General features: G+C 36.2%; 3 protein-coding genes and 1 long non-coding RNA gene across 4 annotated transcripts; 1 reads left to right on the plus strand and 3 right to left on the minus strand.

The window, feature by feature from the left end:
- Window positions 1-4,768: 4,768 nt before the first annotated feature.
- On the minus strand, window positions 4,769-7,420 carry LOC130469835 (protein phosphatase 2C 37-like). Its single transcript, XM_056839341.1, has 6 exons — window positions 7,318-7,420; window positions 6,556-6,674; window positions 5,903-6,025; window positions 5,655-5,666; window positions 5,257-5,526; window positions 4,769-4,786 (listed from the first exon to the last, which is right to left on the minus strand). Exons 1-6 carry the CDS (start codon window positions 7,418-7,420, stop codon window positions 4,769-4,771), a joined length of 645 nt encoding a protein of 214 aa, XP_056695319.1.
- A 600-nt stretch (window positions 7,421-8,020) lies between these two features.
- On the plus strand, window positions 8,021-21,971 carry LOC110774807 (sec-independent protein translocase protein TATC, chloroplastic). Its single transcript, XM_021979397.2, has 4 exons — window positions 8,021-8,370; window positions 11,999-12,282; window positions 13,292-13,582; window positions 21,589-21,971. Exons 1-4 carry the CDS (start codon window positions 8,103-8,105, stop codon window positions 21,796-21,798), a joined length of 1,053 nt encoding a protein of 350 aa, XP_021835089.1. The 5' UTR covers window positions 8,021-8,102; the 3' UTR covers window positions 21,799-21,971.
- Window positions 21,972-25,632: 3,661 nt separating this feature from the next.
- Window positions 25,633-32,414, minus strand: LOC130470426 (uncharacterized). The gene is made up of 3 exons (XR_008930720.1): window positions 31,790-32,414; window positions 29,456-29,575; window positions 25,633-26,224 (listed from the first exon to the last, which is right to left on the minus strand). It is a non-coding gene; the product is annotated as an uncharacterized lncRNA (long non-coding RNA).
- A 19,373-nt stretch (window positions 32,415-51,787) lies between these two features.
- On the minus strand, window positions 51,788-52,522 carry LOC110784847 (uncharacterized). The gene has a single exon (XM_021989292.2). It carries the CDS (start codon window positions 52,520-52,522, stop codon window positions 51,788-51,790), a length of 735 nt encoding a protein of 244 aa, XP_021844984.2.
- Between the last annotated feature and the right edge of the window lie 19,567 nt (window positions 52,523-72,089).

The following is a 72,089-nucleotide window of genomic DNA, read 5'->3' on the forward strand; positions in this document are numbered from 1 at the left end:
TAATATTCATAACAAATACCATAACTTAAAGTTAAAAAGTTAAAAAGTTAAAAAGGTAAAAGTTAGACTTTTAGCAGTTAAAGTTAAGTTATTAACTATTAAAGTTAGGTTTAATATGATGAATTATGTTTTAACTTTAGATCATTTTCCATAACTTTAAGATACAAAAGTACAACTTTAACACAGAAAAGGGTCAATGTGAGAAATAAAACAAATTGGAACACACACATTAATTGAAGAAAGGTAAAAAAGTAAAAGTTAGACTTTTAGCAGTTAAAGTTAAGTTATTAACTATTAAAGTCAGGTTTAAGATGATGAATTCTATCTTAACTTTAGATCATTTCCCATAACTTTAAGGTACAAAAATACAACTTAACATAGAAAAGGTCAATTTGGGAAATAAAAAAAATTGTAGAACTCACATCTGGACATCATTATCAGATTCAACAGCAACATCATCATCCACCTCAGCCTTTATCCTTGCCTTCTTCCCTTTTGGTTTTATTTCAACCATCTCAGCCTTGACCTTTACTTTCTTCTCCATGACTCCCGGCTTCTTCTTCCTCTTGCCTGCCGGTTTAACATGAGCCTCATCAGCCTCATCAGCCTCATCATCCTCATCATTCACTATGGGACTTGCTGAGCTATCACCATTACCATCCTCACCATCATCCTCATCATCTACATAAGCGTCATCTTCATCATCATATATATATTCATCTGAATCTGGATAATGTATCTCCTCATCTTCTTGTAAAACCTCACTCTTATTAGCAGTTTTAGTTCTCGCCATGATTCAATGATGTCAAAAATCACTGCAAAAGTTAAACTCACATTAGGTGAAAAATTTGGAAATATAAAAGTAATACTATTAGCTGTTAAAGTTAAGTTATTAATAGAAAAAGTTAGGTCTTAGATGACTGAAAACTGTCTTAACTTTTAGGGTAATTTCCATAACTTTATTATAAAGAACTAAAACTTTAACACAGAAAAGTACAACGGTGAAATATAACAGACTGAAGGACTCAAATTAGCTGAAGAAAGGTAAAAATATAAAAGTTAGACTTCTACCAATTAAAGTTCAGTTATTAACAATTAAAGTTAAGTTAAATGAAATTAAGTTAAGTTAGACTCTCTAACTCAGTCTTGGCTTCTACTAAACCAACATCAAGTATTTCTCAAGTAGATTTACATTGAACATAATGAAATAAAAAAACCTAAACGATGCACATTCAAGTATTCAACAATTGCTTGCAGATTGGTACAAGTATGTTCTTCACTTTTAGGTGAATAACCTTAACTTATTAACAGATTTATAAACTTTAACAACAATCAGATTTATAAACTTTAAAAAACATAAATTAAAGCACAAAATTGAAAAATTATGCTAAGAAGCTATCTGTGCAAAGGAACAAAATCGCAGCAAAAACAAACGATCGATGAAACCTAAAAACCGCAATAATCGATAAAAACCTAAATCAAAACACACAAAAACAAAATCGAAACAACACACACAAAGAAAAACACAATTTCAACATAATTCGCAGAATAAATCAAGTAGAAAAACTAAAATAAAAAACCTAAATATCAAAAAATGAAAAAACAAAGAAAATAGGAAGAAAACTAACATTGATGAACATTCGAGATAAACGTAGCCAAATCGCGAAGAAATTGCAGAAGAAATCGCGAAGAGAGTGCAAGAGAAATGCCGAAGAATAATCGCAAAAGAGAGAGAGAGGGGAGAGAGAAAAGAGAGAAAGTAGGGGAAACAGTTCGAAGAGAGAGAAAGAAACGAGATACCCCCAATTCGAAATTAAAAAAAAAAAAAACAATTCGACTCACACGTGTGAGTTTATGCGGGTTGCCTAATATGGGCTTGGTGTATAATAATTTTTTTTTTTTTGAGAAAAGTGTATAATAATTTATTGTACACCCATTGTAAATAAAATTTTGTGTTTTTTTAATCACTGTTGAGTTGATCTATAGTTGACTAGTCTTATATGCACGCGATGCGTGCGAGGTTGTATAAAAACTAAATATTATTCCAAGCAACATTTATGTTATGTTACTCATCTGCTTCTCATTGTGCAATTTCATGAACCCAATCAGATCCAGAAAAAAATTCAAAATAACTAAAATGCACTTCGCATCATACAAAATCAATAAATCAACATAAACTGATAGGAACTAAAGAAGCTACAAAATTATATGGCAGGCCTAAAATGAGCCATGTAGTCCGTCAATCACCAGTATAGCATCTATATTATATAAGCCAGCTCCTGAGGTCATTTTTGTAAATTAACTTTTCGTGTCCCCCATAAAATTTACTAAAATACCCTCCTCATCTTTACCTAGCTGATTCATCCCGTGCAAATCAGAGGAGCGTTACTGAAGAGAGAGAAAATTGAGAAAGCTTACACTGATTCAACCCTTCCCCGTATTCCTCCCGTTTTCTCTCTCCTTCGATCTTCTTCATCTTCCTCAAATCTTCTCCTTCCTCAATCCTCTCCTCGATCTTCTTCATCTTCTACAACATGGGTTTTAGGGTTTCTAGAAATTTTTTCATTGGAATTGAGATATTCAATTTGAAACTTTCGTAATAAATAATCAAATTTAGGGGTTTAGGAAAGGGGATTGGATTATAGATAAGAATAAATTGAAGGTCGATAATGGAGGAGAGAGAAGACGATGGTGGGTGATGGCTCCTTGGAGGCGGCGGCGATGGCGGCTCACCTTCAATTTCATACTTCCAGTTTTAATCTCAAGCTTCTCTCTCCACTTATTCATTTCAGTGATTGATTCGTAATATGGTTTTAGGGTTTTACTTCAATTCAATTCAACTTCTTGCAGAATTTTCAATTGAAGCCCCGATCAATTAGAATAAGAATTTGTGTTGTTGGGGGTAATGTCAAATTGGGGTTTTGTTAATTAGGGTTCGTGCTTATTGAAATTCATCGTTATTATGGTTGGATTTGGGATTTTCAATTGTATTCCTGATCAATTAGAGTCACATTTCTTGCTGTTTGTAGCTGAAAAGGCATTTGAATATGATAGAATTTGTTCAGGATTGAAATTAGTATGACGGGATTTGATTATAATTAAGGAAAAGAATTTGTGTTGTTGTGGGTAATGTCTAATTGGGGTTTTGTTAATTAGGGTTCTTGCTTATTGAAATTCATCGTTATTATGGTTGGATTTGGGATTTTCAATTGTATTCCTGATCAATTAGAGTCACATTTCTTGCTGTTTGTAGCTGAAAAGGCATTTGAATATGATAGAATTTGTTCAGGATTGAAATTAGTATGACAGGTTTTGATTATAATTAAGGAATTAGTATGACAGGTTTTGATTATAATTAGAGTCACACTCCAACTTCTTGTTCTCGCTCATAGATTACATGGTATCTCAACTAAATACATATTCTAATAGCATTGGCTATCAGGCAATTTCTTTCATTCTAACATTATGATATTGGAACAAAAAATAAAAGAAGTCCAACAACATATAAAAGAAGTCCAAAAAATAAAAGAAGTCCAACAACATCTAAAAGAAGTCCAACAACATTATGGTAATATTGTGCAAGTCCAACAACATATATCAAAAAGTAAAGTATCTAGATTTAGACCAGCCCAGTCTCCTGCAAAAGAATATATCTTCTTTGCAGCTCAAGTTTAACCTGCAAATCAGTTCATGATTAGTGTCAAACAAATCACCCATATTGTAAGACTTAACAACGGCACGAGATCTAAACCTGAAAGAATGCAGTAGGTGATATAGAGAACCGAAGATTGGCAATATAATCATGAATCCTGGGTTCTTTGATATCCATGACCACTTCAATCTCATAATGAGATCTAAGTATAGGTAAGAACAAAATGGAATATCAGCAGGAGCAGCTGCATTGGATATGCCTTTATGATCCTATAAACAATAGAGTGAATCAAATTCATAGGATTAAGTCAAGAGAAACCAAGGACATGTTAGGAAAGTCATGTCATAGCCATACCCTCATCAATACAAAAAAACAGGCACACCAAAACCGTATTACCAATGTGAGAAACAAATTACAGGCTAAAAATTAACTAAAAACCTTAAGAATTAGAATGGAAACATTAAACAGAACAATTAAAGTTCATGAAAAAAGAGTAAGGATTTTTTTTCAAAAAATTACTTGAATTCGCATGTGTTATGGAGATTTCACCAGGAATAACCTACAAATCACTTCCAGAGCATTCATTTGGATGAGGCCTGAAATTCACTTTATTGTTTAAGTAATATAGACCAAATAGATGCAAATTAAGTATAGCTGCAAATTAAGTTATAACGAAATCAAGTAATAATAATAATATACAAAAATTACCTGAATTTGCATGCCTCATCTATGTTTTTTGACGTCGTGTTTTTTCTTTTGATTACTGAGGTTTTGGGGTTTGATTTTTGCAGGATGGTAGACACGGGAAAGCTTGGGGGCTTGCTTAGAAAGATGGTTAGTCTATCAGAAGAACCAATCTGAAGATATCAGAAGTGCATGTGCTGCTGTTTTCTTCTGTTTTTCCCAGAGTTGCTGGCTAATGATGTAGCAGCTGCTGTGTTCTGCTGCAGTATTCTTGCTGCTGTTAGCATTCATCTCACGGTATTGAGCAACAACAAAAACCATAAGCATCGAGCGATGAGTTGACAGGGCGTCGTATCACTGCTCTTCTCGAAGCTAATCGCCTCAACTTTTTTCAATTCCTCACATGATATTCTCTCAAAAAATATAATAGAATCATCCTTCAACTTCGACCTGCAAAAAAATCAACCAAATTCAAACAAAGATCGTTGAAAATTCTAAGGAAACCACCAATCAATATTCAATCACCAAAAAATTCAATCACCAATCAAATTCAATCACCAAAAAATCAAATTATGTACCCAACGACAGATAGAAAGAAGAGTAAATTGCGGTATTACCGTGGCAAGAAGTATATAATTTGCTGATAGAATCACAAAAAAAACGCAAGGGATGGAAAACCCACGCCTTGTTCTTCAGAAAAAATTGAAGCAAACCCGGAAAATTCCCAGATCAAAAATCAAATAAAGATCGATTTTATTTACAGATCATAGGAAACCCTAAGAAATTGATGGACGACAGCGACGGAAAATCCCCCAAAATCATCCCTCAAAATCATAAATCAATTCAGACAAAAATTAGTTTTCCTTCAACTTAATTATCAATAATTAAACAATAAAATAATAATTAAGAGGTAAATATACCTTATGATTGGAAGATAGAGGAATTGCGACGCCTTTACGGCAAAGGACATCGCGTGAATCGCCGCTATTAGATACGACGATTTTCTCTGGGGTTACAACAGAGACAACGGTGGTAGATCCCACGGCGTCGCACTGAGGTGTTTGCAACTCACAACGACAACTCGTTGACGTCGTAGGGCCGGTGTTGTTCTTTGTTCTCTCTCCTACCTCGCTGTCCATCAACTTAAAGCTCCGAGACATCGTCTCAGTCCACTCGATATTTTCTTCTTTCTGTCAAAAAATAATCCAAAATGACAAAAAATAATCAGAAATGTAATTAAAAAATTGCAATAAAAAATTACAGAAAAGTAAATCAAACCTATGCAAACTAATCTATAAAAGTAAAACGGAACACTTACAACGCGGAGTTCCTAATTCAAAATAGAGACAGGATCAGAAAATGTTCAACAGCAAGTTTCCGATAGTTCCAGGCAGTGTAGAATTCTGGATTAATCTCAAGCAGCTTTGCGCTGATTTCTGATCATTCAAGAATGCAAAACAATTATTCTCAAATCTGATCATTCAAGAATGCAAAACAATTTTCCTCTATAAGACTCGTCACATCTAGAAAGTTTGTACTAAAATCAAAAGACTTTAAATGCTTTACCGTTGAGTAAGAGAGAGTTTCCAAACCACTGTCAGCTAGCAGCTCTCTTCGTTTCTGAAAGTCAGCTGGCATGCTCCGAATATCCCTGCTGAAATCCTTGTTTGAGAAAGCTTTATATGCAGACTGATTCCAGTACACTAATAACCAGGTTAAAAACCCATTCCAAACAGCCTAAGCTCGGTTAAACTTCTATAGGAAAAACATACTGTAAATTAATTACAAATTGAACATTATCAGACAAAGGGATCGAGTACATAATTACATATGTATGCCGAGTGTGATAATCGCGATTAGGAACTTGGGAGTCCTCATTCATTTAACAAAGGGAAATCATATTGTCCAACAAATGTAGCTTCACAGTTTTATTGACAACAAAAATATGTTTTCTAGTCTAGCTTCATGCAATACGTTAAAACCAATATAAACTACAAAAAAAAAATATGGTGCTGCAAATTAATCAGGTGTTAACTGTCTTAAAATGGCCATAATCAAAGGGTATATCATTTCCCTAAAAACCCTGATGGGTCCAATTTAAAATCCAAGAACAGATTAACAGTCAGCAGAGTGATCAACAAACCCAACAAATCAGATTGACTAACAAACACAGTCTATCTTCGGCTGTCTATTGTTAGACTGAATTGTTAGACAATTACCTGGCGTTGCTGTCTATCTTCGGCTTTCGACTGAACCATTTTCGATTTTATATCATCATAAACACCATCATAATCAAATACGGAAGGGTCTTCTTCTAACGCTTTCTTGTACTGATCGTCTGATCCTCAACCTACAAACAAATGAGACACTTTTCACCATTAAATTCCCACTCCTAAATTCTAATGGCAGAAGTAATCAACAACTTGACAGGTTTTAATTCTTTTCCTTGATTATAATCAAAACCTGTCATACTAATTTCAATCCTGAACAAATTCTATCATATTCAAATGCCTTTTCAGCTACAAACAGCAAGTAATGTGACTCTAATTGATCAGGAATACAATTGAAAATCCCAAATCCAACCATAATAACGATGAATTTCAATAAGCAAGAACCCTAATTAACAAAACCCCAATTAGACATTACCCACAACAACACAAATTATTTTCCTTAATTATAATCAAAACCTGTCATACTAATTTCAATCCTGAACAAATTCTATCATATTCAAATGCCTTTTCAGCTACAAACAGCAAGAAATGTGACTCTAATTGATCAGGAATACAATTGAAAATCCCAAATCCAACCATAATAACGATGAATTTCAATAAGCACGAACCCTAATTAACAAAACCCCAATTAGACATTACCCCCAACAACACAAATTCTTATTCTAATTGATCGGGGCTTCAATTGAAAATTCTGCAAGAAGTTGAATTGAATTGAAGTAAAACCCTAAAACCATATTACGAATCAATCACTGAAATGAATGAGTGGAGAGAGAAGCTTGAGATTAAAACTGGAAGTATGAAATTGAAGGTGAGCCGCCATCGCCGCCGCCTCCAAGGAGCCATCACCCACCATCGTCTTCTCTCTCCTCCATTATCGACCTTCAATTTATTCTTATCTATAATCCAATCCCCTTTCCTAAACCCCTAAATTTGATTATTTATTACGAAAGTTTCAAATTGAATATCTCAATTCCAATGAAAAAATTTCTAGAAACCCTAAAACCCATGTTGTAGAAGATGAAGAAGATCGAGGAGAGGATTGAGGAAGGAGAAGATTTGAGGAAGATGAAGAAGATCGAAGGAGAGAGAAAACGGGAGGAATACGGGGAAGGGTTGAATCAGTGTAAGCTTTCTCAATTTTCTCTCTCTTCAGTAACGCTCCTCTGATTTGCACGGGATGAATCAGCTAGGTAAAGATGATGAGGGTATTTTAGTAAATTTTATAGGGGACACAAAAAGTTAATTTACAAAAATGACCTCAGGAGCTGGCTTATATAATAGAGAAGATTAGTTGCATAAAGCGTTAGGGAGTTTGACTTATTTCCAACAACAAAAAAAAAAAAAAAAAAAAAAAATTGAGTTGCTGTTTTCTCGTATTACCGTGGAAACATTGTATCTACTCGTATTTGTGTACAAACGTCAAAGTAGCCCAAAAGAACCTCCTAGGCTCCTAGGCTCCTAGCCACAACACCACACCACACCACATTTTACATTTACAACAAAATTACTTCATTACATCTTTATTGGAGTTGGAGATGACGAGCATGAGTGGTGCTCTAGTGTCTCAATTACATCTCAACAGCAGCAGCACCGCCACTGGCTGCTGCTTAAATTATCTCCCTCTCATTTCTAAGCATCCCGAATTTGTACAAATTACTTCCCACAAACAAAGGCTCAATTTATCTGCTAAAAAACTTCCCAGAAAATGGAGGAGAACCGTTTGTTTTGCAGTTGACGATTTCAAGGAAAATGATCAATCTTCTAACAGTGTTGGTGTTAGTTCAGCTCTTGAAGATAGACCCAGTATGTAATTCGCCTCTCTTCTCAGAATTATTAATTACTCGAATTAGATGCTGATTTTTTTTGTTATTTTATATGGGGAAGTGATTTTTGTTATTATTTTTTTGTTCTTGTTATTGATGTTAATTAATTGTTGATTTCTTGGTTGAGTAGAATCTGGAATTGGGAATTTTATTTATTTTATTTTATTTTGGTGGGAATTGGGGTGAGGGGGTTAGGGAAAAACCCAAGTGGGGTTAAAGAATATACGGACTATACAACTAGTAGTATGATATGAATGATAGAAGCAACTCAATCAATTTTTTGACCGGATGGTCAAAAATCGAACATGTAGGGTTTTTCATAAGGCTGAAGATGGAGTAGAGAGCTGCTGAAATTGCACAAAGGCTATTGGTATTGGATTATTGATGCCTTATTAAACAGAAAGTATTGCAAGAGCAAAGAAAAGTTTCTGCTTTGGTGTTGATGTATGAAGAAACCCAAGGTTGTGCTGTAAGACAATTTGACAACTGTTTGTAATCCTGCCAACCAGTCTAGGTTCAAAGTATTATTTGATGTAAGATAGTTTTCTACATAGAAATATCTTAACAGTGATTCTCTTTTGTTAACAAAATTTTACGCTGAATTATGCAACAATGACAGTAGACACTCATAGGACAAGAACAATTGAAATGCCCACGGCTCACAAGAGTTACAACAACCTAATGTTTGGTGTAATATTTCGCCACTTAATCCTGAATGGAATAGGGGTGATAATGAGCTTGGCTAGCTTGAGATTTACTTCCCGCATACTTACTCATACCTAGAGAATTCACTTAAACTTTCATATACCAATTTCTACTATCATCTGAAAGAAAAGAACAAGCTGTATTTTCATGAACGACACAACACAAGTCAATATAATTGCTCGGGAATCCGAAATCGTCAAGACCTGGCCACTATTTCACTCAGCCGAACTAGTATGTGGTCTAAATGGAGAAGATTTTGTTGTGCTAGTCTCAACAATCAACATCTACATTGGATGAGTATCCTTGAAATATTGAATAACTTAACCTTTTCAGGGTTCATGTACACCTCCTTGATGGCTGGTGGTAGGTCCAGATTCCAATTCAACTTAAAAATTTTCTACTGTACTTTTTTCCGCTCATGTGTACCATAATTGTTTTTATATGAGGCTGTCCATCCTAAGATTACTCCTTATCAAGCAATCTTTATGATAGAATATTAGCTCTTGAGCTCCCAAGAGGGAGGTTTACTTTGTTGATATACTGATGTAGCTAGTAATCTAGTATTATCATTTTATCTTCGAGTGCAGTTTCAATTGAGCCATGGGTATTTTCACGGACAAGTACACAACTTAAGGATAGGAGTATCCTCATTGAATATGGTAGCACTTCCTCTTGGCCTACACTCCAGGCTAGAATACTAGGCGGTTCACTTAGGGCTCTCCTTTCCGTAGGCTCAACGTATAGTTGCGTGGTCCTCAATCACTTTGATCCTTTGTAGCACCGGACCTCCTTTAAAATCCTCTACACTTGTCACATTTTTTGTATTTGATTAGTTACAGATTGTAACCAGTACAAGTCCTTTAGCACGTTTACCCTGAAACATGCGTAGTGTGATAAGATGTCAGTTTCATTCAAATCTCCCCCTGCAAGCATTCTAAACTGTAGAGGATTTTAACTTATGGGTTTTTTTATGAAAGGTGTACCATATTGATGTAGATAATACAACTTAATTTCTTTTGGCACTTTCAACAATCTCTTAGATGTTATATCTCTACTATGAACCACAATCTCCACGTTGTATAAACTTATGTATCCTATAAACCTACTGTCTAGCACGTAAACTTATGATGTTTTTGGCGTGTTACAATCCCTTATAAAAGATCTATATAGGCCTCTTGCTTTACTTTTGCTTAACCTCTTCTTGTTATAACTTGCTTGTGCCTTTGATGTACAACTTGTAGGTTCAAAACTTCTAGGTCAGAAATGACTGCTTTGGCCTTTGGGCTATGGCTTTGTTTACCCCAAGATTGTGTTAACTTAGTGGAACTCCTGTTCATTACTTATGACATCTTTACATCTATCAATTGACTTTGTCGGGCATCTTTTGTGTCAAGGAGGTGTCGCAAACACTTTGACATTTATAAGTGTAATCAATGTCTACGACGATGAATAATGTTTAAATACTTCCTCTGTGTTTATTTTTTATTTTTATAATTGCAATATTTGAGTTTTCACGCTTGGCATCACAATTTTAACCACTAGTATCTCATTATACATTGGAAATAAAAAATATCATTTTGATATTTTGAAAGTATATTTCGAGACAAATCTAACAAGGTCCCGCATGAATATATTTTTCCTGACATATAAATCACAAAAGATTACAATATAAAAGTATGTGAATAGTGCCAAAACCTAAATGGTGCAATTATTAAAAAATGGACGAAGTACTAAATAAACTCTTTAGAGTACTTGATACGTAAACTTTTATCCCAAATTTACCGTTGTTTATGCACCTTATACAATGCAACACATTTATTTTTCTTTAATGTTTGCATTGTAAATCCTTACATTCAACTTTGATGTTAGCAATAAATAACTTCGTATTCAAACAAAGCAGTGTGTATTTCGGCAGTTCGGCTATGAGTTCCATTTTTTTTGTTGGACCTTCTCTAGAATAGTTTCAGCATCTACTAGGAGATTAGTATAGGCTTCCTTATAATCTCAATTTTGCAGCTTTGTCCTATGTCTATGGCCTTCTCTTTGAAATAATTCAATCCCCCTTTCTATTTTTTTTCCTGGTGTGATGGTTTTTTACCCAACTGGTTCCCTCTCTAACACCTGGTCTTAGGGTGTTTAGGGTCTGAGCTCCTCTTTTTGGAGGAGTGTTTAGGTTTGACCTCATTTCTCGCTCCCATTTTGTGCATCTCTCTATATCTTCGTGGTTCTCTTGCTTAAGTCGACTGTTATGGATCCCATGCCCTCTACTCTATATTGTATATGAGGGATATACTTATTCTCTTCTATATTTGGACATAGTGCTCGGAATCATTCTGTTTGATTTGTAATCATGTGTCCCGTATTCCGGTGTACTCTTCATTTGGTTGGCACAAGCTACAAAGTTGTTTTGATGGTTATTTTTGTTCTATTATCAATTATGTTCCCTCTTTTAGTGGCTGTTTAGCAGCTTTCATACCATTGATGACGTAGATAGGACCTCTGATGCGTAAGATTTGCTTACTAAGGACTAGTAATCACACTTGATGGCTTCGTTAAGTTAAAGTGACAATGGCTGATTATAAAAGTTGTTTGAGGATGAGATGCCTACTGTAACAATTGACTTACCTAATTATGCCTATGTTAGCTCAACTTGGATCTTATGATTCTCCTGCTGGCAATGTGCAAGGTATTTGAGCATCAGGTTTTATTGTTTCATTCGGCTGTTGTAGACTTGTAGTGAACTGTTTAGTTCTCTGATGAGCATTTCTGCATATCATTTTTTGCCAATTCTTCTCAGATGAAATTTCAAAGATGTCCTGCGTTCTACTGATCTATACATTGTGCTTTGATAGTGGATACATTTTCATATTTGTAAAAGCTAATGTGGATTTATCTCATGGCAGATGAACTTCAGAACGTTGGCCAAGTAGGTGGACAAAGTTCTATCTACGATTTTCTTTATCCTAATAAAGATGATCTCCCTGATGATCAGGAGATGAGTATATGGGATCACCTAGAGGAGCTTCGACAGAGATTATTTGTTTCAGTTTTGGCTGTTGGGGCAGCTATTTTGGGTTGTTTTGCTTTCTCAAAAGATATAGTTTTGATCCTTGAAGAACCAGTTAAAGAGCAAGGTGTTCGTTTTCTGCAACTGGCTCCGGGCGAGTTCTTCTTCACAACATTAAAGGTTAGATAACTAACTACCACTGAGATTGTGCATTTTACTTACTTTTCCTTCAGAAAATGAATTTGCTTGTTATAACGAAAGTGGAGCTAGGTTTTATTTACTATGTTTCTCATGCAAGAATATAGAAGTCGTACTTGCTACCTCTGACGTACCAGAAACATTTCAGGTTCCAAAACCCTTGTAAATAAAAAGGTCATACCCGTGCTCAAGGGCTCCCGCTATTAAGCGCAAGGTCTGGGAAGGTCCAAAACCCTTACAAATCTGTATTAGAAGTTGAAACATTCAGAAATGTGTTTAAATGTTACCAAAGAGAGACTCTGGGAATAAAATTTTCCTCAGATATACACTACATGTTTCACACTCTCAATTGCAATTTGGATGCATGATTTAATGGTGAAAAATAAAACAGAATGATCTTTTGAAGGTTGGTGGTGTTAGATCTATAGTCTCCAGAAGCTTAAGTTGTCCCCTTGCTAGGCCCTTGCAAAATATGGGAGGTTTATTCACCTGAAAAAAAGATAGGAGGTGCTTTTCTTCTGTGAATGGGATGCAAGGGATAGCCTTCTGTCATACGAGCTCCTATTTTGTTACGCAGCGGCTAGACATCTTTCATACGACTAATAAATAGAATAAATGGCTAGCATTTGCCACCCTTTGAAAGAGTGAAATGACTTATAAAAAGTTGAGATCATAGTTACATTTGGCCAGAGTACTTTATTAATTGGAAGCTGTGACGATTTGAATATATCTGATTAGATTAATATGAATGAGCTTTGTTGATTGATCTTGGAGTTATCCTTATTCCTTACAAAGTAAAATCTCTATTGGAAACTTTTGATTCTCTTTTGTTGTGGCCTCGTGGTGGATTAACTTCCAATGTAATGACAGTTTGGACTTCCTATTCCTATTCTTGTTGTGTTTTTTCTTACTGTTGTGATGGATTAACTGCCATTGCCCGATCATTGCATAAGCTTGCTAGACTGCTAAAAAAACCTATTGCGTGCTTCAGGTTTCAGGATATTGTGGTCTTCTTCTTGGGAGCCCTGTGATCCTGTATGAAATTATCGCATTTGTGCTACCTGGTCTTACTAGGGCAGAGAGAAGATTCCTGGGCCCTATTGTTTTAGGATCCTCCGTTCTTTTCTATGCTGGTATTACCTTCTCCTATTTGGTGCTTGCCCCAGCAGCATTGAACTTCTTTGTGAATTATGCGGAAGGAGCTGTTGAATCACTTTGGTCTATTGATCAATATTTTGAATTTGTTCTGATCCTGATGTTCAGTACAGGGTTGTCTTTCCAGGTAATTTTTCTTGGACGTTATCATGTACACTTGTACTAATTTCTGGATAATACCATTGCATGCAATTTATCTAGGAAAGATTTCTTATTTCTGCTAATGCACCAGTTCTTTTTCCTCTAGACTACATGAGGGCAATCCGTGGACTATGGACCGTGGTGACCATAGAGCATGGTGCACCAAAAGAACATATGTGCATAAGCAAAAGAACATGACACTACGGCGAAAGAACATGCGATATAATATTTCACTTTTTTGTTATAAAAATAATATATTATTTTACTATTTATTAAAAACCTAAATAAAAAAATACTCATGTTCTTTTCTCGTAACCAGATGTTCTTTCAATTATATACTAGGGTTCTTAAGGTGCACCATGCTCTATGTGCACCATGGTCCACCTTCTAAATTGCGCATGAGGGGTTAATAGCGTTCTATTGGATGTTTTAGAAATAATTTTAGGAAAAATTGTGAACTACCTAGTATAATACAATTTTCAGAAATAACTACTTTATTAGATTTTTTTTTTAAAGTAGCTACCTAATATAACTTTTGTTTTCTACGTTGGTAGCACTACTTAGTGCTTACAGACGGATTCCGTCCAATTTTCCTTCAATGGGACCAAAGGCTTTTCCCATTTCTTTTCTTTCTTCTACATCCTCATGTTTCTTCATCTGGTTCAATTAACCATGTGATATTTTAATTCAAAATCTCTTTCATTCTCGTACCCATCTTCTGGGGGGGGGGGGGGTTAAAGTGTTGGGTTAGAAGTTGCTTGTCTCATATGTACTTTTCAGTAATAGCAAACGATACTTCCTAGTTCCTATAGACAGTGCTACACGATTTGTAAGGTGATTCCGGGTGAGAGTACATCAACCCAACATAGAGGGGAGCAAACCACTAGTGGAGCCTAGGATCAAGTGGTGGAAAATTCAAGGGGAGCAACAACTAAAATTCGTAGAAAAGTTGGCGAGTGGAGGTTTTTGGGTCGGTAATATGGATTTGGGTATAGACTCATTATGGACAAGAATGGAGCACACCATAAACGGAGTGGCGAAAGAGGTCCTAGGGCAATCTAAAGGAATCATGCCACTAAGTAAGAACACATCTTGGTGGAAAAAAGTTGTGCAACAAGCTATAAAGAACAAACGAGAATGCTATAAAGAGTTGAAAAAATGTAGAAGTGATGAGAACTACGAGAAGTACAAGGAGGCTAAAAGACAAGCAAAGAAGGCCGTAAGGGAGGCTAGAATAAAGGTGAATCAGGATCTTTACGCAAGATTGGATACAAAAGAAGGGGAAAAAGACATCTATAGACTTGCTTGAATGAGAGATAGAAAGACGCGAGACATCAGGAGGATTAAATGTGTGGAAGATGTTGATCAAAAATTTTTGGTGGGAGATGAGGAGATCAAGGATAGATGGAAGTTCTACTTTGATAACTTGTTCAAGCGGGATCAAGGGCGCGTAGACTTTATGCGAAGAATTTAAAAGAGAGAAGTCGAAATGGCGTTGAAAAAGATGGGACGCAAGAGGGCAGTGGGGCCCGATGGCATACCTATCGAAGTCTGGAGATGCTTGGAAGAGAGAGGGGTTGTATGGTTAACACTCTTTTCAACAAGATTTGCGGAAGTAATAGGATGCCATTAGAGTGGAGGAAAAGTACTATCATCCCCTTGTACAAGAATAAGGGTGATGTCCATGATTGTGCCAACCATCGAGGAATCAAATTAATGAGTCATACTATGAAACTTAGGGAGCGGATTATAGATCAAAGATTAAGGAGAACTGTGAAGATTTCGGAGAATCAGTTTGGATTTATGCCTGGGAGATCGACTATGGAGGCAATCATCTTATAAGGAAACTGATGGAGAATTATCGAGATAAGAAGAAGGATTTACATATGGTGTTCATTGATTTGGAGAAGGCGCATGATAAGGTAACGAGGGAAATTTTTTGGTGGGCATTAAGTAGGAAATGAATTCCGAGGAAATATATTGATATCATCAAGGACATGTATGAGGGAATTAGCACGAATGTGAGAATTAGTGTTGGTATGACCGAAGAATTTCCCCTTACGATTGGAGTGCATCAAGGTTCCGCACTTAGCGCGTTTCTTTTTGCTATAGGACGTATTGACGAGGTCAATTCAAGATGGTATACCCTGGTGCATGATGTTTGCAAATGATATTGTGTTGATTGATAAAACCAAAGGAGTGCAAAGTAAGGTGGAGTTATGGAGATAAACTTTGGAATCTCGGAGTTTTAGGCTGAGTAGAAGCAAGACGGATTATAGGAGTGTAAGTTTAGTGGAGCGATTACCTTAGATGGGAAAATTGTCCACTGTTCAGAAATGTTCCGTTATTTAGGATCTATTATCTAAAAGGATAAGGAACTGGATGACGATGTGGCTCATAGAATCAAAGTAGGTTGGTTGAAGTGGAAAAGTGACACGGGGTTCCTATGTGATCCAGACATGCCCCAAAGATTGAAGGGAAAATTCTATTGCACGACAATTCGACCGGCATTGTTATGCTGCACGGAATGTTGGATGAAACATTATCACGTGCATAAGATGAATGTGGCGGAGATGCGCATGTTACGTTGGATGTGTGGGCATACAAGAAAAGATCGTCCGAGGAATGAGATTATTAGGAAAAAAGTAGGGGGTTGCACTGATTGAGTTTAAGATGATGGAAAACCGTTTAAGATGGTTTGGGCATGTAAGCAGTAGATCAAGTGATGCCTCGGTTAGGAGGCTAGAAGGGTGGCAAAGTGATAGAATTGCAAGGGGTAGGGGAAGACTTAGGAAAATTGGAGGAAGGTGATTGAGCACAATATGAGCCTACTGGGGGATTGAGGAAAATATAGCGTTGGATAGGGCGGAGTGGAGGGAAATAATATACTTTGATGACTTCATTTGACTTATACATCTTCCATTTTGACTATCTTACTTTTACTTCTTACGTTTTGCAAACCTTTTTTTTTTTTGCTGTTATTTTGAAATGTGCTTATTTTATTTATTTTAAATTTTACTTACTTTTATTATCCCTTATAATATTTTTTCTTATATATATATATATATATATATATATATATATATATATATATATATATATATATATATGTATTTTTTCTTATTTTATTTTCATTAATTCCACTTTCTCCCTCTTCCTTGTTTATTCTTTTAACTTCCCGCTCCTTTCTGGTTTGATTGGTTACAATGATGACCTTTTACGACGATTCATGTTAGGCGACCAAAATCATTTTTGGGACTAAGGCTTTGTTGTTATTCTATAGTATTTGATATGCTTGGTAAGATGATGACGGATGGTGTTGAAGGGATAAATGGATAATATAGGGTTTTAAAGATGGGGAGAAAGTAGATCAATGTGTCCCTTTTACAATAAGGTAGACAATACTACTGTTGTCTTTGGGTTCTACCGTGCTAATCTTGGTGATTACTAAAAGGTAGCCATTGCAAATATTTATGTTGAGTTAGGATCATAGATCCGCCTTTCTAAATGTAGCCTATGAGGGACTAATCTTAATTTGATGCTCTACTGGAGTTTAGTGATCTATTAAACGTGAAAGTTAGATTGGGTTCTTACTTTTTAGTTACTTAGTTTGCCTCGTGGAGACATTCCATGTCGCGAGAACTTTAGGAACTTATGACCACGAAAACTTTGAGGAGATTGAATGCTTCGAAAAAGGTACTCCTTCCGTCCCAGATTAGTGGTTACACTTACCTTTGCACAAAGTTTTAGGTGATAAGTGGTTGTTTGGTTATTAATTGTTATTTTATTGAAAAAGCGGATGTGATAAGAGTTAGTGGGGTAATTTTTAATTGAATGAGAGAGGGTGTGGAGACAAAAAAAAAAGTTAGTGGGATAAGAGAGACAATATAATAATTTTGGGTCATTCCTAATTTAGAAGTGTAACAACTAATCTGGGACGGTCGAAAAAGGAAAGTTTAACAACTAATGTGGGACGGAGGGAGTATTTTTTTATGATGGCACTATAAAAATATGTTCATGTTAGCAGGCCCCAATCATTTTAGGACTAATGTTTGGTTGTTGTTGCACACTAGAAAAATCTGTTTATATACCGAGGGACATTTTAGTCCATTTCTAACTTAACATCGGAATAATAATAACCCCTTGCTATTTTTAATTATCGTTTTCGACGGGTAGATTAATTCATTGATCGATTTAAATATCCGTTGAATATTAGCAATTTAAAATAAAGTTGTCGCTCTATTGAAAGTTTTATTATTTTCTTCACCATAAGAATACAAGACTCGGTTAAAACCACTTACTTTTTTGTTCTTATCTATTTACAACCCTCTTATTCTTCCTTAAAACAAAATGAAAACCTACCTCTTATTTTCTTTTCTCCCTGTCTTTTGTCTAGTATAGTCTAAACAATCAATCAAAAAGAAAAAAGCTCGAACTCAACTCTAATCAAACTTGTCACTGACTCTCTCCTATAGTTAGAAACCATGTTTTTTTTAACTCATTCCTTTCTAGCTATTAGCAATTTACAGTGACGGATTAACCAAAGTCCGCGATGGGCTCAACAAAATGCACCTTTTTGGTAGTATGGTAGAAATACCTTGCTCCATTCCTTATACCTAGGCTTTGCTCTTCTGGCCTTATTTTCACTTATTTCAGGTATAATGAGATAAGATAAGGGCCAATAAGTTCAGATAGGTCATTAAGATAAGATAAAGGTTAATAAGTTCAAACGCTACCTTTTATGACTTCCAATAAGGACCAATAATATAAGACAAGATAAATAAGATAAGTTAATATAATATGAGATAATGGAAATGAGATAATATACGATAAGATAAGTTCGGTGCCAATAAGATAAGAGAAGTGAAATTCATGTGAAGTGAACAATGCCTATATTCCTCTGTCTCTCACTTTTAAGGATTACGGTGGCGGTAAAATAAAATTTGAGGGATTTTGTGTGGTCTAGAGTTGGTGTTGAGAGAAATGACTACCCGAGAAGTAAGATATGGCGTGCCTGCACAAATGAGCTTTGAGGCTTGGAAGGTTGGTGTCAGAAAAATATTGCTCTAGCGGGATAGTGGTTGTGCCGTTGTGGTGTTGTCCTTATAAGCTTGAGTCTCTTTGGCTCATGATGTCAAGAGTAAAATGGGTGGGGTGCTTAGAGTGTTACAAAAATGAATTAATTGGGCTTGTGTGTGGAAATGTATTCATTGTTTGAGGTTTAAGACTGGGAATGGTCACTGCATTAGAAAACCATCTTTTTGAGCCCATTTGCCAGAATTATACAACATATTCACGTATTATGGTACTCTTGTGTTTGGAATTTGACAACTTTTAGGTTTTTCTCTGAAGGAGGATGAGACATCCTCCTGACGAGTAAATTTTAGAAATTACTTTACTGTTTCAAAAAATAAAATAAAAAAATGGTATCAAGTGCACAAGGCTCCAACTATTTAGCGTAGGGTCTGTGAAGATCCAAATGTACGCAGTCTTTCCCGTATTTTCACGTGATCGAGCCCGTGACGTAGTCAATAGCAACTAGACACTGGAGCTTTCAGGATATGGGTGGGTGATTTATCCTGACAAGTATTTCTTTTAGTGTTGCTTTGCCAGTTCTTTTGGAGGCTGGAATTCCCGAGGTGGGAGCTTTTCTGTGGACTATGAATTTTGATAGAATTACACTGTTCACCAATGCTAATAAAGTGCACCCGTTTTTAATTAAGAGTCGATCTTGGTTTTAGTGCTCTGGAATTTATAAGCATTTTCAAAGGGAATCGATGTTAACAAAGATTGGCTAATGCTGAACCAATGTTTTGACTAGGGTTACTCAATTCGTGGTTCGCTCGGTACGGGGTACGGGTTTGCGATTCGTAGGTTGGCTGATTTTAGGTTCGCGAGAGGGGTTTGTAATATTTAAAAAATTGTTTTAAATATCAGATTTATGAAGATTTTATTTAAATATTCATACTCAAAAAAACGGTTAATAAAATAAAGGCAAGAAAAAACAACCCACGTGAATTAACCTTTCACATCCGTCATAGAAACTTAACAAATAAAAATTTCCAGGCCCACCAGTCCTTTACTAAGAGTATTACACCAACACACATGAAGAAAAATTGAAGAAATGGAAATCGACTTAGCCATGGGCTGAACTTTAGACTTAGAAAAGGCGAAAGAACAACGAACAGCAACAATTCACATAGCAGTCAACATGTGTTTCCTCATGAAACAAAATCCCCAGCATATTTTTTCCTTCTCTCGCCTTCTCTGACCTTCAATTGGTAAAACTAGCGTTTCGGATGCGGCACGACAATACCAGCAATTTGGTTCGCGAACCACAGTGAATTGGGTCGCCTGAGAACCGTGATTCGGTATAGGGGTACCAGTGATTCTGGCAACGGTGGTTTTGTCGCAGGTTCATTGTGTATTGAATATTTTCTTGCATCATTCATCTTGTTTTGGCTTAAATTCCTTATGCTATTAGGAAGGTTAATGGCATTGTCATACTTCGTTTGACAGATGTAAAGAGGTATTGGTCACGAGTAGAGAGGTGTCATTTTTTGTAATATTTAGTAAATGAATGATATCTCCAAAGGGAAGAGTTCTTTAGTAGCTGACTGGAATTACTTATGAGAAAAGATTGCTTGTAGTGCTTGAAAACATAATGAATTGTCACTGCAGAAAAGGTAAGCCATGTATGCTGTTTAAAGTCTACTCAAACTCTTCATTTCACCTCAAGTAACTGTGTTTAATGCTTGACACTCTGACTTGGATTTCGACACTTCATATGGACCAAGAACATGAAAACATCCAAAAAAATATAAAATGGCCGAGTATGTACTTGTGTATGTCATTACTTGAGTAGCCAAAGTCTGAATAACATAGAAATTAGTGAAGGATGTTAAGTAATACCCTTTCTTGAAATCCAGTGATGTAGCACTTCTTATGTCTGGAGTATGTAAGCAATCATATGGACTTTATTTGTTTTCTTTAGTGTATTCGTCTAGACAAAAGCCCTGATTTCAATGGAACCTCTAGTTGGAGACGAGGGTTTAGGATGGTTGTGAGGGGCGGGTTAATGGAGGCAAAATCAACCACCAACTCTTTCAAAGTTGGAAGAAGGCAGGGTAAGGGAAGGAAGGACTGAAGGAAAGAGGGTTTTTCATTTCAGTGAGATCACTTTAATATGTTTAGTTGTATATCTTTTTTGGTATTCATCAACATTTTTCTATCTTAGAATATACTGTGTAGTTTTAGGTGTTTAGTTGTCTGATAGCTCCTTATTGTGTTATTTACTCAGAAATTATTGAAGGAAATAATTTGTCCTACATCTCATGGGGCAGTATGCAACCTCTATTTTGTTCAGTTTTTTTATTTTATTAAATCTCTATTCTGTTAGGAGACATCTGATGTCTTTGACTTTTTTGGTACACCCCTGTGAAGTACGTAGTATGCCCTTACAAACTTGTTGAATTTGTTTAAGTGGAAAAAAATAAAATGAATCCATCTATATCTAGAAGAAGATCATTTCAGACCCTGAATATAAATCTTTCTATTTATTTAAGCAACTACTTACTCCGTATCACCTTTGTTTTATAAATTACAATATTCATAAACATTAGTTGAACTAAAATAAAAATCTTGTTGAAGTGTTCAATTGTCTTTACTCTTTAGCATTTGCATTTGAGCAGTCTCTTTGAAGGAGTAGAGATTAGAGCCTGAATACAATTTTACGGGTTCAATAACCTACTAATTTCTCCTTCCTTGCCTTAACCAAGAGCTTTCTTAGATCCATTGGGGTAATGATATGATATCATATAGTGATTGTAATCAGACTTTCGTTTGAATGTATGTCAGTGTGTTTCTGACTAGGATATTGGGTGATGGTGGTTATCATAATCATGGTTCTTTGTGGATGCAAAAAAAGATGTATCTTTGGTTGTACTTTATGCACAGAACAAGTATGTATGATATTTGTGTTGTTAATCACAGGTTCCAGTCATACAACTTTTGCTAGGACAAACAGGTTTAGTATCTGGAGATCAAATGCTGTCAATTTGGAGATATGTTGTGGTAGGTGCTGTTGTAGCTGCTGCAGTGTTGACACCCTCAACCGATCCCCTAACCCAAATGCTTCTGGCGGGCCCACTTTTAGGGCTTTACCTTGGTGGCGCCTGGGCGGTGAAGGCCACTGGCCGCTAGTTAACACAATAATGGCTTTTGCTAGTCGCTGTGATTATATTTGTATAGTATATTTTATATACCCCATTTCTTATTTGTATGAATACGTGCCAGGATTGTACTTTGATATGACATGGAAATCATGGATTATGCTACAAGACCATTTTTTGGGCCATTCTGTTTGGTTCAACGTATGTTCGTAATCTTTTTTTTCCCCCAAAAAACTCTTCCTTTTGCCGCATTTCGCTCAAAGGGTTGAAGGGAGATAGTGCATCAAGTTGTTCGCAAGGGCCAACTTGATCCTCTTCCCCAGGATCCAAGATTAGGGAACCCCAGGAGAGCCGCCGACTCCAACTACTATCCATGTACGATAACAAACAAGAATGAAGATGGGAGCCAAATGGGAGAATGAACATCATTAATCTTGTACAGCAAGATTCTGCACTGTCCACAACATTTGATAGATTGCTGGACACATGTGACAGTGTTATTGGCTAAGGTAGGGTTTGTTATTGGCTAAAGGTAGGGTTTAACTTTCATGAATTAGGATCTACAGAGGGACAAAGAAGGAAGCCGCTAACAAGTCTTTTTTAAGAGACATATAAATTTTTACATGGATTCAGTTAAGGACACTTAGAGACAAATTATTATGGATTATATCATGCAAAGGCTTCTGTCAAAATCCAAGAGATAATGAGTTAATGACCCCAGAACCAAGATGGATATGGAACAAGGGTATAAACTCGGTCATGATCCAAATATATTCGGGGTATCAACTTTAAATTAAGGTCAAATGACTCACAAATACAAATTTATGTCCTAAGCAATTCAAACAAGTAGGTTGGTTAATTTAATCACATAAGACTAAAATCAAATTCACCACTTTATTTAACAATCCCAGAGGTTCCAAAATTAAATTGTCCAAATATCTTACTTAGGTGCAATAGATCAATTAATAGGTGTTTATTAAGCAATCAATATGAAGATTAAAAAAAAAAAACTATAATCCATAGGAATATCATGATAATTAAAAAGACAACATCAAAATTCAATTTCAATCCACCTCCATGGTAGAAAGTATATTAATTCACCAATACTCCCTCCGTTCTTAAATATTAGTCATGTTTTGACTTTCAACTCGTTTTAACTCAATGTTTAAACGTAAATATCTCCACATACGTATGTTTGAAAAATATAAAAATTTGATATTGTTAAACTACACATTAAGACGAATAAAATAAGATCTTACATCAATATGTTTTGAAGTACGTATTGGAAAGAAATGAGAAGATTCTCTTCAATTGTAAATAATGTCAAGATTCCAAAAGGGATATTCGAGAACATAGAGAGTACTTTCATATGTATCAAATTTATACTTAGAAGAAAAAATGATTAATTTTTGTAATAAATATGATCTACACAAACTTCACATGAATTATTACTTCTACAAGTAGAATAATTAATTATGTACAAGAAATTAATATTAAACCTTACATTATGAAAATTATTAGATAATAATAATTTTACGGATTTTTCATGAAATACCCCTGAGTTTTGAAGAAATTCACCAAATGTCCTCAACTTTTCATAATACATAAAAAATACCCATATTTCAATACTTAATACACCAAATACCCTTGATGACGTCATGAACCCTTAATCAACACAATTAACCCACTTATTAACCCATTTCTTCCCCACTTAATCCACTAAACTCCTAATTAACCTATTTTTTTCTTTTTCTTTTTTCTTTTTCTTTTTTCTTTTCTCTCTCTACCATTTCTTCTTCCAGTTTGGGGCTGCTAATTTCCCACCTCCACCGTCGCCAATTTCTTTTCTCTCTTCTCACCCTCTTCGGCCGCCGTTTCCGACCACCTCCACGATAAGCGTTCTCCTTTCCTTCATATTTCTTTCATGGTCTTCCTCCTCTTCCATCTTTCATTCTCTTTTCCTTCCGTTCAATTGGCGAGTAAGGGTCGGCTTCCCCCAACACCATTTTCCGTTTCCAGAAAATGCACCCTTAAATTCCCATTCATCATCTTCATCCTCTTCATTATTGTTCATATTATTATTACTAGCAACAATCAAATATGAAGCAACCCCATAAAAATTCAAGCTAAAAACATTAAATTCAAAATTCCCGTTTTGATGAGATTGAGGGTACGTTATCACTAATATTATTACTTTCATCTTCTTCTTAGACTTCTCCAAACAAGGACAATGACAAAGCTCCAATCGTCGGATTCGTAGATTTGTTCAGGAACGGATCAGCCCGGATCGAAGATAGGTCTGAAGTGGGTTGGGCCCAACTGGAGAATTCAGTATTGGTGAGTTGGGATTGAGGGGGTAACAGATTGAAGAATAAATCGGCCATACGTCGTCGGTTGTGGAGGTGGAAGTGACGCCATTGGTTTGAGGTGCGAACTTGAAATTGCCGAAATTAGGAGATGCAATTGGGGAGTGTAATGGTGGTCATATTTATTTTTTTGGGGTAAGCATGGAGGAATGAGAAGGTGGTGGTGGTGGCGGGGTGTTGGAGGCAGCAGCGGGGTGGCTTCCATGGAGGAAAGGGAATGAGGAATAGGGAGAGAGAAAAGAAAACGATATGGGTCAATTAGAGGGTATGGGTTGGTTAATTAATAGATTATTGGGTTAATTATATGTTAATTGTGTTGATTAAGGACCCATTACTTCATCAATGGTATTTGGTGTATTAAGTATTGAAATAGGGGTACTTTATGTATTATGGAAAGTAGAGGACATTTGTTGAATTTCTTCAAAAATCGGGGGTATTTCATGAAAAATTCATAAATTTTAAAGTATGTAACACTGAAAACAAGATATTTTTATTTATGTAATAGAGAATTGAATTTAGGGCCCTCAGAATGCACATTTACTATTAAAAGCATTTGATTGATATGTCAAAAGCTTGTTCAAAGGTTCAAACGATTGTTGTTGATAGTTGAATGCGTTTGAAGATGATTTGATTGAGTTTTGGATGTTTTAAAGAATGAATCTGGGTGAATAGAATGCAAAAATGGAATCCTTGGGCATACAAATGGTGGAAATGATTGGTTATTTGATATTTTTCTCCTACGTGGAATGACTATTGGGAAGATTCGCATATATAGGAAGGGGTAGAGATTAAGTCAAATCACTCGAATGAATAATCAGACGCATTTCAAGTAGTCTTCGGCACAACGCTTACGCCAAGTGTCTAAAGCAATACGCCTAAACTTAGCGTATTGCACAACTAGTCAGCATAAAGCACGTCGCAGGTCAGTTTAAAACGTTTATAACTTTTGTCACGATATCTTTGTTTTTGTATTATGATATCTCATTAGATAGCTGCGGATATCCGGTTTAATTCCAAAAAGTGAAGGATGTTCGGTTTAAGTCCGGTTTTAGGAAATTGCTCATATCTTTTTCGTTCAGAATTGGGCTAATGATATGTGGACGGGAAGTTTGTTTGAAAAGCTATACAAACATGAATAATTCATGAGCTAATCAAAAGTTTATGGATGTTATGATCCCAGTTTTTTTGTGTGATTATGGGCTAGTTGACCTTGTAATGGACCATGGGTAATTTATTGCTACATTTACGAAATGTTATGAAGATATTGGGTTCACTAGTAGAAAAAACCCTTATTGCAGCGGGCTTTTAGACCCCTGTTGCAGCGTACATCGTATGCTGCAACTGGGGGGCCTGCAACAAGTCTGAACTTGTTGCAGCGTACAATGTTCGCTGCAAAAAGTGATTTGTTGCAGCGGGCTTTTAGATGTACGCTGCAACAAGTGCCAAAAAATTGGCAAAATTTTAGACTTGTTGCAGCGGGCTTTTAGATGTACGCTGCAACAAGTGCCAAAAAATTGGCAAAATTTTGGACTTGTTGCAGCGTACATATATATGTACGCTGCAAAAGACTCAACTTTTTGCAGCGTACATTTATTTGTACGCTGCAACAAGTCTGAATTACTCAATTTTTTGCAGCGTACATTTATTTGTACGCTGCAACAAGTCTGAATTTTTGCCAAATTTTTTTCCCTTGTTGCAGCGTACAACATATATGTACGCTGCAAAAAAGCACTTTTGGCGGGAAAATTCTAATTTTGTTTAGGGATACCTAGAGTGCCTTGCACCAAATATAGATCGAAACCTGTCAAAACAATAATAGAATAACGCAACCTGTATAACAAATATAAAAACAACAACTGGAGTTTTGTATACTATATATCCCAAAACCAAAGTGCACATATTACATTTAAATATATGTTCCAATTTCAACATAAACATACATTTTAATATAAAATTTATTCTATAACAACTAAACCAACTCGATCAAGCGCGCTAAAGCCAATAATAAATACTTGTTGGTAAAAAACTTAGCCCATTGCTCACGAACCACATCAAATTCCTCGCATAAGGCGCAATCCTCGGAGTGTAGACCTTTACAAAAACAGAAATTTAAATTAAACATTAGATTAAATACAAATTAAATATCACATTTTAACATTCAAGAAACTAATGACAATGTCCTAATAGTCTAAAATGAGTCCTTCGGTTCTTTAGTTCAAAGTTGGGAGCGAAAATGTCATTTTAGCCTAAATATGACCTATAACGACCCAATGAGCCTATAGGTGCATAAATAGATTGGAACGAGTCTTAGATCGTTAAAATTATGCATATTAAACATGTAATAAGTTTTAAATGAGTCCTTAGGTTCTTTATTTTAAAGTTGGGAGCGAAAATGCCTTATTTTAGCCTAGATATGACCTATAACGATCAAACAAGCATTAAATGGGTATAAGTAGATTAGAATAAGTTCTAGAAACTCAAAACTAAGCTTATTAATCATATAATAATTTAAAAATGAGTCCTTCGGTTCTTAAGTTCAAAGTTGGGAGCGAAAATGTCATTTTAGCCTAAATATGACCTAAAACGACACAATGAGCCTTAAATATGCATAAATGGATTGGAACGAGTCTTATAAAGTTAAAATTATGCATATTAAACATGTATTAAGTTTAAAATGCGTGCTTAGGTTCTTTATTTTAAAGTTAGGAGCGAAAATGCCTCATTTTAGCCTAAATATGACCTATAACTATCAAACAAGCATTAAATGTGCATAAACAGATTAGAATAAGTCTTAGAAACTTAAACTAAGCATATTTATCATATAATAAGTTTAAAATGAGTCATTAGGTTCTTAAGTTCAAAGTTGGGAGCGAAAATGTCATTTTGGCCTAAATATGACCTATAACGACACAATGAGCCTTAAATGTGCATAAATGGATTGGAATAAGTCCTAGAAAGTTAAAACTAGAATATAAAACATTTAGTAGGTTTAAAATGAGTCCTTAGGTTCTTTAGTTCATAGTTGGGAGCGAAAATGTCATTTTAGCCTAAATATGACCTACAACGACCTAATGAGCCTTAAAGGTGCATAAATAGATTGGAACGAGTCTTATAAAGTTAAAATTATGCATATTAAACATGTATTAAGTTTAAAATGAGTGCTTAGGTTCTTTATTTTAAAGTTAGGAGCGAAAATGCCTCATTTTAGCCTAAATATGACCTATAACTATCAAACAAGCATTAAATGGGTATAAGTAGATTAGAATAAGTCTTAGAAACTTAAAACTAAGCATATTTATCATATAATAAGTTTAAAACGAGTCATTAGGTTCTTAAGTTCAAAGTTGGGAGCGAAAATGTCATTTTAGCCTAAATATGACCTATAACGACACAATGAGCCTTAAATGTGCATAAATGGATTGAAATGAGTCCTAGAAAGTTAAAAATAAGCATATAAAACATTTAGTAAGTTTAAAATGAGTCCTTAGGTTCTTTGGTTCATAGTTGGGAGCGAAAATGTCATTTTAGCCTAAATATGACCTAAAACGACACAATGAGCCTTAAATGTGCATAAATGGATTGGAATGAGTCTTAGAAAGTTAAAAATAAGCATATAAAACATTTAGTAAGTTTAAAATGAGTCCTTAGGTTCTTTGGTTCATAGTTGGGAGCGAAAATGCTTCATTTTAGCCTTAATATGACCTATAACGACCCAATAAGCCTTAAATGTGAATAAATAGATTGAAATGAGTCTTAGAAAGTTAAAACTAAGCATATTAATCATGTAAAGGGTTTAAAATGAGTCTTTAGGTTCTTTAGTTCAAGGTTAGGAGCGAAAATGTCTCATTTTAGCTTAAATATGACCTATAACGACCAAACAAGTCTCAAATGTGCATAATAGATAGGATTGAGTCTTGAAAAGTTAAAAATAATCATATGAATCATGTAATAAGTTTGAAATTAGTTTTTAAGTTCGTTAGACCAAAGTTGGGAGCGAAAATGTCATTTTAGCCTAAATATGACCTATAACGGCCAAAGAAGTCATGAATGTGCATAAATAGATTGGATTAAGTCTTGTAAAGTTAAAACTAATCATATAAAACATTTAATATGTTTAAAATGAGTCCTAAGGTTCTTTATTTCATATTTGGGAGCAAAAAAGCCTCATTTTAGCCTAATATGACCTATAACGACCAAACAAGCCTTAAATTTGCATAAGTAGATTGGAATGAGTGTTAGAAAGTTAAAACTATTCATATTAAACATGTAATAAGTGTAATACTCTGAGAAAATATGTAGCTTTTCCTATTTGGTTTATTGTTCACAAATCAGGATCTTTGGACAACAACAAATGCTTATTAATCCAAGAAGCTTTTCCTATTTGGTTAAAACCCACACATTATTCACAATCTTCAACTTTTGTGATAATCATAAATCATAATGGACAAGCACTGTAGACTTACGAGATCTTCTCCAAGTCTGTGAATTTGTGGAATTTATTAGGAAAAATAGCCAATGTTGTAAACATGATGAATGGAAAATATAAAACTGAAGTTCTCTGTACAAGCCAGAGAAACTCCTTTTCTACCTAGATTAAGTTCATATGGTGTGTCGTGAAATGGCAAACAAATCTTTACCCAAATTTAGTGCACACAGTGAAGAAACCTAAAACCATGGATATGGAGATAGGAATTTAAGCAAAGAAGTTGTATAGTTGACTGAAAACATCTCTAGCATTGCCCACCAATGGCATATTCAAGACATATATAGTGCTTCGTAGTATATTGCCTACACCTAGACATTAAAGAGATTGTGGACTTGGCTCAAGTACCAAATTCTACTCACGAGGCTAATTGCTTTTAAAGACCTCAAATAAATACTCTAAAAAAAAATACAAGACAAACCACCAGAGAACATAATAGCTTTACTAACTATGACAGATTACTATTTAGGTTTGAAAGAGTTCCCATATCGCTTTAATAAGATGAAAAAAAGAAGTCACTTGCTTCAGAGTGTTTGTTAGTTCTCTCTTCTCAGAAAAGAATATGTCAAATTCTAAATGATAATGTCCTGTAGGACCTAGAGTGAAAGCATCAGCTTATGGAAAAGATTCCTGTGAGAATTCCACTGCTTGAATCAGGAGATAATTCAAGAAACTTCTCTATGGAACATATGATCAGATCAGGTGTAGTATAGTAAACAACCAAGACTCCATATATATAAGAACATTAATATGATGACTAGAACTGAAAGTTATGCAATCTGAGATGCTAACATGCTATTAAGGAGTATAGGAGATACAATGGGTAAATAGTTGCATACTTTTTCCTCGGTGTCATCAGCACGAGTGACAAGTCTTGATTTTATTTCCTTAGCTCAAGAGGAAAATTTATAACGTTGTAAATCTTCCCTGTCACTGGATCAAGTCTTCTTCCAACGCATCTGTTGATCAAAAATCAAAATTTCATAAGAAACCTGAGTATCAGGAACCAAATTTATATAAACTATCACTTTTACCTTGAGTTTAACAGAAGAAGAACAAATCAATTATTAGTAACATACCTTACTAATCTACAAGAAACAATACCTTAGCGCTTATCGTTGAAAACACATTCAGGGCTCACTTTAACTATATAAAGATTTTTTACAGAAATATGGCGCAAACGTTGTACCTCTAAAGGCAATAATTTGTGCATCACTGGTAAAATATACACTAAGGCCTAAGACACTAATTGTACAATAATTAGTAATTAAGGAGTAGTAGCCTTTTCATGGCCATCCTGGGTAACATTCACAAGACACAAAGTGGTGTCAGACTCACAAAGAATTCCTTGGCACATCAAATCAATAAGTCCAGTAGATGCTATCTACAAATTATTTATTTGATGCAATGGATGAATTAGTTTCTTGTTTAAAAATAAGAACGAATTAGTTTGTTTTCCAGTAAGGACTAAAATGATAGTTTATTGGCCACTATCATGTATAATCTGAAGTTCTACCCATGAAAAACTACCGAATGAAGAAAATCTGGTTACACAGTGCAAAACGACGTACTGTACAATATTTCTGCAAATTATCCCAATACCAAAATAAATCAGCAACAACAAACAGCATAAGATGTAACAACCATACGATAAAAATGAAAAATTAATCACTAAACCCGGGAAACAAAAAACAAGCATCCAATTACAGAATCAAGTAAATATATGAAAACATAAGATTCCTATTGGAAATTTAAAAACAAGAATCAGTAAACTCTTCAACTTGGTCAAGGCAAGATCTTAACAGTGAGAAAATTGAACAATCAAGAAAGGTCGACATAAAAGTAATCCTTAACTATGATTTGAACAGTCTCTAGATTCCATAGACTCATCAAAGACCCATACCACCAAATATATAAAACTAAAAACCAATAAAGGAAACACCAGTTCATAACATCAACGATTTCGACAATTTTCACTATACACCCGAGTGTAGTGTACATCTAAGGCTATAACATATAACATGCATCGTAGTAATATATGATTATAGACTTATACTTCAAATATGGATCCTACAAACAATTACAACAAGGAAAAATCAGAACAACTATCACACACCCGAAAACAGTAGAAAAAATAATTTGAATTACCCACAAATTCAAAAAGAGTTCAATTTGAAGTCTCACTAAATACATCCCGCCACAAACTAAAAGTGTGGAACATCCAAGTCTGAACATGCACTTTTCCCATATTAATTACTGTTAATTAGGACTTCATGTGTACGTGAATATTCAGCCATATCTGAAGACAATTATGTGGAAGATCTGTTACAGAGTCTGGCGGTTATTAATAGATTAAGTCAAGGAGTATGGAGAATAGTGAGCCTTGTGCTCTATGTGTTTTTCTCATTGTGATTTTACATCCAGAAAATGCGACCATCTTTTTCTCATTGTGATTTTACATCCAGAAAATGCGATGTTGGTTATCTTGGTATCAATACAAAGGCCAATGTACCAACTCCTTTCATAAAATGGATCCAAGGCCAAGTTCATAAAATGGATCCAAGGCCAAGTTTATATCATAAAATGGATTGCCATGACTCATGAGAGCACTCTGATGTAAAAAACAACAAAAGCAAGTTAATCAATCCCTGACAACTGGCAAACCTAACTACCTCAGACTTTAGAAGCAAATGAAAGGGACAAAGAAAATAAGTCTGGACTTGATTATATTCATACGATATTGAACCCCAAAATTAAAGACATCGATTAAGTCAAAGCGACCTGAAAGTACATAAGTAGAGGATTAAGAGGCAGGAGCACAGTATAATCCTATAATGTTTCGTAAGGCTGTCTATCACGCTACATGGCATTCATAGATAATTAGGAAAAAGCCCCCCATAGTAAAGCACAAGGTGACAATCTATGACAAGGCAATGACAAAGCATCACTGAGTTCTAAATCTGAATGCTCCTACTTTTCTCTACAGGCATTTTTTTTTGGAATTTCTCCACAGGCAATTCATTAGTTTACCACATTCTCTACATGAATCTACAATTCATCAGCAACAAAAATTTGACTCACAGTCTCGCCCAAAGAAGAAACAAAACAACAATTCATTATCACTGCAGAATTAAAGGAAACCCTAATTCTTAAAATAAGATAAACGAACAAACCTGATTGGACAGGGAAGATGACCGGTCGGCCGCGGCGAGGAGGATGACGGAGATTAAAACCAGCAACCGAGCAAAGCAGCTTAGTTTTTCGAGTGGGGAATGACTTCACCGGTGGTTTTCGAGCAGGGAATAACTTATGCGGTGGTTTTCCGAGAAGGGAACCACCGGTGAGGAGGCGAGGAAATAGACTCTTGGTAGAGTACCACCGGCGACGGGCGAGACCCAGCGGCGACGGCGAAGACGACTGGCGAGAACCACCAGCGATGGGCGAGACACAGGGAAAGATGAGGGAAGAAGAAGGGAGTATTGAGCGGGGATATGAATTGCGAAATTGGTGTTGAGGTTTGAGATAGAAATGTTTGGTCTAAATTAACGTTGCAGCGAAAAAAATTACTAAAATGCTATTGCAGGGGCATTTACCCTTTACGCTGCAAAATAAAAAGGCTGTTGCAGGGGGCTTTTACTATGTACGCTGCAAAAAACTCTTTTGCAGGGGGCAATTAATTTGTACGCTGCAACAACCCTTTAAAGGGTTTGACCCGCGTTGACCAAATGGTTGTTGAAGCGTATTAATACATGTACGCTGCAATAAGGGGGCTGCAACAGGGGTTTTTTCTACTAGTGAATATTGGACTCTTGAGGAGGTGGAGCATTGAGGAGCGGTCTTTGAAAATAGGGAGGAGGATTTTGAAAGATTTTTGGTGGAGGCGGTCTTTGAAATCGAGAAGAAGAAGAAGATTGACCTTGGTAACTCCCTTGACTTCGGAAATTTGGTGGTGGTGGTCTTTGAAAGTTTGAGGTTTAACCTTAATTTTGAAAATTTTGGGCATACTTTTGATTCCTTGGACCCCCATAATAGTTTGAACTCCCACCCTCATAGTTGCTTTGATTTCGGCCATTCCCATGGTTTTGAAATTGATTTTGACTTTGGGTTTGATCATCCTTCCAACTAAACCTTGGGTTGTGCCTCCAACCGGGATTATAGGTGTTGGAATATGGATCAAACCTTTGGTTGCTTGCATTATTAAAAGCATTAACTTGTTCCATGGGTTGGTCAAAAGGAGTCACAAGACAAAGCACAAGACATGAAACTAAAAGGGGATTGGGGAGTAGGAGGACAAGAAGGGATAGAATTTGACCTTTGAAGTTGTGTGACGAGAGCATCAAACTTGGAGCTCAAGGCATGGATCGGCTCAAGTTTGTACCTTCCTCCTTTCTTGTCACCTTCTCTCCTATTATCGTTCCAATCTTCACAATTTCCCACCACCTCATCAATGATGTCGAAAATCTCTTCCGAGCTCTTGTTCATGATTGGCCCCCCGGCTCCCGCATCTAGAGTTGTCCTAGAGGCCTTAGAAATCCCGTGGTAGAAACAACGGAGAAGCACCCCCATCTCTATGCCATGGTCGGGGCATTGACGAATAAGCTCGTTGAATCTCTCCCACGACTCTTGAAGGGTTTCAGCGGCCCTTTCCTTGAATGTCATCATCTTGGAGCGGTAGTTCGCGGTTTGCGCGGGACTACTATATTTGTTGATGAACGCCTCCGTCACCTCGGTCCAAGAGGTTAGGGAGTTTGCCTTGAGGTCATCGAGCCATTTCCTTGCGTTACCGATTAAGGAGAACTTGAAGAGGGCCATGCGGATATATTCTTGGGTTACCCCATTGTGTTTCACCGTGGAGCAATAATCGACAAAAGTCTTTAGATGTTCCCTAGGACTCTCTCGTATTGACCCGGTAAATTGGCTCCTTTGAACCATCCCAATAAGTGTGGGTCGTAACTCAAAGTCGATGACTTCCAAGGCCGGAAGTAAGATGGCAATTTTTCCCTCATAGGCCCCCGGGGCACCGTAACTCCTCAACTCATGGGCCATTACAAAAGTATCACTTGAACTACTCTTGAAGGATCGGAGGCTTTCAGTTTCTCCGTCCGTATATTCTAAATCTTCGTCCTCAAAAGGAAATGAATTTTCCTGTTGATGATCAATGATTGTAGATGCTCGTTGCAAGATCCTTCGACTAGCTCCAAATGTCCTCTCGATTTCCGGGTCTTGAGGAATGAGAGTAGAGGTAGGAATCCTTGGCATGCACTCAAACAAACATTAGAATTTATGACAATCAAAAAAAAAGAAAGAAAGCGATAAAATGAACTAGACTTACACACCAAAAACTCCTAAACTTAGCCGCAACTCCCCGTCAATGACGCCAATTTGATAGAGGTAAATACTAGTTCGTTGCTAGTCTTACACCTAAATCAATCTAAATACCTAAACTAACAACTAGAAACAAGAAGAGAGGCAAGCAAGGGTCGATATCAACGGAGAATTGCAAGTTTTGTAGCTAAAATTGCTAACATAAGCAAGTTCGAAGCGGGTTTGTTTGTTGAAAAAGAGAATGCAAAATAAACGATTAAAACGAGAAACAAGGATGAAAGACACTAGGGGGTCGGGGTTCACCAAGGGGACCATGCAATAGGGGATTAAGGGTTTTGGAATTCACTAGACTCGCAAAGAAAAATTGAAAGGGGAATCGATCTTTAATACTCACAAGACAATGAATCATGCTCCAGCACTAACCCAAAGACTAGAGAGTCAATCAAAATAAATCCAATCGAAATCATACGACGCCACCAAATGATTTGCACATGACAGGTTCGACCAGGTCGTACGGGATTCCGATCTGCCACATGCGCTGCTTGTAGAAATTGACGTATTTGATTTGGTCTAAACCACGTTTGTTGCGCAAGGACTCACAATTCCTTGCCAAATCAATGCATCGCATTCCATTGGCCAAGCAAAGTTACGTCTAACCAAGCAAGCAACGAGGTACCCCCCAACTTATGCATTTAATCGCAAGAACTAATGAATTCTACCTTAAATCCCCCATACATGGAAATCCTAAGCTACACCCAAACCCCTAGGTAAGAGACTACTCACTCATGGAGTTAACCACAAATTTCAACATGATATATTGAATAGGAGCATGCATTTCCAATTAATCAAAGCTAAAATCTCTAACCAAATAGTCCAACCAAATAGTCTAGACTAATAGAAGATTAGGAAAATCCAAGTAAACAAGAGAAAAAGAAAAGGAAATATAAAAGTGCCTATTTTTGGGTTTTTTGATTTATGAAGAAACAAAGAGACAAAATTAAGAAAAATCAGAAACTAATGACAATAAATAAAAATCAGAGTTGAGAATTTTACAATGAAGCTTCAATCCAAGATTAGGGAGAATCCCAAGCACAAAATGAGCAATCAATGAAGTTCCTTACTTTCTCTCTCCAAAATAAATTTAGGCTGTTTTTGTTCTAAACTAGGGTACAACAAAAATTCCCAAAAGGCTTTAAATTATCCCGAAAAAGATGCCAGCGCTGACAGCAGGTTCGCTCGAACTACATAGGAGTTCAGCCGAACCGAAGGGTAGGTTCGCCTGAACTACATAGGAGTTCGGCCGAACCAGCATCAGGTTCGTCCGAACTTGGCAGCAATCAGGAACTCTTCGAGTCCTCAGTTCGCCCAAACTTGAAGGAAGGTTCAGCCGAACTTAGGGGGTAGGTTCAGCCGAACCTAATGTTGGTTCGACCGAATACCAACAGGATCAGGAACTTCTCCTACTATGGGGCTCGACCGAACTTTTAGGCATGTTCGGCCGGACCTAAAGGAGTTCGGCCGAACCTTCAGCTTAGTTCAGTCGAACTTCTAGGCTTCTTTGCTTCAGAGAGTCTACTTTGGTTCGGCGGAACACTTCAGAGGTTTGGTCGAACATCTTGAGCTCTTGAATTCATGACTCCTTTTTTCACTTCGACTTTTCCTTGGGATGATGTTGATTTTTGTTGACTTTTCCGTCCTCTTTACCTATTTTCCTACACATTAACACACCCGTGAAAAGCAAAAGCTTGCCAAAAGCGAGAAAAAAAAGGGGAAAAGACGGTAATTGGGAAAACCCAAGTCAACTAAGCAAGGAAAGGCAAAGGGGACTAAAACAAGCACAAAGGGGGAAGAAAACAAACAAAATTAAGAATAAAAAGAGGAAAAGTCTATCCTAAGAGTGACATAAATGCCGCTTATCATGGACTAACCTTGAAAGTTGAAACCCTTAAACTTTTGATCAAAGAGTGGACTAACCTTGAAACTCTAAGATTTAAGTCAAGTCCCCCACAACACATACATCACCCCAAAGATCTAGTAAACTCCGCAAAATGAATGCGTTTGAAGCTATGCGTATACCTTAGTTCTCATGGAAGCTCAAGGAAACCGTCCAGGTTTCCATAGAAGATCGCAAGTCTTCACAACCACGTAGGTTAATCCCTTGTGCTTCTCAATAGCACAAAACATCTCTTAGGATTCATTAAGAGTTCCATTAAGAATAAATCCATTAAGTATAAATGCTTAGCTAGAGCACCTACCACGTAAGTATAAATCCATTAAGAATTCCAACGAATTCAACCTACACTAAGCATTACAAACACAAACTGACATAGGAATGGAATATTAGTAATTCTTATCATATTCACTTCATAAGATTAAGCCCCATTCCTCTCGACGAGTCAAGAACTTGGTTCCTTGCCAACCCCTTAGTCAAAGGATCTGCCAAATTTCTTTCGGACCTTACATAGTTCAATGCAATCAGTCCATTTTTGAGTAGTTGCCTCACCGAACTATGTCTAAGGTGTATGTGCCTCTTCTTACCATTGTAGTTGCTATTATTAGCCACACCAATCGCCGCTTGACAGTCACAATGCAAGGATACCGGGGAAGTTCTCTCCCCCCCACAATGGAATATCGGCTAGAAGACTCCTTAACCAATCCGCTTCTTGACATGCCAACTCAAGAGCAATGAATTCAAATCCATGGTGGAGCGAGCTAGACATGGTTGTTTTTCGTACTTCCATGAGATAGCACCTCCACCCAACATAAACACATAGCCACAAGTAGAAACAACTTCATCATTATCTAACACACAATTAGCATCACAATAACCTTCCAAACCATTAGGAAAGCGATTAAAATGAAAACATACCTCCATGGTACCCGTTAGGTACCTAAGCAAACGATGAAATGCATTCCATTGTTCACTATTAGGATTATGAGTATATCGACTTAATCTACTACCGCATAGGCAATGTCGGGACATGTGCAATTCATCAAAAACATCACACTTCCTATTACCTTGGCATATTGCTCTTGAGACACGCTTGGACCCTTATTCTTTGTAAGCTTTACAATTGCATCACAAGGAGTCTTACCTGGCTCCAAATCATAGTAATCGAACTTCTTCAAGATTTTCTCCACATAATGAGTTTGACTCATTGAGAACCCATCCTTGGGCTTGGTCAACCGGATACCAAGGATCAAATCGGCTTCACCTAAGTCCTTCATTTCAAACTTAGTAGACAAAAAATCTTTAGTGTAATTTACAACCACAAGGTTAGTGCCCATAATAAGCATGTCATCAACATAGAGATAAATAATAACACAAGAGGAATCAAACACTTTAGAATACACACAAAGAGTCCGAAGAATTAGTCACAAAGCCATCACTCCTAAGGGTACTATCAAACTTTTCATACCATTTCTTAGGAGCTTGTTTCAAACCATACAAAGACTTTTTAGTCTTCACGTACACCTTATGCTCTTGACCCTTAACCACAAAACCTTCCGGTTGAGTCTTGTAAATTTCCTCATCAAGATCACCATTAAGAAAGGTCGTTTTAACATCCATTTGATAGACCACTAAGTCATGAATTTCCGCTAAAGCAACTAAAGTCCTAATGATGGCAATCTTAGTCACGGCTAAGTAGGTATCAAAAAAGCCAATTCCCTCTTTTTGAGTGAAACCTCTAATAACAAGTCTAGCCTTAAACTTATCAATAGATCCATCGGGTTTCTTCTTCTTAGTAAATATCCATTTATTACTTATGGGTTTAGACCCCTTAGGCAAATCACATAAGTCCCAAGTATGATTAGACATGATTGAATCCAATTCACTTTTAATGGCCTCTTTCCATAAACTAACATCTATGGATTTCATAGCTTCACTATAAGTCTTTGGGTCTTCGTCTAAGAGAAACAAAGAAACAACAATTTCACTCAAATAATCCACATCAAAGTCTTCTACAAGAAAAACGGTAAAAAACCGGGCCAAAGGTAGTCTCTACTCTAAGCCTCTTACTCTTCCTAGGTTGGACTTCTTCCACTATAATAGGAGGAGGAACACTAGGACTAGAATAGTAACATCCAACGGCACATCAACACTTGACTCATGCACATGAGAAGACAAAGAGGATTTTAATGGGAAAGTATGCTCAAAGAAAATTGCATCCCTAGATTCACAAATAGAATGATCACTCAAAAGCATAAATATATATGCGGCACTATTATGAGCATAGCCAATAAACACACAATCAAAAGTTTTATACCCAATGGTGGTTTTCTTAAAATCTGGAAAAGCAACCTTGGCTAAGCACTCCACACTTTCAAAATACTCATGTTAGGACTATAACCCTTACAAAGCTCATAGGGTGTCTTATCCAACTTCTTATGGGGCACTCTATTGAGTACATAACAAGCGGATAAAACCGATAATCCAGAACTTTGAAGCATGGCATTCATAGTCTCTTTTAAAGATTTATTTTTCCTTTCGGCAATACCATTTTGTTGTGGGGTGTAAGGGGAACTTAATTCATGGATGATTCCATTGGTTTCACAAAATTATTTTTAAGGACCATTTTTCATATTCACCTCCTCTATCGGTTCTAACTCTTTTAATTTTAAGGTCAAGTTGATTTTCAACCTCAGCTTTATACTTTCGGCCTCATCCTTAGTTTTCAAAAGATAAACTTAAGTAAACCTTGAAAAATCATCAACAAAAGTTATGTAGTAATTTTTCCCACCTCTACTAGTAGTGCAATTTTTAAAGTCCGCTAAATCTGAGTGAATCAACTATAACAATTTAGTACTTCTCGTTGTCACTTGCTTAAATGGTTTCTTAGTATGTTTGGCCTCAACACAAATAGGACATTTAGAGGCTTTGTCGATTTTATCAAAAGAAATCAAGTTCATGTCTTTTAACTTTTTCATGTAAGAAACATTTAAATGTCCTAATCGATTGTGCCAAACATCCATAGATTCAACGATATAAGAAAAAGAAGAAGCACTTCCATTATTTTTCAAAACATGCATTCAACACAAACAAACCTTCACTAAGGTATCCTTTCCCAAAAAAGTCTCCATTCTTAGAGATAACAATCTTGTCCGCCTCAAAGACAAGTTTTAGGCTGGATTTGTTAAGAAGGAAACCCGAACAAGATTCCTCCTATGGGAGGGAACATACAAGACATTATTCAAAAACAAAGTTTTTCCGGAAGTGAGTTTAAGGTGGACCTTCCCTTTGCCAAGAACTCAGGCTGTGCTACTATTTCCATGTAAACATGGTCTCCATTGATAGCATCCTCAAAGTCCATCATGATAGCCTTGTTAGCACAAAATAGTCTTGATGCTCCCGTATCTAAGATTCATTCCACCTTGTTTTCCACCAAGTTTGCTTCAACCACTGCCGCAGCTATTACCTCATTATTTTCAAAAAGGTTGGCTTGGGAGGCACCATTGGAGTTTCTCTTGTGGCGGTGGTCACATTGATAGGCTTTGTGTCCTATCTTTCCATACACATAGCAAGCTCCTTTGGTCTTTTGAATCTTGTGGTTGTTAGTGAAGTTTCCTTGGGTTGAATGATTTTTCTTCTTCCCTTTGAACCTGTTTTTAGCAATAGGAGCTGTTGTTCCTAGTTTTGGTTGATGGAAAAAAGAAAACTTCCTAATATTGTTGATTGATGGTTTAAGTTAAGTGCTTGAGTTCTTGAGAGGAACTAGGATAGTTGCTGAAGTTCCTGAAATGAAAGCAGTAAAAGCTAGAGCATCAAAGCCAAAAAAGATCAAAGCAACAACTTCTACAATTGAATGGTTTTCATATATGCAAAGGAAGATGAAGTTCCTAGTCCTGATTTCCTCTATCATAAAAGAGGAACTCACTGAAGCTTCTGAGTTGCAAGCTCCAGAAAAAGGAAGACATAAAAGTCTAGGTAGTCTAATGTACTTAGATTTTATGTAAAGTATTAATATTGCTAATGGTATATAAGGAACTCAAGAAATTTGGTTTATTTAGTGTATTTATCAAAATATCAGGTAGCAAATTTTATGGAAAATATTTAAATAAATAATTATAAGTTTTACGTATTTAATAAAATCATATTTCTGTTTTATCTTATTAAAACTATTTTAGTTTTCCTAAACTTTCTCCTAAGATTTTGTAAGTAAATAAAACTGTTTTAGAAAATCTTTTTGGTAGTTGATTTGGTCTAACCATGTCCAATGATTGTGGAAGCTACCTGGGAAGTGGTCTTCCCTTGTTCCTTAAGACAAGGGACCTGGAGACCGAGGTAACTGTAAGTTGGCAGTTGAGATTTGAAGGGAACAAACCCTAATGATAAATCTCTATAAAAAGGCTAGAAGTTTTCTGAAAAAAAATAAAAACACAAACATTTTCTGAGTATTTTATATCCTAAACACGTTTTAAATAAGTTTTTCAAAACAGTTTGTGTCATAGTACAATTCAAGTTCCCAAGTTCCAAATATATCAAAGCTTTATTAATATCTAGTGTTCTCATATAAACTAAATTGTATTTCGAGTGTGAAAGGATAGAGTGATCCTTGTAAAGAATTAGAGTTAAGTTTGTGAGGAAGAGAGGAAGAAGAACACAGAAATCAAAGTTGATTACTGTTAGGAACTCGAGTCAGAGAGGAACTCGAGTTGTAGTATTATTGTAATCGAGGCGTTACTTTAATATAAAGAGGTTTTGAGGTTTTCCCTTCTTGATTAGTGTCAAAAAAATTCCTCAATTATTTATTTATCTTTTGTCTTTGTGTTTCTCAATTGCTTTATTATTTCTAAGTTCCGCAAGAAACTTCACTAAAGTTCCAATTACAATTCACCCCTCCCCCCTCTTGTACGTGTTCCTACTGGAATAACAATTGGTATCAGAGCTAGTACTCACGAAAAATACACGAAACCCTCTTTTAGTCAAGTTCCTAGAAGTATGAACACACACGAGAAACTAGAGGAAGGTTACTCCACACAAAGGCCACCAATGTTCAACGGAAAATTCTACACTTATTGGAAGAATAGGATGGAGATATTCATCAAAGCAGAAAACTACCAGGTTTGGCGTGTCATTGAAGTTGGAGACTTTGAGGTAACAAAAACCAATGATCAAAACGCGGTAGTTCCTAAACCAATGTCTGAATTTGCAAAAGAAGATTTCGAAAAATATGAAATTAATGCCATGGCTGTTAAAATCCTGCATTACGGCCTTGGACCACATGAACACAATAGGGTCATGGGGTGCAAGAGCACAAAGAAAATCTTGGGATCTCCTTCAAATTGCCCACGAAGGAACTAATGAAGTTAAGCGTTCAAAAATTGATCTTTTAATGTCCAAATATGAACGATTTGAAATGCTTCCCAAAGAAACTATTCAGGAAATGTTTACTCGATTTACTAACATAACTAACGAATTGGTTTCTCCTGGAAGAATTATACCTACTGATGAGTAGGTAAGAAAGATCCTAAGAAGCATGCCACAAGACGATCGTTGGAGAACCAAGGTTACTGCACTGTTTGAAACTAAGGACTTTACCAAGTTCAACATCGAACAGCTAGCAGGTTCCTTGATGACCCACGATCTACATCTTGGTGTACGTTGTGTTCCTAATAGGAATGGCAATGGATCGGACTCGGGTCGGACTGTATAGAATCCAAATCAGACCCGATTAATATTTGGACTCCAAAACCAGATCCAAATCCGACTCCGGATTCGAAACACCCAACTCGGACTCCGATCCGATTCGGACTTTCCTACCTCCGAATTCGACCCGATTCCGCCCCAGTTTCTCAAATTTTCCTTAAGAATACAATTTATTTTTCGTTAAACCCAATTTTTCTTTTCCATCAATCTTATTATTTGATTGTAAATTTACAACCCCAAATTTAAACAAACTAAATCGACGCGAAGTTTGTGATTCTCACGACACAAATACCAAATTGAAGTAAATCAACTAAAAATGTCCAAGAATCAATTACGTATTTTTATATTTCCAAAGTATACTAAATTGTGTAAAATGAGTGAGATGGAAGATGAGGAAAAGAAAAATAAATTAAAAAAGAAAAAAGTACATCGTACAAAATTACTCCATCTTTGTAAATTGCTTTCCATTAATACATTCATGTGACCTTTGCCTTGAATCTCTGATTGAATTAATTGATTGACATAGCATGAAAATTTGCAGAAGAAATTAGAAATATACTTCAGCTTTGTTAGAGAGAGAAGGGTCGTGTATTGAGAGAAGGAAGACAACGGCTGCAGGAAATGAAAGAAGGGGTGGGCATATTTAGGGTTTTTTAGCTTTTTTTATCCCCTTTTATATCTCAGCCACTGTAAAAGTAAACAACTATTTTAAAATTTGAACCCTTTCAGATTTTGGTCGGACTTTGCCGAGCATCCGACTCCGACCCGAGTCCGCCTCGGATTCGGACTATAATAATCGGACTAGGAGTCGGATTTTTTAATTTCGGATTTGGATCGGATATTTTTCTTCGGATCGGTTCGGACTTGGATCGAACTCGGATCATATTGCCATCCCTAGTTCCTGAGAGTTCCAGAAACTGCGGATTAGCTCAAAAAACTGAGGAACTCGAAGAGTCAGAACAAGATGAAGAGGAAGTTGTCATGCTGGTAAGGAGAATGAAAAAAATCTACAAGAACTTCAAGCCAGGGAACCAAAAGGGAAGGAACTTCGCAAGAAAAATAAATAGTTCCAAAACAGAACAAGGCTGCTTCAAATGTGGAAAAACTGATCACCAAATTCGAGACTGCCCTGAGTGGGATAATGACAAAGGAAAAGGAAAAGGCAAGGAACAATCCAAGGAACGTTACAATAAATCCACCTTTTCCAAACCAAACTTCAAGAAAGTCATGGTAGCTGCGTGGGGTGAAGCAACTGATTCTGAAGATGATGAGGAACAACCAAGTGAAGAAACTGCAAATCTATGTCTTATGGCTAAGATAGACAGAGCTAAACAAGTTCCATAAAATGAGGTAAGTTCCTCCTTTCTTCACTTTCTTTCAAAGACTAAGTTAATTGAATTGTTGCTAGAAACACTAGAAGATTACAAAAAGCTTAGTATATTAAAAGGTCAGAGTGATAAGGCCTTGGAACTTAGTAAGGAACACATGAGCTACCTAAACAATGTTAGATCTGATGTACAGGGTAGGTTCTTTGAATTACTAGACAGGAACACCTCCATCACTGAGTCCTTTGAAAAGGTTAAAAATTAAAATATCCTACTCAAGGTAGAACTCAGTCAATACAAAATGTTTAATTTAAGTCTGGATCCTACAAGGTCCATGGAAATCAATATGCGATTCTTTAATGTCGACTTAGAGAAATTAAACAATGACCTGAGTACAGTAAAGGAACAACAAGAAAAACTAGAAAATGAACTAGCCATTGCTAGAGTTCAGAAACAGCGACATAAGGATCCTCCTAAATGGATTGAGAATGCTCAATCTAAGAGAACAGAAGGTCTGGGTTTCTCATACAAAAAGTATGTGGAACTGCCTAGTCTGAAAGTCTGTTTCTTTTGCGGAAATGGTAATCATGTCAGTAATTAGTGGTCCAAGAAAAAGGAAGAAGATGAAAAAAATTCAAATTATGTGAAACAAAATGGATTAAGAAGTCAGATATTGTAGTAGACAATGAACTCGAGGAAACCCGAGTTCCTGTAACTAATCACTGATTCTTTTACAGGTTTTAGTGAGGGGGGAACAGCTCGTGGTATCTCGACAGCGGGTGTTCCAAACACATGACATGAGACAAATCAAAGTTTCTCTCACTAGAAGCCTACAATGGAGGAACTGTGACCTTTGGAGACAACATGAAAAGAGAAATTTTAGCAATTGGAAAATTTGGAAGGTCAAGTTCCCATGCCATTGATAATGTATTTTTGGTCGAGGGCCTCATGCACAGCCTGCTAAGTATTTCCTAATTTTTTGACAAGGGAAAATCTGTAAGTTTTACTTCTGAAAAATGTCAAATTATTAGCAATGACACTAGGAAGGTTATTTTGGAAGGAACTCGTAAAGGGAACACATATACTGTGGATCTCAATGAAGGAAATATGTCCTTCACCCAAGGTGAATTAAGTCTAATACCAAGGTTCAGATTAATTGCGAATAATTAATTCAGTGAGATCAAGTGATCGGAACAGCTAGCTGGAGCAATGCTTCCGATCAGTGAGTTCTAATGAATATTAAACTCACAGCTTACTCTTGACTGAACCTACAAGGTCACACCAATAACACGTAACAGATCACCGGATTAAATGAATCGGAAATTCATTTAATAGCTTTTCGGGAATTAGTTTTGGAAAACGTATTATACGATACGACCTTGCATCGGAATCGTATATCGTATCGCGAATATTCGTAAGCTAGGCGAAACGAATAAATTGTATCGTACGATGGTGATTCGTCGTATACGAAACGATAAATAATATCCGGAACGATATTAAGTCGCGACTACGAGGAGTGGCCCACGAGCCGAGTGCGCGAAGCACTCAAAGCCCATGGGCACTCGGCACGCAAGCAAGGCCACGACACAGCAGCGCTGGCCCATGGCCGAGCAGCTGCATGTGTGTGCGCGCGGGCCAAGGCAACGACACAGCAGCAGCAGCGCGGCCCACGGCCCAGCTTGCTGTGCGTGCTCGTGTGCGCTTGTGCGGGCTTTCTGGCCGGTCTTGCCCTTGTGGCTTGGCCGGTTAGTAACGTTATGTTAATAAACTTCTAACCCTTTTCCAACAACACAATTCACACATACTCAAACCCTAGAGACTCAGAGAACCCTAATTCTCTCTATGCCTCAAAGTGAGTTCTTCCCAAAAGCAAACTATCTTGATCGATTGTCTAAGCTACGATAATCAAGACGGATCTGATCGTGTCGGTGAACCAAGTAGAGGAACGACAAGTGGAGTTCTAAGTTCGTGTTCGTTGACAGATTTGTGGAAAACACGCTTCAAACGTAAGTATGCTTAATCTGTGCTTTATACATGCTTCCTGGCTTTGGGGATTGTTTCCGCACATGTTATTATGTTTAACTGTATTCCCCTACACTCAATATAGTTCCAAAGAAAAACTTAACCTGCCTCAGTGCCATTGAAGATGATCCACTATTATGGCATAAGAGATTTGGACATGCTAGCTTCTCACTCCTTGACAAACTAAGATCAAAGGAACTGGTTCGAGGCCTGCCTTCAATCAAGTTCCTAATGATAAAGTTTGTGATGCCTGTGCCAGAGGCAAACATGTCAGAATCTCTTTCAAGTCCAAGAAAATGGTCAGCACAACGAAACCATTGGAACTCATCCATGGATTTGTGTGGACCAATGAGGATTTAAAGTAGAAGTGGAAAAAGACATGTCTTACTTATTGTTGATGATTATTCTCGTTTTACTTGGGTTATTTTCTTAGCTAGTAAAGATAAAACTTTTGATGAGTTTATTGCTTTCTCTAAGAAAATACAAAACACAACAAGACATAAACTGATTCACATAAGATCGGATCATGGAACAGAGTTTGAAACCTCAAGTTCGATGACTACTGCAAGGAACGAGGTATGGATCACAATTTCTCTGCTCCCGGGACTCCACAACAAAATGGAGTTGAGAGAAAAATAGGACCTTGGAAGACATGTCCAGAACCATGATAATTACCAGTTCCTTACCAAGGAACTTCTGGGCAGAAGCAGTAAACACAGCTTGCTAGAGTCATGATTCGTGCCATTTTAAATAAAACCCCCTATGAATTGTTAAAAGGAATTAAACCCAACATATCATATTTTAGAGCTTTTGGGTGCAAATGTTTTGTCCACAATAATGGCAAAAGGAACTTGGGTAAATTTGATGAAAGAAGTGATGAGGTTGTATTCCTAGGATATGCCTTAAATAGTAAAGCTTACATAGTTTATAATAAAAGTTCAATGTGCGTAGAGGAGAGTGTACATATTATTTTTGATGAGACTGACAAAATTGATGAAGTTCAGGAACAAGAGGATTTCGAAATTGGTTTGACTCGTTCTATAGATAATGATGAAGAGTTCCATCAAGTTAAAAAACTTGTTGAACCAAGATCACAACAGAATCAAGAAGTTCATGTTCAAGAGGAACAAGAAGAGAATCAAGGAGTTCCTGTCCTAGAGGAACTCACAGCGGATCCCAGAACTCCTGATCCAAAGGAACCAGAGGAGACTCCTAACCCTGTGGAACAGCATACAGTTCAATAGGAAACTCGCAAAACAGAAGAAACTGAGGAGACTATGGCAACCCCTGTGGCCCAGTTTCAACCTAGGCCAGGGAAACATCAAAGTTCTCATCCAATGGACCTCATTATCAGTGATATTAGAAAAGGAACTCAGACAAGATCTCAACTAAGGAACTTATGTTCCTTCCATGCGTTCCTCTCTATAATTGAGCCAAGGAACCACAACGAGGCTTTGGAAGATGCTGATTGGATAACTGCCATGCAAGATGAGTTGAATGAATTCACAAGGAACAAAGTGTGGCACTTGGAAACCAAGCTAAATCATCAGAAGGTGATAGGACTAAAATGGGTGTTCCGGAACAAGCAAGATGAACATGCAACAATTATCAGGAACAAGGCAAGGTTAGTTTTCAAAGGCTACAATCAACAGGAAGGTAATGACTTCAAAGAAACTTTGCTCCTGTTATTAGAATCTTAATTGCTTTTGCAGCCTTCATGGAATTTAAACTGTATCAAATGGATGTAAAATGTGCTTTCTTAAATGGTTTCTTATAAGAGGATGTCTATGTGGAACAACCTCCTGGTTTCGAAAATCATGAATTTTCAAATCATATCCATAAGCTTGACAAAGCTCTCTATGGGCTGAAGCAAGCTCCTAGATCATGGTATGAAAGACTATCAAAGTTCCTTTACAAAATAGTTTAAAACGAGGCAGAATAGATAAAACCTTATTTCTAAAATCTAAAGGAACTGACTTATTAGTTGTTCAAATTGATTTTGATGATATATTGTTTGGAGCAACTAACGAAATCTTGTGCAAGGAATTTGCTAATTTGATGAGCAGTGAATTTGAAATGAGTATGATGGGGGAACTCAACTTCTTTCTTGGTTTGCAAATCAAACAAACCGAAGAAGGAATTATGATCCACCAACAAAAATATGTGAAGGAACTCCTAAAGAAATACGAGCTAGAATCTGCAAAAGTAAATCACACTCCCATGGGAACTGCCACCAGACTAGATGTTGATCCAAATGGCAAAAGTGTAAATCAAATGAAGTATAGAGGAATGATTGGATCACTATTGTATTTAACTTCTAGTAGACCTGAAATATCTTTCACCGTAGATCTATGTGCAAGATTTCAGTCCAATCCGAAGGAGTCTCACATGACTGTTGTAAAAAGGATACTTAGATATCTCAAAGGAACAGACGGCCTATGTTTGTTCTATCCAAGGAGTGGATCATTTGAATTGAAAGGGTATGCTGATGCAGATTATGTAGGTGATTTAGTAAATCAAAAAGGCAAATCAGGTATTGTTTAATTTTTAGGTCCATGCATGGTTTCTTGGGGTTCCAAGAAACATAACATTGTTTCTCTATCCACAGCTGAAGCTGAGTACGTAGTTGCTGCAGCTTGTTTCTCTCAGATACTTTGGATAAAACAACATTTAAGGGACTTTTGTATTATCTATGATTGTGCTCTTATCTATTGTGATAACACAAGTGCCATTCGCATTTCAAAGGACCCGGTTCATCGTTCCCAGGTCAAGCATATCCATATTAGGCATCATTTCCTTAAAGATAATGTTGAGAAAGGCTTAATTAAATTATATTTTTGTCAAACTGACAACCAAATTGCTGACATTTTGACCAAGCCTTTAAACAGGGAGAAACATGAAAAAATGAGGATGGAACTCGGGATGATCAAGCTAAGATAACTGGAATTGAAGTTCCTCCAAGGTAAAGACAACAATTATGGTACATATAGACTATTTCAAACACAATTTTACGTGTGCAAACATAGTTGAAGTTTACCATCGCAAAGGATCAACTTACTCAACAAATACGCTCGGTAAGCAGCTTTCCTAAAGTTAGTAAATGCAAGATACAAAAATTAAGCAAGTCTTTTTGTTCTTTTTTTTATTTTCGGTATTTTTAAATCTTATTTAAGAAACTAAAACTAATTTTCAAAATTCAAAAAGGTCACTCAATTCATAGTTTATCTTTTCGGTTCCTTTTGGCATTAAATAGAGAAACTCTCCATCTCCCTCATTTATCCCCCTTTCACCAGTCTTTTCACCACCCTCACACGCCTCCTCCACTGACACCACCCCATTCTCCCACCTATAAATCGCCTTCAACCACCACAACACCGATTTCTCCAATCTAAAACGAAAAAGAAATACATCATCACCAGTTCCCATGGATACCTCACCCATGAAATCCTCAATTCCACTCCAAATGCACACCCATGTACTCTATCTCACTCAAGGGGAACCAATCGATCCCGATGTCGAAATGACAACCCCTATCCCCAAACCTCGATCCTCAACACAAAAAACCAAGAAGCGTCGTGTAGAAGATTCCAGCAACCAGCTCGAGGAAACAGAAGAAGCAGTGGTGAGTCCTCGGTCTCAAGGGGAAGGAAAGAGTTCGAAGAAACTCTCAGCAAAGGAAAACAATCTAGTAGAAGGGTTTGCAATCAATTTGACTTGGTGTGAGGCGTCGAAATTCAACGAGTTAATGGAAATTCTCGAGCATCAAAATGGGTAAGCTTGTTGAGTACTTATGCTAAATCACCCTTAATCCCCGATGCCATGAAAGAATTTTGCAAAAGTTTCACATGTGTTGATAATGTGTGTTCGAGTATGGTGAACGGAACTCGAATTCAATTTGATGCTGCGTATTTGGAACAACTGTTTGGTACTCCCAATAAGGGATTTGATACGTGGTTAAAGGGTCAGATTAAGGTAACAATTGATAATGTGAATGAAGATGACATAGTAGGTTCAATCGGGGGCGATAGTACAATTTCCACCTCCAAAAAAAACTCCTTTTCCCCACTCCAAAAATTGGTGTTTAATATTTTATAGAAGGGTGTTGTTCCTCGCACCCAAAAGAGAAGCATCACAATTCTCTTTGATTCTTGCCTTATGTATTGCCTCGAACGAAAAATTTCAATTAATTTTCCGGCAATCACGATCAAACATCTATCCACATGCATTCCTAAATACAAAATTCCCTATTCTTCTCTCCTCACTTCAATCTTTGAAAGCTTTTCGGTTGATTTGAGCAAATATGATGTCCTACCCTTAAAATTCACTCAAATCCTCCAATTAGAAATGCTCAACCTTTTGAATCTCAAAGTTGTACAGGGGAAAGTCATTCGAGCAGGTAAGGAAGAGAGAAAAGATGAGAAAGAGGAACTCACCCCCCTCAAGGTGAGACTCTCTCGAGTTCCAAAAAATATGTTGAGAAAAATAAGGGTGTGGGTTCTCAAGGGAAATGAAAGAATCTGCGTGAAGCTATGAAAGAAAATAAGAAGGGAGGTCCAGTGTTTATGGACATCACAGAGGAGGAGGTAGAAGAGGAACTGGAGGAAGTGGTTGTAGAGGAGGGCATGGAAGAAGATGTTCCTATTGGAAAAGAGGAACTTAACAGGGCAGTCAAGCTGTGGAACAAAACTCCACCTACATCGTCAGGTTAGCAAGTTCCTTCTGTAAAGGAACATGCTCCCACTTTTGGAGGTCTATCAGGTTTTGCAGGGTTTGGAGGCTCCAGTTCCTTTGAGAGTTCCAAGGATCAAGAAATCAAGGAACGCAAAGGAACTATTGCCAATCTAAAGGTAAATGTGTCACATTTGGTAGAATTGCAGGAAGGAACTGATCACAAGATCAGTCAGATGCAGGCACATGTGGATGTCTTGGTCACAGTTGTTAGGACTCTACAGACCAACCTTCAGCAATACTCTGATCAAGCCAATGCCACTCGATCAACCATTCTCACCAAACTCAACAATCTGGAGATTGTTGAAGAAACTATAGTGGATGAAACAGCTGCTTCGGATTCTCTCCCTCAAGCTTAAACACCATTCAAGCCTTTTATCTCTATTATTGCTTTTGGAATTTGTATAATTAAACTCGGGTGATCTCCCTTTTCTTTTTTTTTTTAAATTTGACTTGCTTTGATTAAGTATCTCCTATTACTGGTTTATGGTTGTTGTTTCTCAATATTAAATGTTGAGTGAGCAGGTCAACTACTTTGAGGCTAACTTGACTTGCCAATTGTTGATCGTGGGGCAATGTGTTTGGAATTACTATATTTCGTTCTATTCTTTTTGTTGATATTAATAGGGGGGAAATCATCTGCAAACTTCTTAGGGCAATCAAACCTTGTTTTATGCTCCTCGTCTTTTGTTCTCCTCTCGGTAAGTTTTTTTTGTGTATTAATAGCTTAGTAGTTAAATGATTAGAAACTTCGTCTATTCTCGCTATATGAAAATCTCTGGTTGTAAAAAGTTTTCTCGTGTTGTCATCACCAAAAAGGGGGAATATTGTTGTTCCTAGTTTTGGTTGATGACACAAAGCAAACTTCCTAATATTGTTGATTGATGGTTTCAGTTAAGTGCTTGAGTTCCTGAGAGGAACTAGGGATAGCTGCTGAAGTTCCTGAGTTGGAAGAAGTAAAAGCTAGAGCATCAAAGCCAATAAAGATCAAAACAACAACTTCTACAATCGAATGGTTTTCATATATGCAAAGGAAGATGAAGTTCCTAGTCCTGAGTTCCTCTATCATAAAAGAGGAACTCACTGAAGCTTCTGAGTTGCAAGCTCCAGAAAAGGGAAGACATTAAAGTCTAGGTGGTCTATTGTACTTAGATTTTATGTAAAGTATTAATATTGCTAAGGGTATATAAGGAACTCAAGGAAAACTAAAACTAAAATTTTAGGAAAACTAAAATAGTTTTAATAAGATAAAACAGAAATATGATTTTATTAAATACGTAAAATTTAGGTTTATTTAGTGTATTTATCAAAATATCTGGTAACAAATTTTATGGAAAGTATTTAAATAAATAATTATAAGTTTTACGTATTTAATAAAATCATATTTCTGTTTTATCTTATTAAAACTATTTTAGTTTTCCTAAAATTTCTCCTAAGATTTTGTAAGTAAATAAAAAGTTTTAGAAAATCTTTTTGGTAGTTGATTTGGTCTAACCACGTCCAGTGATTGTGGAAGCTACTTGGGAAGTGGTCTTCCCTTGTTCTGCAAGACAAGGGACGTGGAGACCGAGGTAACTGTAAGTTGGCAGTTGAGATTTGAAGGGAATAAACCCTAATGATAAACCTCTATAAAAAGGCTAGACCTTTTCTGAAAGAAAAAAAAACACAAACATTCTCTGAGTATTTGATATCCTAAAAACGTTTTAAAGAATTTTTTCAAAACAGTTTGTGTCCTAGTATAATTCAAGTTCCCAAGTTCCAAATATATCAAATCTTTATTAATATCTAGTGTTCTCATATAAACTAAATTGTATTTCGAGTGTGAAAGGATAGAGTGATCCTTGTAAAGACTTAGAGTTAAGTCTGAGAGTAAGAGAGGAAGAAGAACACAGAAATCAGAGTTGATTGATGTTAGGAACTCGAGTCAGAGAGGAACTCGAGTGAGGAATTACTTTAATATAAAGAGATTTTGAGGTTTTTCCTTCTTGATTAGTGTCAAGAATTTTCCTCAATTGTTTATCTTTTTCTCTGTGTTTCTCGTTTCCTTTATTGTTTCTAAGTTCCGCAAGAAACTTCATTAAAGTTCCAATTCTAATTCACCCCCCCCCCCCTCTTGTACATGTTCATACTGGAATAACAGGAGCACTAGATTCAACCAAGTTAGCTTTAGAAGAATTCAAAGAAAGAGATTCAAACTTATCCTTGAGCCGGTTAGCCTCTTCGGTCCTCATATGACCAATGAGTTCTTGAAGGTTCATGTCCTTCTTCTTGTGCTTCAAATAACTGCGGTAGTCATTCCATGATGGTGGAAATTTCTCCAAGATTACATTGGCTTGGAGAGTTTCACACATATTCATACCTTCACCCAAGATGTCGAAGACGATGTTCTCATAATCATGGACTTGATCCATGATGGACTTGTCATCCGTTATCTTGAAATTGATCCACTTACCAACAACATATTTTTTCTTACCGGCATCATCGGCTCCATACTTCTTTTGCAAGGTGTCCCAAATGGACTTGCTTGACCGATTGGTGATGAGGAGGTCAAACAAGAATCCATTCACATGATGGAGAATGTGAGCCCGGGCAAGTTTATAGTCTTTCTCCTTCTTGGTTAATGCTTCGGCCGCCTTCTTGACATCTTCCGCCGAAAGGGAGGGATCCGGTGCTACCGCCTTATTTTCTTCAATTGCTTCAATCACATCCTCATAGAGCACATAATCTATTTCAAATTGCTCAAAAAAGATCAATAATTTTTGTGACCATCTCTTGTAGTTCTTGCCATTAAGAGGCTCCAACTTAGAGAGGTCGGGAAGGGTCTTGTTCATCATAAAGTTAGCCATAACAATAGACATAATATCCCGTTTTCAAATTGTTGTAGTTTATGTGTTTTCAAGGATAAAATGAAGAACAAGAAAGTAAGACTTACGGAACTTGTTGTGTCGTGGTAACCAAACCACTGCCTTGAAAACGATATTCGGTGCAACTGGGGTGCACAATTGTATTCACTGATTCGTTCCCTAAGGTTTACACAACTCTCAACACACAATGGCACTCTTGGATGTGATATGGAGTTACTAGAACTTATGCCTAAAAGAGAGGAAGAAAAAGAGATGATAAGGGAATGATTTTTCTGTAAGCAACTCAAGAAATGAAGCATATATTTATAGGATTAGAGGAGGATACAAAGCAACCCAACGAAATCAAATGACTCAAAGGAATCCAATGACATTAATCAACCAATTAAACCCATGATAATGAAGGGTTTGAAACCCCCATAATCAAGAGAAATAATGGACCAACTTAATCACCATAATCAGAATGATGATTGTCCATAAATCATACTTAAAAGGCTATCATAAAAGAGGAATCCAAAGAGAAGATCAAAAACCGGATAAAATCAAGGAAATGATCTCAAAACATGTCCGACCAGCTTCTCAAAACCGGCCGATTCTGAGTACAAAAGAAACCTTCATAAACTACTATGTTTCTCAAAACAGGTCGGTTTTCGGTACACTTCAGAAAATGCCTTTTAAGTCCGTTTTTCAACTTGCGCTCGAAACCTGCCGATTTTGGAAAACCTGGGAGACAGGTTTTAAGCGCACTTTTCCATCTTTAAATTCCAACATGTTGTAGGCCAAAAATATTCTTATTTCTTCGGATATTAGACTATTTTCGATCATTTTTCTTCATCTAATTAGCTATTGTACCTTTCTTAACTTTAATACATTTTTATTACATGAGCGAATTTCGTCCTTATTCGCTAGTCTCCCTGTGATGGAAGTAGTGTTGGTACGTTTTGATTGTCGTTCCCTCTTAGTGAATTTATGTCGAATCGGTTTGTTGGTAAAATTTATCCGAAATCGATACAAATATCAACTTTTCGAGTACATTCAGATGAATCAAGTGAAAATCATAATCGCGGCTAAAAAGATGGTTTGACCCTCTCTCATGTTGTTTTACTATTTCACTACACTCAATGATAGACCATAATCACTACACTCAATGATAGACTATAGTCAATCATAATCACTACACTCAATGATAGACTATAATAAAACTCAACTCTTTGAATGACATATTGCATATCCTTACTTTTATCACAAACGATAATTTACAAAATTATCAAATATGTTTTCTTAACCTTATTCTTATTACTTATAATATTACTTATTCTTGTCAAAATTAAAATATAACAAAAAAAAAATCAAATAAGAAAGTTCAGACCAACCTACATAGAGAATCAGATCATATCATATCAAAAATTAGAAATTTAGACTATATCAGAGTAAAATAAATGAAGAGAACATAATCTAAGTCAAATAAAAAAGATTTGGTATGTTATTAGTTGAACATAATTTTTACATAGAGCCTAAATTTTGATAATATTGTACTTAGTCGTGTAAATATTAGTTTAAGTAATTGAAGGTTTTTTTTGTCAATTTAAGTTCGGTATTACTGTCATTTTCCAATTTTTGGTTTTTTTTAGACTGAATTATGAATTAAAAGATAGTCATGCCTATTGTAACCATGTTAATTTTGAAAACTGACAACAAAAAACTAGAAACTACTTTTTCTGATTTTCATATTTTGATTTTTAATTTTGTAAAAAACAGAAAACTGAAAACAAAAAACGATACCAAACGAGCCCTTAACCCAAGATTTTTCATGTGACTCTCCTCGTTACACACATGAAATATTTGTAGGTTGAATTAGTGGATCATTTGGACGATACTCTATTACTCCATATAATCCGGTTGAACTAGTATCTTATATATGGACGATACTCTATAACTCTATATGATTTTTGAAGAAATCCATCCATAACTCCCTATATAATTGAATGCAATATATGGTTTTGATCACAATGGGGACTATTTAGTTAGAAAGTACCACTTCGTATTATTCAGTAAAAGTTGATTCTATACATAAAACTTTTCTACATATATAAAAAAAATTAAATAACAAATTTAAAGGCAAGTCGTGTTTCTTTGGTTTTTGATTTTTATTTGGAAGGTGATGTTATTGGATACCTTTTTATTTTTTACTTTTAAAGATCATCTACTTTTTCCTTAAAAAACATCTATTTTAATTTTAACAAATAAGGAGTGCATTTATTTAACTGACCTAATTAGAGTGTCCCCTTTCTTTTTCATCTGTCCCAATTTAGTTTTTTCCTTTCTATTTTTTAGCAAATACACACTACAGTTTTACTTTATTACTTCTTTCTTCGCATTACTAAAAGTTAGGGTCTTACAATCTCTTTCTTCCAATTAAACATAATCTATTATTTTTCATACTACCTATTACGTTTTTTAATAAAATAATATTCGACAACCATGCTCTATTACCTAGGCATCTACTATTGACATCAGTGACTAACTCTATCGCCTCATATGCTCCTTTTAAGGATAAATGGTTGACTAATAATGTTTTTTCATTCTTAAATGTTAGGATATCAGCAACTAATTGTTGAATAAAGTGAACGACTAATATGTCAAGACCAACTTAGTTAGCATCGACAATCTTGTCAAACCCTCTATGCAAGCTAGGGTAGAGAACTATTTGCTCAAAATATGTCATTTTGGTCGTCGTAGTATCTTATAAACTTGTACGGTGGCCTATGACATTCTAGCTAGTTTTACCTTGTAGTGGTATATCGTACCAAAAAGCAAATGTGGTTAATCAAATAAAGTGTACGGCATTTATACATTCCGTACCATTGATGTGGGGGTCGAAGTTTGCAAAGCTTACGTCCATGCATCACTTACTTATGATTCCTAAGGTACCTAAATGATCGATGTGGGGGTCGATATTTTGCATAACTTACGTCCATGCGCGCATTACGGAGTACTTTGACTATATTTCTTTTAAAATGAAATGATTTTCTATGGAAAATATTAAGGGAAAATAGTTTTCTTAATTTATTTGTTTTCTTATAGAAAAGTTAAAAAAAATAAAGTGGAAATGAGAAATGGGTATGGGAGAGAAAAAAGATACAAGCTAGGGAATATAGAGAAAAATGTGGCAATCCATCTTTTCAAAAAGAAAGTTGTTTTTATGTTTTCCGCTTTGGGGAGAATTATTTTCCACCAAAACAAAACAAACAAAAAAAAGGTGGGAAAGTAATTTTTTTGAAAGGTGTTTTCCGTTAATGAAAATGGCGCCGTAAAGCGCGTTCTATTAACCTTATTTTCACTTGTTTTTCTTAAACTTATCTTATTTGGACTTATCTAACCATACATGAACTTAATAAAACCTGTCAAACTTATTTTAGTTACAAAGTGCACTTGGATAACACTTATTTTTCTTAAATGTATTCTATCTAAATTCCTCTGAACTTATTTGTTCATAAATAAGTGAAAATAAGGTAAACGTAACTGGGTCTTAATTAATACTCACAATACCTATAATAAGATTTTGGACTAGTCGTTAGGTCCCACGACATGTGTACATAGGTCCAATGTTCAAATTTCATCCTCATTCGTAATTTATATTGCTATTGTGGCTCATTCGCACCTAAAAAATATCTTTATCATAATCGAGTATGAATGTATCATAGCATTTTATTCATCTAAATTTCATTTACTTTATGTTAGCTGAACTTTTTCACCTTAATTTATTCTATATAAACTTATATTATCTGAACTTATTAACTTATATTATTTGACTTAAAATTAAAACAAAAGAATATAATGTTAGAAAATAATATATGGGGAAAAAAAATATCGGCCAAAACATGTTTTTTGAAAAAAAAAATTATTGTGAGTTTGAGAATTAGTAGTCATAAGTAAAATTCAACGGGTCTTCACATAATTACCAATTAGTAGAAGATACACCCGTTTATAGATAGATCTACAAATATTATTAGATCGTTTTATATTTTTAATCCCAAAAAAAAGCATATTCTTACCTATTTAAACCATATATATTTGTACCGCTTAAAACCCCATACATTTTAAAAGAATGTATGATCAAAAGGGAATTTTAATCTAATTTCGGGAGGTATGACGCCTGTTAACATGTCACGTACCTACAACTCATATGATGACATACCCCTTATTTTGTGAATAAATTACTTAAACTACCTTGCGACAATATTAATTACTCCCTCCGTTCCTAAAATATTATTCCATTTGATTTTTCAGTGCGTTCAAGACACGACTTAAAATATAAATATATCTAATTTTACATAATTATAAAAAGTTTTATGTTTCAAAAATATAGATTGAAACGAATCTAACAAGACCCCACATGATTAGATTATTATTTACTCCACTTCGTACTTTAATGATTGGTGCACTTTGATCGGTACGGGGGTTTAATGAAAGTGAGTTAATTTTAATAACACTACAAGAATTTATATCTTTAACGACAACCTAATTACGACGGGTCAATAATCCCGTCGCAAAAAGCTTTTGCGACGGGGCAAACAACCAAACAATGACGGGAATAACCGTCGCAAATGTCATTTACGATGGGTTTACGACGGATTTACGACGGGATTTCTATTAACGACGGCCCCCTTTTATGACGGGTTCGCGACAGGAAATCCCGTCGTTAATCAACGATTATTGGCCTTTCGCGACGGGATTTTCCGTCGTTAATAGTACAATTTCTTGTAGTGTAAAGAATGAAAGAAATGAGGTAATATGGATTAAATAATGAAAATAAAAGATAATAAAATGGGGTAAGTGGGATAAATGTGGATCAAAAGGTCTTGCGCGCACAAGGTGTACAATAAATTTATTGTACACCAAGATAACTTTTACCCATTTTTTTGTAACTTTAACTTAGTTTTGATTAACTTTTATATTAGTAAAAAAACGTTGATAGATAAACATTTTAAATAGTTTAATGATTAATTTTATACATTATTAGTGATTTTGAAGAAATAAGTTTTATTAAAATGAAAAAAAAAATTCACTAAAAAATAGATAACTTTTACACATATAAGCTTAACTTTTAAGCATTTTGAGTTAACTTTTACTTCGGTGTACAATATTTACTGTACAACCCTTATAAATAAGAATTTGTGAATGCGGATTAAATAATTAAATATTACTACGTAGTAGTGGAGTGTTTAGTGTAAGAGGAACATAATAAAATAAGGGAAGAAATATCCAAAAATAGAAAGTACACCAATCATTTAAATACGATTGATTAAGGAAAGTGCATTAGTCATTAAAGTACGAAGAGAACATAGGCTAATGAGAATTTATGGTTAAAAGTTTTAAAATTTGACCCAAAATATTAATGGGGCAATTGTTTAAGGATAGAGGGAGCATGAATATTTAACATTGGTCCTATTATCTATCACTTTTCCTAAAATTTAATATTCTCTCTGTCTGGAATTACTAACTTCGGTGTTTTTAGGGATAGTTCTTCGTGATGAACCTATAGTCTTCTGCTTTTGTGCATGACCAAATAATCTAGGTTACCTCAGCCATCACCTTAATTAAGCTAGCATCCCCCCCCCCCCCCCCCCCCCCCCCCAAAAAAAAAAAAATTACAAAGTGATGAGTAGTAATGGGTAAATATGTGCATTAGATTGATAGTCAATAGATGCATCACAAAGCACTAATGGAGGGACAAGTTAGTTTAGTGTATTTAAAATTAGTAGGGGCCAGCGGTGTGTTCGGTGGTATCTTTTAAGGTAAATATGTCAAAACGCTACTTGTAAAATGTGGTTGCAGTTTAGGTAGTGGTTGGGGGTAATTTTTGTTAAACGTTAAAAATTGTAGCGTTCAAATTTAGCAGATAGTGTTTGACAAAATTATAATAAAGTTTTAAACTATAAATATAGCTTTTAAGTACTTTACAATTCCAATTGCTATTTTTATCGAGTTCTTATAGCTATCCGCTCTTTGACAATTGATCATTACCTGCTATTATTCACGATTACCGCTATTTGTGTTGAACATGGCATCAATAGGTATGTATATGTAAGTGTTGATGGTGATTTAAGGGTGTAATATTACTCCCTCCGTCTCTAAAACATTGTATTACATATTTTTTTATAATGTCATTTTAAGTTTGTCTCATAGCTTAAATAGTAACTTTTTTCACTTATTTTCTTTCCAATTCTCTCCTTGTATACTCACTTTCAATAAATGTGCACAATTTTACCTAAATACTTCTTAATAAGTGAAGTTTGCTCCATGGGAGGAACATACGCAAATACGCAAGAGTTGTTTTGTGTCTTGTATTATTCGACAATTTGCAATTTAAATGTATGCTGCATGAAAATGCATGCACCACTCATACGAGTGTCATATTACTCATATAAAGTGAACTTTTTTATATTAGTTTTGAGGGGAAATAAAGTGGACCTAATCACGTGGACTCGTCTCCTTTCTAAAATATTCACCTGGAATTGTTGTTTTTCTTTTTTTTAAATATATACTTCATACTAAATATTGTCTTGTTTTTAGAGCCACGGGAATTACTCAATTTTGTGTCTTCTTTCTCTTTCAAATATTCAAAGTGATTTAGCAATATCGATAAAAACCAATTGTAAGCAAGAAATAGACCAAAGATACTTGAAATGTTGGAGTCCACTACTGATCACTAAATCAGTTTGTCACATCAATGTTTTTCTCTTTTTACACCGATTTCCAAGCTAGTCTCATAGATTTAGCCCACTCCCTATGAACACGCGTCACTGATAAAACTCTACTTAACATGTTCAAAAATTTACCATTAATAAAATTTTACTACTCATATGTCGATTTAAATATCACATATGTTTATACAAATTTATCTTGACAACAAAATTAGTCGGATAATATATATATATATATATATGAAGTCTGTAAAAACTTTTACTAATGTGCTAGATCGATCATGTTGTATTTCATTGTATTCTTACTCGTACATCAACATCGCAAAAGTAGACTAAAAAGTTGTGATGGTACTGTTAGAGTTAACCTTATAGGCATTTATGTAAGCTAATTTGCATTTTTACTCTAGCTCTATAAGTGTCAAATGCTTTGATTATGTTGTCGCGAATACATATGCTCTCTATTCGAATCCTATGTCTAGTTTGATGACTTGAGATTTGAATTTACATTTTCACTATTGTTATGTGTATGGTGTTTTAGTATGTATATAGATATAACTCTAATATAATTTTATCTTATTTTCCTTTAATGGCAACAAATATTTCCATAATTGTTTGGCATCTTCTATTCCGTAATTGATTTTCCATTTTTGTGACTCACATTTAGCAATTATTTTTGTTTATTGAGTTTGATGAAGGGAACTCCAACTTTTTGACATTATATTGACAATTGTTTTGTGGGATAGAAATATACGACAGGTTGATCAACATCTTTTTTTTCCTTCCATGGTTTTACTTCTAGAGGGGATAATTAAAGAGTGATAGCTAGGAAACTCTTCCTTCAAAGTCGTCGTCTTAAAACTGTAAAACTACTACATTTGAAAAACAAAATTTTAAGGTCAATTGGATATCATTGTGAGTTTTCAGTTTTTTTTAAAACAAGAGACGGTTTATAGTTTATAGTTTATAGTTTATAGTTTGAAGTTTTTTCAAAAAACTATATTCATTTTCCTAATAAAAATATAATTGTGCATGTACTAAATGTAATATTTAGAATAAATGAGATGGATATATTTTGTAGCTCATCATAGAAATTATATAGACAAATTTCTAGTCTAAATAAATGAAACATGAAAAATAATGTAACAAAATAATTTTATTGATATTTGAATTGTGTGCAATTTCTGTATTTGATAGTTTAAATTAAATAAGTCAAGTCATTTGATTCTATTCAGCAGTTGGCGGTGGCACGCGTATGATAGTTGAATTGAGTTTAAAGGAATAGTCATTCGATACATGAACATAAGTTTGAGTATCAGCCCGTCTCCTGTGTGGCAAGTCACACCATCAACTTGATGGTGTGACAATATTTAAGGCAAAATAGTTATGTATATACAATATATGGCGCAAAATTTTAATGCTTGTGTAGTTCTGGAAGAATGACTTCATTTTTGTTTGCTAGGAGTCCTGGTTAGGTTGCATGTTTGACTCCCACCCCCAGACCAGAGGTTTGTATTTTTTTTTTCCCTTCTTTTTTTTAAAAGTGTTATTATCAATATATATATTTAAGATACTTTCGTATTATTCGGGAATTACTTAATATAATGGTTAGCGTTACTAATCTTAATCTTAAGGTCACTAATTTATTTATTTTATTAAAGTTATTGTCATAAAAATTTGGATTACTTTTTTGTTGACGGGATATGGGAGTTACTTAACATAAAATTTGATGTTATTTATCTAAATCTTAAGGGTGACTTTTTTTTCTAAAGGGAAAAAATGTTAATTATCACCTAGAATCATACAGTACTATGGGTTACTTTAATATTATTCAGGAGTTACTTAACATAATACTAAGGGTTACTTGATTTTTTTTAACAAGGGTTATTATCGTATGAATTTGTGTTACCTTTATGTAATTTAGGAGTTACTTAAGATAATATTTAGTGTTATATTAATCTTAAGGGTCATTAATCTATTTATTTTGAAATAAGTTATTATCATTCAAGTTTGGGTTACTTTCATATTATTCAGGAGTTAGTTAACATAATATTTGAGGTTACTGGTCTTAATCTTAAGGGTGACTATTTTTTTAAGAAAAAGGTCATTACTGAAGGAAATAATGCCCTTGGTCCAAGTATGCATTCAATGTTAAGTCTAATAAATGCGGTTCAGTATTAATTAACAAGTTAATAATTCAGTGAGATCAAGTGAGCTAAATGCCTAGCTAGAGGCCGCTTCAGTTCAAGTGGAATTAATGATATTAATCCACAGCTTACTCTTGACTGAACCCGTAGGGTCACACAAATAGTACGTAAACGGATCAAGTATTTAATGGCATTAAATACTCTATCTATGGATATTCGGAATCGACGGATCTTGATTTCAGTGGGAGCTAAGATCGTCACAAGCAAGAAATGAAAACTCCGGAAACGATGATATTGCCGGAAACGGAAATATGGATCGTATCGGAAATATAAATATTATCCAAGTCGTAGATGTTGCCGGAAACGGAAACGGAAACATGGTACGTATCGGAAAATATTATCGGAAATGGAAATATTGCCGGAATCGGAAATATTGCCGGAAACGGAAATATTGTCAGAATCGGAAATATTATCGGAATCGGAAAATAGTTCCGGAAACGGAAATATTAAATATTTGTTCGAAACGGAAATTAATTCCGGAATCGGAAATATTAAATATTGTTCGTATCGGAAATGAATTCCGGAACCGGGAATTTAATCGGAAGCGTATCGTACGAATAAGCATCGGACGAGGCCTGCCGGACAAAGGCCCAGCAAGAAGCCAGGCCATCGCCCAGCAAGCAAAGACGCGCGCCAACACCCAGCCCAAGGCAGCGCCAGGCCCACCGCAAGGCAGGCCCAACGCGCCAAGGCAAGGCTGCCCAGCGTGGGCTGCGTGGGCCGAGCGCACCCGTGCGAGCGCCCTCGTGGCTCCGTGCGTGTGTGTTTGTGTCCATGCACAATTCCTAAATCTATTAGGATTTGGTGTGTGATTAAATTCCTATTCCTATTACGATTATTTAATTAATTAGAGTCCTTGTAGGATTCTAAGTTTAATTAAATCGTATCCTACTAGGATTCCAATTCCCTTTCCAAACCTCTATAAATAAGGGCCTAGGGTCATAATTTATAAGCACGATTGAAGTATTCAAAAGGGTAAGTTTTGAAAGAAAAATTCAGCCACACTCTTTCACAATAATAGCCGAAAATTCCTAAGCACCTTAAGGGCGATTCTAGTTGGTCAATCTTGAGGCGGATCCGGACGTACTGTGGACTATCCACGGAGGGACGACACTTGGAGTCCTAAAGACTTGTTCTTGTTCGGTTCGGGCGCAGCTAGGGAAGGCACGCTACAAAGTGTATGCATCTATACTATGCTAGCTAAATGATTATGTGTAAATAATATGCTTTCATGGCTTTATGGTTTTTCCGCATGATTTATGTATTGTCATATGTATCATAACCTAACAGTGGTATCAGAGCCTCTTATTATTTTCATAATCTAAATTGCATAAACATGGTTAAATATTACAAATTTGCAAGAATTAAAAGGGGTGATTAATATTCGTAATTGTTAATTAATTGCAAATTGCGTTTATTTAATTATATGTACGCAGTTTTTCGGCAGTTTCTTCGTTACTCATCCAAATCGAGTGATTTTTGTGTCAATTCCGCATGTAAAAGGCATTCTAAAATTTTGACAAAAAAATTATTTTTCGGCCGAACCCAGAATTCTCAAATTCGAAGCCTAACTATGACTTTGCGGAGGTTTTAGTTTTTCGAACGCAAAATTTTGTAAATTTAAGATGTTAAATTAAATATTTGCGATTCTTGTTGATAAATCTTGAATTTTTGATTGACCTACTGTATATGTTTAACAAGTTTGAATGCCTAACCTTGTTAATTATGCAATCTAATTTGTAATTATGATTAATTTGTTGAAAATTGGAATAATTTAGAATTAATTTGATTTTCATAATTAGTTAATAATTTAATTAGATACCTATGATTAAAAACCACCATAAAAATCGTAAATTTGTGTTAAAATTTTAATTTTTTATGACCTAGATTTGAATCCATGATTAATCGGAAATTAATTGATTAATAAATTTTTGATTTTTCGCCCTAAAATTATGAAATTAATATGTTTTATTAATTCGTCATTAATTTTGAATTAAATTTTTTTAATTTTTATGCAATTGCTCATAAAACTTGCACGCACAAAGCAATGGACGCTACGTGTTACCCTTAAGGGGTGTTGTATAGTGCGGGCGTGTGACGACGAGCAAGGGAGCTCGTCGCCCACGCGGTACGAGTGCAGCGAGCAAGGCGATGGCGCGCGAGCACAAGGCAGCAGCCCTGCCTTGTGTCGAGCGCTGTGCGCGATGGGCGATGGGCGAAGCCATGGCACGCTGAGGGCGCGCGAGCGAGCGAGAGCTGGTCGCCCAGCAATCGCTGCTCTGCGCACCATAACGCGTGGCCTCGAGCGAGCGATCGAGCGATCGTAGCTGCTGCGATGCTATGGGCAGGCAGGCTGCGCGCAAGCGTGGCTTGCCTTGCTGCGTTTGCGCGTGGCTGCTGCGACTATGTGCCATGGACATCGATGGGTCGTACACTCGACGGGACTTGGGCGCAAGCCCAAGTGCTCGTCATGTCACGATTGTCGAGTTTTAAAATTTTAATTTGAAATTTTCAGTTTACGTAATTTTAATTAATTTTAAAATTAATAATTTAAATTATTTTCTTGGATTTTAATTTTGAATGTTATAATTATAATAAATTTCATTTATTCTAATTATTTTACTAAAATTAAAATCATGAATTAATTTAAATACGACTGAAAATAAATTAAATTTGTGGATTCAATTATAAATTTATATGAGCTTTAAATTTTAATTAAATTTGTATGTTTCCGGTTAGACTAGAAATACATTTTTATGTTTAAATTAGTAAAGCATATGAATTTATTGGTTTAAGTGGGAGCCCTTTTAGTCATAAACTCTTGATTAGGTCTACAAATCCTTAAGGTTAAAACAACTTGATTAGAATTAATAAGGACTGAATAATTTGTAGATTATTGGTGCCCTTGATTAATTGCTGCAAATATTTATGTGATGCATAACGTGTTTTACTAACCAGCTATGTGGGCCATTCATGATAATGAATGGGTGAATGGTATATATTGTATATGTACTGTTTTGCAGGTTATGAAGTGACTAGTATGGCCCAAATAGGATAGAAAATATGGTCTGCGTACCATTAATTTGAATGTAATTGGTCTAAAGTACCAAAATTGTTTTTCAATTCAAATGTGGTCTGCGTACCATCAAATAGTTGTAATTAGTTTAATTATAGCTTATCCTATTTGAAGAAAATGGAGCCTCCCACGGAGATTTTCGAGACGGACTTTGAAGTTGAAGCTTCAAGATGAAGTCGGGCCATACTAGATCACATTTATCTTATGCATGCTTTAAGTTATTTATTGCTTTAAATATGTCTTAATTATGCATGAGATTGTGGCTTGATTATGTTGCATGATTAAGGATTTTAGTTCACTTAAAATCTAACCAACATAGTAAGAGCCTTAAGTTCCAAACTTAAAAAAAGGTGCCATGCCAAAATATACACTTGCTTGGATATCCTTTACATCAATCTAGTAATAGTTTTCGCTCAGCGAGGTGTTACTTATTGGTCCTAAAGGGGCAAGGTACACAAATAATTGTGAGTACATGTTAGTTTTGGTGAAACTCAACGATATAAGTAAGGAGTCCTTTTATGTCGTGGCAAAATCGATAGGTTTACCTAATAAGTTCTTAGCCGTGCCTATCAACCAAGAATAGTTTCTAGACTATTAGCAAAAGGTTTTTGCTTACCTAAGATATTTTAGGATTGAGTCGACAAACTGTGCTTAATTCTTCATTGGATTTTAGGATCTTGGAATCATTTTATTCACACCTGCCGGGACACATAACTTGAATAAAATGCTTAATGAACATTGAATTATGCATGTATGCTAGAATTTGAGTTTATTAAGAGAAACTGTGAATGGTTATTTATTTGTTTATTCTTTTCAATTGTAGTTTTAATTATGGCAAACAACAATTCATTCAACATTCGATCAATTCTCGAAAAAGAGAAGTTGAGCGGGAAAAACTTCCTTGACTGGCAAAGGAACTTGCAAATAGTTCTTATGCCGGAAGAAAAGGAGTATGTCCTGGAAGAGGCGATGCTCGAAGCCGCAGGCGAAGGGGTCACTCAGGCAGCCCTCAATCGTTGGATTGATGCCAACAAGGATGTGAAATGTCTAATGCTCGCCACCATGAGTGCAGATTTGCAGAAAACGTTCATCAACTCAGATGCTTTCACGATCATCAGTGAGTTAAAGAACATGTTCCAAGATCTGGCTCGAGTCGAAAGATTCGAGACTCATAGGCAAATTCTTGAGACCAAGCTTAAGAAAGGCGAGCCCGTAAGTCCACATGTTCTCAAAATGATTGGACTCATTGAGAATATGAGTCGGCTGGATCAGCAATTCTCTCAGGAAATGGCTGTAGACACCATCCTCCATTCTCTTCATAATGGGTATGATCAGTTCAAACTGAACTACAGTATGAATAGTCTGGACAAAACGCTCATTGAGCTTCACGCTATGCTGAAGACCGCTGAAAAGACGCTCAAAAGTGATAAGCAAGATGTGCTTATGGTGCGTGGGGGCAAGTTCAAGAAATCTGGAAAGAAGAGTAATGCTAAGAAAGGTGGCAACAAGGCCAGCCCAACTAAGCAAACTGGCGCCAAGTCTGAAAAGAGGAAGGTCAGTCAACCCACTTCAGAATCCGAATGCTTCTACTGCAAGAAGAAGGGGCATTGGAAGAGAGATTGCTTGAAGCTAAAGGAAGATCAGAAGAACGGAACAGTCGTTCCATCTTCAGGTATTTTCGTTATAGATTGTATACTGTTAGGTTATGATACATATGACAATTCATAAATCATGCGGAAAAAACCATAAAGCCAGGAAAGCATATTATTTACACATAATCATTTAGCATAGTTTAGATGCATACACTTTGTTGCGTGCCTTCCCTAGCTGCGCCCGAACCGAACAAGAACAAGTCTTAGGACTCCAAATGTCGTCCCTCCGTAGATAGTCCACAGCACGTCCGGATCCGCCTTAAGCTTGACCAACTAGAATCGCCCTTAAGGTACTTAGAATTTTCGGCTATTGTAGGCAATTATATGACTGAATTTTTGCTATCAAAAATCACTTTGAATACTTGAATCATGTATACAAATAATGACCCTAGGCCCTTATTTATAGAGGTATGGAAAAGGAATTGTAATCCTACTAGGATGTGGATTTGTTAATTAGAACTTTATTAGGACTCTAAATAACAAAGCAAATCTAATAGGATTAGGATTTTAATCTTCGCACGAATCCTAATAGGATTAGGATTTCCCGCACACGCATCGTACAAGCCGTGCACCCGCGCAGGCCTTGCGGCCCACGACAAGCGCACAGCCCATGTGCGGTGCTGCGCGCGCGCGCGCCCTTGGCTGGGCCTGGCCTTGCGCTGGGCCTGGTCGAGGCGTGCGTTGCTGCGTGCGGCTCGCTGGGCGATGGCCTGGCTTCGTGCTGGGCCTTCGTCTAGCGGGCCTCGTCCGATGCTAATTCGTACGATACGCTTCCGATAAAATTCCCGATTCCGGAATTCATTTCCGATACGAACAACATTTAATATTTCCGATTCCGGAATTAATTTCCGTTTCGAACAAATATTTAATATTTCCGTTTCCGGAATTATTTTCCGATTCCGATAATATTTCCGATTCTGACAATATTTCCGTTTCCGGTAATATTTCCGATTCCGGCAATATTTCCATTTCCGATAATATTTTCCGATACGTACCATGTTTCCGTTTCCGGCAACATCTACGACTTGGATAATATTTATATTTCCGATACGATCCATATTTCCGTTTCCGGCAATATCATCGTTTCCGGAGTATTCATTTCTTGCCTGTGACGATCTCAGCTCCCACTGAAACCAAGATCCGTCGATTCCGAATATCCACAGATGGAGTATTTAATGCCATTAAATACTTGATCCGTTTACGTACTATTTGTGTGACTCTACGGGTTCAGTCAAGAGTAAGCTGTGGATTAATATAATTAATTCCACTTGAACTGAAGCGGCCTCTAGTCAGGCATTCAGCTCACTTGATCTCACTGAATTATTAACTTGTTAATTAATACTGAACCGCATTTATTAGACTTAATATTATATGCATACTTGGACCAAGGGCACTATTTCCTTCAGTCTCCCACTTGTCCTTAGGGACAAATGTGCATTTCCTAATTCCTTTGTCGCTCGATGCTTGCTCTTGAACATAAGGTAAGAGTTGTCATCCTTATTATGTCCAGAGGTGTTCCTCGGTTTCAGAGTTCAACTGATCAAATAAACAGATAATCATAGCCTATGATTCATCCGAGCACGGCCATGCATTTCACAGTTTCTAGCTCTCCGAGTGGCCTTGTACAACTTTTAAGCATCTCATCCCGATTTATGGGAGGACAATCCCAATCTTGCGATCTTGAGATTAGACTTCGTTTGATAGGTGATTACCTGAGCGTTGCCTTTATAGCCTCCTTTTACGGTGCGACGGTTGGTCAACGTCAAAGCAACCAGTTCTCAAACAAGTAATCTCAAATCACTCAGGTATTGAGGATTTAGTGTCTAATAATTTTAATGAAATTTACTGATGACAGATTTTCATCTCTTACAGTAAAGTTTCATAGGTCTTGTCCGATACTAGTCTTCCAAAAGTTAGTATCTATGCAAATGATTATGACATTGCCATGTCCACATAGTTCAAGAAACAGAACTACTAGTCATCTTGCATTCTAATCTACGAAGTACATGCTTGACTCTCTGGTGGTGTCTAGGCTCCTTTGCCTGTGCAATAGCTCCGTTATTATCACAATACAGGGCTATTGGTCCTTTAATGGAGGGGACTACACCAAGTTCACCTATGAACTTCCTTAGCCATATAGCTTCCTTTGCTGCTTCATGTGCAGCAATGTACTCCGCTTCAGTTGTAGAATCTGCAATGGTGCTTTGCTTAGCACTTTTCCAGCTTACTGCACCTCCGTTGAGGCAGAAGACAAACCCAGACTGTGATCTGAAATCATCTTTGTCGGTTTGGAAACTTGCGTCCGTATAGCCTTTAACAATTAATTCATCATCTCCACCATAGACCAGGAAGTCATCTTTGTGCCTTTTCAGGTACTTCAGAATATTCTTGGCAGCAGTCCAATGCGCCTCTCCTGGGTCTGACTGGTATCTGCTCGTAGCACTGAGTGCGTACGCAACATCCGGGCGTGTACATATCATAGCATACATTTTTGAACCAATCAATGATGCATATGGAATCCCATTCATTCGTCTACGCTCATCAAGTGTTTTTGGGCACTGAGTCTTGCTTAGAGTTATTCCATGAGACATGGGTAGGTAGCCTCGCTTGGAGTCTTCCATCTTGAACCTATCAAGCACCTTATTGATATAAGTGCTTTGACTAAGTCCAATCATCTTTTTAGATCTATCTCTGTAAATCTTGATGCCCAATATGTACTGTGCTTCTCCTAGATCTTTCATCGAAAAACATTTCCCAAGCCAAATCTTGACAGAGTTCAACATAGGAATGTCATTTCCGATATGTAACATGTCGTCGACATATAATACTAGGAAAGCAATTTTGCTCCCACTGACCTTCTTGTATAGACAAGATTCGTCTGCGTTCTTGATGAAACCAAAGTCACTGACTGCTTCATCAAAACGTATATTCCAGCTCCTGGATGCCTGCTTCAATCCGTAGATTGACTTCTTTAGCTTGCATACCTTTTTAGCATTCTTTGGATCCTCAAAACCTTCAGGCTGTATCATAAACACAGTTTCTGTTAAAACGCCGTTTAAGAAAGCAGTTTTGACATCCATCTGCCATATTTCGTAATCGTAATATGCAGCGATTGCTAACATTATCCGAATAGACTTTAGCATTGCAACTGGTGAAAAGGTTTCATCGTAATCCACACCGTGGACTTGCCTGTAACCTTTTGCAACCAATCTAGCTTTGAAAACTTCAAGTTTCCCATCCTTGTCCTTTTTCAGTTTGAAAACCCATTTGCTTCCAATGGCTTGGTAGCCATCTGGCAAATCGACCAAATCCCATACTTGGTTTTCAGACATGGAGTCTAATTCAGATTGCATGGCTTCTTGCCATTGCTTGGAGCTAGGACTCGTCATAGCTTGTTTGTAAGTCGCAGGTTCATCACTTTCAAGTAATAGAACGTCATAGCTCTCGTTCGTCAAAATACCTAAGTACCTTTCCGGTTGAGATCTATATCTTTGCGATCTACGCGGGGTAACATTTCTAGATTGACCATGATTCTCACCAGATTCTTCTAAAGATCTCTGAGTTTCATCCTGAATGTCATCTTGAGCATTCTCTAGAGTTTGTTGTTCGACTCGAATTTCTTCGAGGTCTACTTTTCTCCCACTTGTCATTTTGGAAATGTGATCTTTCTCCAAAAAGACACCATCTCGAGCAACAAACACCTTGTTCTCAGATGTATTGTAGAAGTAATACCCCTTTGTTTCCTTTGGATAGCCCACAAGGATACATTTGTCAGATTTTGGATGAAGTTTGTCTGAAATTAATTGTTTGACGTATACTTCACATCCCCAAATCTTAAGAAAAGACACATTTGGAGGCGTTCCAAACCATAATTCATATTTATAGTGATACCAGTCTTTTCGACAGCTTTAGACGGAGCTCTATTTATAGTGAGTGCAGCTGTATTTAGTGCATGTCCCCAAAATTCTAATGGAAGTTTGGCCTGACCCATCATTGACCTGACCATGTCTAGCAAGGTTCTGTTCCTCCGTTCCGACACACCGTTCCATTGTGGTGTTCCAGGAGGAGTCAATTCTGATAGAATTCCACATTCTTTCATATGGTCATCAAATTCATAGCTCAGATATTCACCGCCTCTGTCAGACCGCAATGCCTTAATCTTCTTGCCTAATTGATTCTCTACTTCACTCTGAAATTCCTTGAATTTGTCAAAGGATTCAGACTTATGCTTCATTAGGTAGACATAACCATATCTACTGAAGTCATCAGTGAAAGTGATAAAGTAGCTGAAACCACCTCTAGCATTTGTACTCATTGGTCCACATACATCTGTATGGATTAAACCCAATAGTTCATTTTCTCTTTCTCCAACTTTAGAGAAAGGTTGCTTTGTCATTTTTCCAAGTAAACATGATTCGCATTTACCATAATCCTCTAAGTCAAATGGTTCTAGAATTCCTTCCTTTTGAAGTCTTTCTAAGCGTTTCAAGTTTATATGGCCTAATCGACAATGCCACAGATAGGTGAGATCTGAATCATCCTTTTTGGCCTTTTTGGTATTTATGTTATATACTTGTTTGTCGTGATCTAATAAATAAAGTCCATTGACTAATCTAGCAGATCCATAAAACATCTCTTTAAAATAAAACGAACAACTATTGTCTTTTATTAAAAAGGAAAATCCCTTAGCATCTAAGCAAGAAACTGAAATGATGTTTTTAGTAAGACTTGGAACATGGAAACATTCTTCCAGTTCCAAAACTAGCCCGGAGGGCAACGACAAATAATAAGTTCCTACAGCTAATGCAGCAATCCGTGCTCCATTTCCCACTCGTAGGTCGACTTCACCCTTGCTTAACTTTCTACTTCTTCTTAGTCCCTGTGGATTGGAACATAAGTGTGAGCCACAACCTGTATCTAATACCCAAGAAGTTGAATTAGCAAGTATACAGTCTATAACGAAAATACCTGAAGATGGAACGACTGTTCCGTTCTTCTGATCTTCCTTTAGCTTCAAGCAATCTCTCTTCCAATGCCCATTCTTCTTGCAGTAGAAGCATTCGGATTCAGAAGTGGGTTGACTGACCTTCCTCTTTACAGATTTGGCGCCAGTTTTCTTAGTTGGGCTGGCCTTGTTGCCACCTTTCTTAGCATTCCTCTTCTTTCCATATTTCTTGAACTTGCCCCCACGCACCATAAGCACATCCTGCTTACCACTTTTGAGCGTCTTTTCAGCGGTCTTCAGCATACCGTGAAGCTCAGTGAGCGTTTTGTCCAGACTATTCATACTGTAGTTCAGTTTGAACTGATCATACCCGCTATGAAGAGAATGGAGGATGGTGTCTATAGCCATTTCCTGAGAAAATTGCTGATCCAGCCGACTCATATTCTCAATGAGTCCAATCATTTTGAGAACATGTGGACTTACGGGCTCGCCTTTCTTAAGCTTGGTCTCAAGAATTTGCCTATGAGTCTCGAATCTTTCGACTCGAGCCAGATCTTGGAACATGTTCTTCAACTCACTGATGATTGTGAAAGCATCTGAGTTGACGAACGTTTTCTGCAGATCTGCACTCATGGTGGCGAGCATTAGACATTTCACATCCTTGTTGGCATCAATCCAACGATTGAGGGCTGCCTGAGTGACCCCGTCGCCTGCGGCTTCGGGCATCGCCTCTTCTAGGACATACTCCTTTTCTTCCTGCATAAGAACTATTTGCAAGTTCCTTTGCCAGTCAAGGAAGTTTTTCCCGCTCAACTTCTCCTTTTCGAGAATTGATCGAATGTTGAATGAATTGTTGTTTGCCATATTTAAAACTACAATTGAAAAGAATAAACAAATAAATAACCATTCACAGTTTCTCTTAATTAACTTAAATCTAGCATACATGCATAATTCAATGTTCATTAAGCATTTTATTCAAG

This window comes from Spinacia oleracea, chromosome 3 (genome assembly GCF_020520425.1).
Source record: "Spinacia oleracea cultivar Varoflay chromosome 3, BTI_SOV_V1, whole genome shotgun sequence".
NCBI classification, from domain to species: Eukaryota; Viridiplantae; Streptophyta; class Magnoliopsida; order Caryophyllales; family Amaranthaceae; genus Spinacia; species Spinacia oleracea.

Bases quoted from the DNA above. Each gene is read 5' to 3' on its own strand.
- LOC130469835 (XM_056839341.1), bottom strand. From the start codon at position 7,420: ATGGTGGGTGATGGCTCCTTGGAGGCGGCGGCGATGGCGGCTCACCTT. The intron at 6,675-7,317 runs GTGATTGATTCG...GTTGAGGATCAG, and splicing joins CTCTCCACTCATTCATTTCA to ACGATCAGTACAAGAAAGCG. The intron at 6,026-6,555 runs GTAATTGTCTAA...TACTGGAATCAG, and splicing joins AAGATAGACAGCAACGCCAG to TCTGCATATAAAGCTTTCTC.
- LOC110784847 (XM_021989292.2), bottom strand. From the start codon at position 52,522: ATGTCTATTGTTATGGCTAACTTTATGATGAACAAGACCCTTCCCGAC.
- LOC110774807 (XM_021979397.2), top strand. From the start codon at position 8,103: ATGACGAGCATGAGTGGTGCTCTAGTGTCTCAATTACATCTCAACAGC. The intron at 8,371-11,998 runs GTATGTAATTCG...ATCTCATGGCAG, and splicing joins AGCTCTTGAAGATAGACCCA to ATGAACTTCAGAACGTTGGC. The intron at 12,283-13,291 runs GTTAGATAACTA...TGCGTGCTTCAG, and splicing joins TCTTCTTCACAACATTAAAG to GTTTCAGGATATTGTGGTCT.